Below are 72089 nucleotides of genomic sequence, written 5' to 3'. Positions count from 1 at the left end.
AACATGTTTTGGTCTTCTCAGATAGGGAACACCAGAGGCTGTTGGAAGATATTTAGAAATTTCAGGATTCAACTATTGTGCTCTGGGGGTAGCAACCAAAAATTAATATAGGAAGACTTAAATCTTTAAATTATTCTTCTTATACTAATTAATTGTGTGTGTGTGTGTGTGTGTCTGTGTGTATCTGTGTGTGCCATGGCACACATATGGAGATCAGAGGACAACCTGAGGGAATCAGGTCTACCATTTTACCCTGTAGGTCCTAGGAATCTAGAATTAAAACTCAGGTCATCAAGCTTGGTCAGTCACCTTGGCAGGCTGTGTAACGCTTGACTGCCATGAGAACCTGAGGGGTTCTGGTGAAGGCCGATGTCACTGCAGAAGGCGAGGTGCCAAGAGGTTTCACGTGAACTGATGGTTATGCACTGTGGGTGAGCCAGAACATAAAAAAGAACCAAGGGAAAAGAGAGAAACCAGCATCCGGAGGCCACAATGATGATTTTCTATTTGTGATTTCTTCCAGACCTCAAGGTAATCTAAGCTGCTGTGTCTTGTTAATGTGTGTTGTTGAAATTTCCATTCTTGAGCCAGCTAATGCAGTAGGGTTATTTTATTTTATTTTATCTAGGCAATATTGAATTAGAGTAATTCTATTCTTCTGAAAAAATTTAATGCAATCAGTGTATTTGTGTCCCATTGTTTTTCACAGGAGAAAACCATTATTACTAGTTTTTATTATTGTTGTTTAAATGTCTGATGGAAAGGCATATTTTACATGTGTTCTTTTACTGAAAAGTTGGTAAGGTTTTCTATCTTCAGAAATGCAATTCATAGAATGAATTTAAAGAAGCAAACAACAGAAGTAAGTACGAGATCATTTGGTTGTGCTTCTACATTTGTAACTCTTGAGTTTAGTGACTCCTAATACCTGAATGTAGTGTATTAGTCTTTTTTTATTGTTGTTATGACATAATACAAAGGCTAAGTACTGTAAAAAAAGAGATTTTCTTTTTTACAGTTTTGGAAGCTGAAAAGTACAAGGTTGGATGAACTCATTGGTGTGGCTTCTGCTGAGAGTCTCTGACGATATCACAACAAGGCCAATGGCATCATGGAGGACTGTCATATAGAAAAATATAAAGCAAATAAGAGAATTCAGGTTTGCTCATTTTATAACAACACATTCTCTTGGGAACTAACCAGATCTCTTATAACTACGCTAACACTTTCTGAGGTCAGATGTGCAATGACAATCTTGAAAAATGAAGTGCAGCTATGGCTCTTGGCATAGGTAGACAAAGAGCAGCTATTCTCTTTCTCCTGGGGATGTCCAGGCACTGTCAGAGCAGAGCATGAAATATTAGTGTCTGCGCTTAAGCAGAGGTCTTAGAATCCAATTTCGTGTCTCTTCCTCCTCTGAGACCTTTGTTTCTGTGATAGCTCAGACTGTCCAAAGCGGGGTAATAGTTGCATCCCCTTCTTCAAAGCCAATGTAGATGTCGATACTGGCCACTTTTCAGCATTTCCTGCATATGTGAGGGTGAAAATAGTTGACAGCTAAATGCTATGATTGAAAAATGACTTTGCCAGCCGGATATGGTGGCACACGCATTTAATCTCAGGACTTGGGAGGCAGAGGCAGGTGGATCGCTGTGAGTTTAAGGCCAGCCTGGTCTACAAAGCAAGTCTAGGACAGCCAAGGCTACACAGAAAAACCCTGTCTCAAAAAAACAAAACAAAACAAAACAAAACAAAAAAAAAGAATTTTCCATACTTCAGAGTTTACTAAACTGTTGAGGTTAGCAGTTGTTCTTATGAGCAGAATGTTATTTTAGTAAGTCCTTTACTGTATGTATATCTGACATCAAGCTAGTGGTATTTTTCTCAGAAAAAAATGCCCCTTGAGTTTTGAGAATGTTCTAGATAGTTTATCATTGTTTTTGTATTACCTTTCCGTTGTCTAAAACAGCAGGACACTTGTCTGTCATACTCCTGTGAAACACAGTGAGAACTTCTAGCACTTGTGATTTTTGGAAGCAATGATACAGAAATTTTCTGATGTGATTTTTCCCCCCAGAACAAGTTCTCTTTGGAGGGAAAAAGGACCAATAACTTATGTAGGCCAAGAAACCATGGAAAGACTGTGAAGGGAATATTCTCTCTCACATTATGAGAGCATGGGATTCCCAGAAGATGTTGATTACTGTCTACAGACAGCTTTTCTTCTGAAAGCCGATGTTAGATGAATAGAAATTTAGGAATGTTTGTGGTCATGAACTAGTTTGCCAAATACAATGCAGGGGACTTAGAACTGGTGCAGGCAAGGAGGCTTTTATTAGCCTGGGCTTGGGAGATAGACAAACGTAAACAGCTTTGTCTTTGTGTTGACCCAGTGTAGTTGCTGTGAAGATGTGTCTGGTGGGTCACCTGCAGCACTGAAGATAAACATCCTTTGCCCTCATTAAACCTAATTTATGTATGGCGACAAAGGGCCAACCACCAGGTTATTTAGTAAGTGTTAGAAATTATGGAGGTTAAATGTTAGTTTCCTGAAGAGTCATGTTAATATCATAAACATGATGCTAGTTTGCACCCTAAAATCATATATGCACCCTAACTGAGGTGCACTGCTGATTTTCTTTGTGTGGAGAATGTGTTCCAAACACACGGACACAGAATAGCTTGGCTTCTGGTTCTGTGTTAATTGAAGTCTACCACTTACGCATTCACTACATACTTGCCCTGAAAATGCCAGCTTCGTTGGCCTCTGAATTCCTGATTTTGACAGAGGCACCTGTGTTATAATCACCTAGACATCAATCTTGTTTGTTCAAGGCCACTGACTGTGTCCTTCCTGTGGCAAAGTTTTACTGGGTATATTGTTTACCTTTGATTCATTAGCTCTGTAGCTGGTCAACTAAAATACAGGATCTGGGCAACTCAGTATGGGAAAGAAAGCCAGGGATAATAAAATAATAAGGAATCAAATAATAATAAGTAATAAGAAAAAAAAAGAAATTGCATTTCTTGCGTAATAGGAAAATGCAGGTTTCTTGGCCTCTGGTCTACTGAATTAGAGTCTGGGGAGAGTGAAAGAATTACTTAGTTGTTACATGCTCCTTCCCACCCACGTCCAGGTAACACTGGGTTTGCTGGTTGAAGTTAAGAACTATTGACTCATGAGCCAATGAGATAGCTTAGTAGATAAATGTGCCTGCCTCCAAGTGTCACAACTTGAGTTTCAGCTTGTGATGGGTTGAATGAGAATGCCCCTCATAGGATCAAGTATTTGGATATTTGGTCCTCAGTTGATAACACTGGGAAGGTGGTACAGCGGTGATGGAGGAAGACTATCCCTGGGATGAGTTTTATCCTAACTCCAGTGTGCTCTGTCTGCTTCAAACGTGGGGTTAAGGATGCGACTGCTCATATTCTTGTTGTCCACTGCCATGCCTATCTAGCCGTCATAGACTCTCCCTTGTAACTACAAGCCCAAGTAAACTTGTTCTTCCATAGTTACTTTTGGTCATGACATTATCATAGCAAATTAAACACGTCTTCAGGATCCACATGGTGTAAGAAGACAACGCATTCTTGAAGTTGTCCTCTCATCTTCTCAAGTACACCATACATATGTGTGCCCATCCTCATAAGCCTACACACAAAGTAAATAATGTACAATAAAAGCATTGTAAAAGAACCATTGATTCAGTCCTTATCTTATTCTATGCATGACTCAGAGAAAGAGGGCATCATATCAATAAGAACCTTGTGTGCCACGTGTGGGAGTTGGTTCTGCTTTTCTCTCCCTACTGAGCAGACCCTGCTGGGTTGAATTTAGGCCATCAGGCTTGATAGGTTAGTATCTTTATTCACTGAGCCATCTTGCTAGTCTGAGGACATTCTTATGTAATTTGATGGTTTTTTGTGGAAGTGGGGAGTGTTAACCATTAATATTTATGTTTTTATGAACGGGTTGCTTCCTTTCTCCTTTATTCTATCTTGTTAATGATATAATGATTGCTAATTTATAATCACACATGACTTATTTAGAAAAAAGTGAGAGTGGAATCTTTAAGGAGTCTGATCTTTCCCTCTCCTGCTCACCAGTCATGTCGAACCAGGTTTCCATTATCAGGCAATTTTATAGTTGCTTCCTATATTATACGGGGTGACATCTCTTTTGGAAAACACTATATTATTATAGTTTCAGTTCATTCACATTGCTAAGCACAAAACTGAGGCTGGTTAGATTATGCACAGCATGTGTTTGCTTCTTACTGCCCTGGAGGCTTAGCGTCCAAGACCACAGCTCTGTGGGATCCTGTGTATTGAGAGCTTGTCTCTTGTCTCCTAGATGATACCTTTTTACTGTTTGCTTTCATGGTGGAAGAGGTGAAAAACTTCTTTGGGCCTGTTTTTATCAGAGTAATAATCCCATTCATTAAGGCTCTGTACTGTCTTAACCATTTCTTGAAGGTCCCACTCTTAATATTGTCACCTTGGATTTAGGGTTATATTAGTTACTTTTATTATTGCTATGACAAAATGTCAGGCAAGAAGCAACTTAAGGGATGAAAGGGTTAATTCAACTTACAGTGTGAGGGGACACTGTCCATTATTGTGAGCAAGTCATGGCAGCAATCAAGAAGCAGAGAGAAATGAATGCATGCTTGGCTGTCTTTCTCCTTTTTAATTATCCTGGACTCCAGCTGCTGGAATGTAGTCATTGCTACAAGCGATCAGCTTTTCCTACCTCAGTTAACTTGCTGTAGGTAATCTCTCTCACATGCCAAGAGGCTTGTCTCCAGGGTGATTTTAGAACCTGCCAAGTTGACAATCAGTGTGCAGTCTCACAACGCTCTCAATGTACTGGTTTGGAGGCACACAGGCAATCAGAACAGCACCAGTTCTGAAATATATAAAATGAGTAGCTCTATCCGGTATACTCACTGGTTGCACGTGGCTGAGGGTCTCTACCAGGGTGGTCCAAGTTACAACTATGAAATTACTTGACACATTATGAGGATTTTGTGCATATGTCTTTTTTTTTTTTTAATTAGAGTTTGGGGTCCTTGAGCTTGAAATTTGTTTATGTATTTTGAGATAAGGTCTTACTGCATAGCTTTGGCTAGTTTGGAACTTGGTAAGTGCACCAGGCAGGCTTTGAACTTGTAGGAATCTCCTACTTTTACCTCCCAAGTGCTGCAACTGGCAGCGTGAGCCACCACACCCGGCTTCAAAGATTTGTAGAGGATGTTGTCAAAAGGGACTGGAAAGATGGCTCAGCAGTTAAGAATGCTCTCTTGGAAACCAGGAGGACTGGAGTTTGGATCTGTGCATCCACATTACACACTGGAGAGCCACAAATGTCCAAAACTCCAGCTGCTGGGATCTGATGCCTTCTTCTGGCACAGTGTGGATCTACTGTGCATATACACCCACACAGACACACAAACACAGAAACAAAAATTTAAAAACCAAGAATTTGAATTAAAACAAAGTAGGGCCTACTTGGGAGACCTTCTTAGTTTGGATGTAGATTTTACTTGATTTATGAGGTGTTCTTTGTCGTTTTTGGTCAAAGGAGTTAGCTACTGCTTTTAATTCTTACAGAAAAGGGATTATTATTTTTTTCTTTTTCTTTTTTTATAATTTTATTAATTTATTCATATTACATCTTGATTGTTAGCTCTTCCCCTGTTTCCTCCCATTCTTCCCTCCCTCCCACTTCCCCCCTTCTCCCCTCCCCTATGTCTGTGATTGAGGGAGACCTCCTCCCCCTATATATGCTCTTAGAATATCGAGTCTCTTCTTGGTAACTTGCTATCCTTCCTCTGAGTGCCACCAGGTCTCCCCATCCAGGGGACGTGGTCAGAAAAGGGGCACCAGAGTTCCTGTGAGAGTCAGATCTCACTCTCCACTCAGCGGTGGAGAATATCCTGTTCATCGGCTAGGTCTTGGTAGGGATTTGAAGCTTACTGCCTATATTCTCCTTGGCTGGTGGCTTAGTTTGAGGAGGACCCCAGGATCCAGATCTGCCTGAGAAAAGGGATTATTTTTATTCTTACTCTGCATCCTGTTTTCCTTTGGCTTCCTGGGGCCGGGTAGAACAAAATGTACGACTCTGCCACCTTTTACTGAAAATCCCCAATGCCTTCATTTATCATTATCATCAGGTCTTGCTATGTAGCAGTTACAGTGTATGCACGTGTTAAAAGTCCATCCCCAGCTGTGGATTCAGCTTGTTGACAGCTGTCAAATTAGGTCCTTACTTGAAGTTAAATACGCTATGTTAGTTTGGCACCAGGAAGCATGAGACCTTTAGATCTGGTTTCACCAGTGCTGCTCGCTTGCTCTGTTTTTTTTTTTCCCTATTGAGTTAATTAATTGCTCTTAATTACAAATTTCTCCTATGTTCTTTGGGAGATTAAGTTAGATATATTTATGTAACAAAAAGAGCATATATTAGATTCTCCTTTGAGCAGTAATTCTTTTCAACTTTCTAGCGTATTTAATCTTTAAATTTATCATATGTGATATTTGTTAGGATCTGTGACACTAGGCTGAGATATGTTGTTTTTATATACGTTAATATATATTTTGAATGATAATAGCTAAATGTAGGTTTTAGTTCTTTTTTTTTTTTTAAATCCTTACTCGTAGTATCTTCTTCCTGATAGTTTTCTCCTGTAGCTGAAATTTTATTCTGTTTTCACCTGTTCTTGGCTGTTCTGCCTTATGAAGCATATTTCGTGTCTTCCTTTTTACTTGCTTCAGAGAAAGAAGCTTGCAGGCGTCACAGGACAGCAGACATCACAGGACAGCAGGCATTATAGGACAGTCTTCCCAAGAGAAGGCAAACTCCGGCAAAAGTGAGACCTCTGCTTCCCTCACACTGCATTCTCCCAGTGAAAGGTCCCCAGGCTCACATTTGCTTTTGTTTGTATTGGAAGCAGCTCATTTTGTTGGCAATGAAGTCTCAGCTGCAGCTTATAGAAGACACTGCATAAAGCAGGAGTTAATCTGTTAATTGGCAGTGCGAAATAATGGTGCATGAGAACCAATACGTTTGTGTCTTCTGTGCAAGGGATGACCTCTGCTTGCCTTAGCAGCCAAAGATTACCCATTTCTCCTGAGTAGATGGAAGAGGTAGGCATAGTGTGATATATGTCATTGCATAGAGATTGAGCAATTATATCCCCTTTCCTTTACAGTGGAAATATTTCTTTCTTTTTTTTTTTTCTTATGGTGAACAGCTTGTGGAAATCTTTAGAAAGTTTTTTAAAATAGATTTTTTTTAACCTCATCATTTAGATAGTTTTTAATATATTGTTTGTTATGGTTTGGATTTTAAATGTCCTCCAAAAGTGTGTATGTTAAAAGCCCTTGCAACCTTCACTGCAAAGGAAAAAATCCTGTTGTGGAAGCTGTAGAGTTTCCCAGTGCGTCCCACACTTTTTGTTCACACTTCTTTGCTTGCAGATGTTCATTGTGGTGAGTCACTGGTCTGGTTTGTGGCCTCTGGCTTCTGGTAGATGATCAATGCTGGATCCACCCCAGGACTCCTCTCAGATATCCTGTTGCTCTCCTGTGTCATGGAGGATCCTTCATCTTGGAGTCTTTGCTTGTGCTCCTGAAATTCACTGATCGGGTAGATGTTGGCATGGGCCAACTCAAAGCCCCGCATCTGGGTCTCAGAGGTAGTTGAGTTGGTCAGCCTGCCAGCTCTTCTGCACTCACACCACCAGGCCAGGCTTTCCAGCACTGCCTTGGGTAGCTAATCCAGTGCTGCAGCTGGCAAGGACCAGGACAGATCTCCTGCTGTCGAGCCACTGGGGCTGGCTCACTGGCACTCATGAGTTCAGGGCCTATTCTCCCTAGTGTGTCAGCAGGTGAGGGGCAGGGAGAGCTCTCCTACTTGCGTGATCCCAGGGCCAGGTCTCCTGCCTGCTGTAGGTGGTGAGGAGTGGGGGGGGGGGCATGAATCATCAGTCCCAGAATACCATGTTTTCCCTCATTTCTGAGCTTTAGACATTATAAGCACGTTGAATCATAAGATGTATTGATGACATGAGACAGGCTAACTGGGGAATAAAGGGGACTGGCTAATAGGAAGAAAGGGAAAGAGAAGGTGATACTGAGGGGGTGTGAGAGGAATATGTTCAAAGTGTATTATATACACGCATGCTGTGAATAGTGCTGCATTAAACACTGATGTCCCTTTTAAAGTAAACTTGTTGAGCCAGGCAGTGGTGGTGCACGCCTTTAATCCCAGCACTTGGGAGGCAGAGGCAGGAGGATCAATGTGAGTTCGAGGCCGGCCTGGTCTATAAAGTGAATCCAGGATAGTCAAGGCTACACAGAGAAACCTTGTCTTGAAAAACCAAAAAATAAAATAAAAAAAATAAAATAAAATAATAAATAGAAAAATAATAAAGTAAACTAGGTGTAGAGATGTAACTCATAAGGAACAAACTGGCCCGATGCTATTGGTAATGTGTTGGAAAATGGCTACGGAGTGATAACTTTGGTGAACCAGTCATCTTTATTTCTGGCAATAAACATTCATCTACTCAGGCCATTTCATAATAAGCATGCATCAGAGGAGAATAAGTGAATGCCTGAGCTCTTAACAGGGGCATCTAATTAATGCAGGTGTTATAACACCAGCAATGTGTAAGTTAGTGCCAAGGGAGATAAGACTTCCCAGCTTTACACCGTCGGCCTTCGTTACTCAATGTGGCAATACGCTGGCTCAGAGCTCATCCTTATTGATAGGGGAATGAATGCCCAAGCCAGTCCCGCCCCATCAGGACATTCATCAGAGTTGAGTTGCACAGATGACTGATTGGCCTGGATGAAGCCCTCTCCATATTTAGCTTCTATCCTGCTTATCCAAACAGCTTCTCCATTTTTTTTTTTTTTTCAATTCAGTGATGCCCAAGTTGCTTTGTCCACGTAGGTGGCAGGTGGCCTAGCTTATTAGCCGGAAGCAGCTGGTGTACAGAAATGCACACTCCGCTCTCCTGTGTGCGTGCTTACTTCGGCAGTGGGCACTCTAGCCACTGGTTCTCTGTTCTTTGCCAGGCAGCCTGAACTTTGGTTGCCTGTGGCAGCAATTGCTATCATATTCTGGTTTTTTATCATCTGCCTTCCCTCCCATTTTCTCTCTCCATGTCTGTAATGCTTTTAATGCTTTCCTCCTAAATCATCTCAAAATCCATTTTATGGTCCAACTCTGAGTAAACCTAGAGTAAGACCATAGCTAGAATGGGCAGAGAAGCCCAGTCCTACAGTTGACCAAGTCTGAAAGAAATAGCCCATAAGGTAAATAAACAGGTATTTTCCTTCGAAAAAATGTGACAATTTATATTCTGGGACAAACCGTATGTGTGGTTTGGTGAGAATCAGAGTCTGGTAGTCTGATGTTTAGGAGCCAGAATCTCTTTCCCCTGGGTTATAGGTAAGAGAGTCTGAAAAAGCAGATAATGCTGGGAAACAGGTGCACAGACTGGTGTGCGAAGACAGGGCACACAGACTGAGATGTTCTGACTAGAGCGAAGAGATTAGGGTGTACATCTGGGGTATACAGCTGTTGAGGCACACAGATCTGGGTGCACAGAGTAAGTGCCAAACGAAGAAGAGCCAGTCTTTCCTACAATGGCAGAATTTGTCTTATTTGAATTTAATCACCAAATATGTGAACAGAAAGCAGCACCATTAAAAGTATGCACCACATGGTTTTGACCAATGTAATATTCTTAATTGCTCTACCTTTTTCTTGAGTCAATTTACAATGGGATTTAAAATTTGCTGGCTGACCTGGAGTCTGTCCTCATGGTTTTTCTCAGACATATTTTTTGGATTAAATGTTTGTTGACAGTAAAGGCAATTATCTTGCAGCCCTTCAGCATTGGGTTTTACCTGACCAGCTAAAACAACATCTAATGCTGGTCGGGAAATACCCCCACAATTTCCCAAAAACTTTTTTTTCCCATTTTCCCAAAGAACAAAACCTCCTAGCAAACATTTGAAATGCAACCTCAGAAGCTGCCAACAACAGTGTCTCAATGTCTCCAAAGACATAAGCCAGACTCTTTCTTGGGAAGTCCCTACACACTCTTGAACCCTGTCTGTCTTTCGAGAAGCTTGTAACCACTCTTGGATTTCTTATACTCTTTTTTTTCTGAGCACCTCTCCTCCTGTTAGCTGCCATTTTGAGATCTGTTGAAAAGTTTTCTATTGAATTCCAACTCTGTTCCATACTGGCTCATCCCAAAATTCTTTGCTGAGGGAAACCGAAGACTCCTGCTTTTCCTGGGCACTGCAGGAGCATTTCTACTCCTGCCAATGCTGATGTCGTTGTGGGTGTGTCCAGCATCTATATGATGCATGCTAGGTGTTTCCTCAATGGCTGCTCATCTACTCTGCCCTGATCTTTGCTTTCATGTCATTGTTTTCTAGCCAGAGACCCATGTAATGTTTGAGTGTCACTGACCTCAGAAAGAGACACCCTCTTAGGGCTATAGCTATACCTACTCCTGAGCCAAGTGAACCAGTGCACAGATTGTCCTGAAAGGCATCTTATAAGAAATCTCCCAATGTTCTAAGATACTCTTTTGCTTCTAAGAGAGCTACTTGAGACCCCTTTGAAGTAAACTGACTTGGAGTGACACCTGGAGCAACCAATTTTATTAAACAGCACATTCCGGATCCCAGACATGTTTGTCTCTGGAAAGAATTCCTTTAGCTGGTGGCAAAAGCATGGAGGTGCTTCAGCATCCTCACACCCCCGCCCCCTCGAGAGGATGTCTACAGAGGAAAGCTGCAGGCACAGAATGGAGCCTGTTCCTCCCCAGACGTTAAGTGTGCTACAGGAGGTAGAGCTGAAGGCAGAGGACAGACTACTCATGCCCTTTGGGGCCCAGATGATTCCATCATGAGCCTCAGATACTGGACATTCCGGTAGGTATCGGATGTGCAGGTATAAGATTTGATATCTGCTGTCCTGTGTTTCCGTCTTGCTCTGGTCCAGTCTCTCCTTGCTGTGTTTCTCTCTACTCCTCTCTTTTGGAACTAGACTTTTTAGTCTGTGCTATTGTGTTCTGGCAGTATGTGACTTGTGTTTTGGTTCTACCGTGGCACACACTTACGAGGTTGCCTTAAGGCAGTTGGTAGACTGCTTGCCCAGCATGCATGAAGTCCTAGGTTCAATCCCCAGCCCACATAAATTAGGATGATGGATCTACCTGTAACCCTAGCCTGACAGTTGTGGAAGAAAGAGAATCAGAAGTTCAAAAACATCCTTGGCTGCATGGCAGGTTCCTAGCAAGCCTTGTAAAGTATGGCAGAGAAGAGAATGCCTCAGACTTTTAAGCAGTGCTGGATGGTTACAGACTGTGTGGACTCTCATGGCGTTGTACGTGGAATGAAAAGTCTGTTTCCAGGAAGTCACAGGTCCTAATGCAATAGCTGTTGTTGTTTTGCTAAATGGGCATGATGAACTCGTGGCATTATCTGTTCCATAACTATGTTCACATCCAGAGATTGGAGTCGTGTTAGCTTTTATGAAGCTTCTCTCTGCAGTGGTCAATGGTGACTGCTGAGATTCATAATAGGTCAAAGCACTGGGGATAAGGAACCGCTGGACTTTTAGCCATAATTGGGATATCTGCATCGCTCCCTTCAGCACTCAGGGAACATCACATGGAAAGAATGTAAGAGATGGGGGAGTGGGGAGGCAGGGAGTGGTACAGAACAGTGACTTCCAGACACAACAGCCATTGCACTCTTGAACTCACAGCAGCTGTTATTACATTGACAAGATCTGGACACAATTGGGCCTGCCAACAGTCTGTTATGGAAGGGGCAGGGCTCATGAGGTCCCCTCCTTCCCCCACATGAGAAGATTCATGTACACTTAATAGTTGAAGGGAGAGGAAGATATATTTTCTTCGGTGGTGTAGTCACTGGTAAAGTGCCCATGCTCCTGTAAACAAACCTCACTTATGCACATAGAGCCAAGCCTAATGAAACATGCTGAGGCAAACACACACACACACACACACACACACACACACACACACACACTCATAGTCACAGTTACACACACATGCACACAGGCACATACACACAGTCACACAGTTTCTCTCACACACACTAACATGTACACATCCACACATTCACACACACAGTCACACACATGCACACACATGTACACTCACACACATAGTCTCATACACTCTCACACAAACATGCACACACATATACACTCACACACATAGTCTCACACATTCTCACACAAACATGCACACGCATGTATGCACACACATGCACACCATGAAAGTAGAAAAGGGAGCTAGAGGAAAAGAGGAAAAAGATTAGTGAGGGTAGGATTGGGGCTAGAAAGGGCAATGGGAGGAGGGTTGAATATGATTGAAAAACATTATATGTATGTATATATATGAAAATATAATGAAACCCACTATTGTGTATAATTAGTATATGTTAATAAGAGACATAAAAAGCCAAAACCAAACAAACAGATAAGGAAAGGCTATGGAGACTCAAGTTGCAATAAAAGCATCCTCCATTATGAAGTGGCCACCAGCCCACTGGGCCAGGGGCAGAATACTATGGTTTGAACACAAATGTCATCTGTAGATTTGCCAGTGACTCACGTCAGGGGTGAAGAGGGAAGCTGGAGACGTTGTGCATGCCCACAGCCGCCTGAACCCCCTTCCCTCCCTATGATTCTGCTCTTGGGTAAAGCCCGAGTATTGATTTTGTAGCAGGAAACAACTTGAACATGAACTGGTATGAAGCAGACCTGACGTGTAGTAAAAGACTTACAAAGCAAAACAAAAAAGAAAAACAACTAGACTTAAGCACATCAGTTCACAGACGGAGATGCTGAGAGAAAGAATAAGGTACGCCTGAGAGGATGGGTGTGAGGTTCTCAAAGGAGAGCTGTACTCCCTGGTCTCTACAATACTAATAGGCAGGGTTTGGGGAATTTGTGAACTTATTATCTTAAGTGGTTGCTAAGGAATTTCAGCGAAAACATGGGGCAGTTCCTGAGGCCACCCTATAGGCTTACAGGTGTTGAGGTGAACGTGTAGATGACAGGCAGGCAGGAAGCTAGGGCAGCATCACTGTCCACAAAGCTAGTAGTCTTATAAATAGTCTCATTTATGAGCCTCCCAGAAAAATGCCATGGCATCAGGAGTGGGTGTCACATACACTTAAACTTTATGCCTGCTTTATTGCTATTTCAGCATTCTCCTTTACATAAATGAAAAGGTGGGTGGGTTGGTGTAATCCTTCTTCCATTGGAAGTCCTGCTTGGCTATAGGGTTTGACCACTTCAGTCTCTATGTCCCCTGCTGCTCGGAGTCTCAGTTAGAGACATCCCATATCCTCCCAAGAGCTTACCCTGTTGCAGGTCTCCAATTTGTCCCAGAGTGCTGCATTCATAGGCTTCCCATGTCTCTCTCGGCCCTATCACCTCCCACCCCACCCTACTTTCCTGCACCTGCTCCCCAGCCTTGTGTCTTCTTCCCACCTCTCCCACCCAGTTCCCTCTCTTCATCTACTTGCAACGTCTATTTGATTTCCCCTTCTGAGTGAGATACAAGCTTCGTCCCTTGGCCCCTCCTTGTTACTTAGCTTCTTTGGGATTGGGAAGAGAGGAGGGAGGGAGCTGAGATCTGTATTTAAAGTGATTAAATAAATAAATTAAAGAGAAAAAAGTAAAAAATGTAAGCCTTATTGCTGATTGCAGCTGTACGTCTGCTCTGTGGTGTCACTAGGAGACTTTTGGAAGTGGAGGAAGCAAAGAAAAGGTGAATGAAGACACATATAAATATTGGAACAGTAAAATAATGATCTTTCTGAATATGGCACTAAAATAATAACTGGATTTGATATGTCTTAATTATTTCTTCTAATCTAAAATTACCCCAACCGCACAATTCCAGAAGGACAATAGAAGCATGTCAATCATTTATTGTTAGAAACACAACTATTCAGAAATTTCAAACTGCCTTAAAATAGTCAACAGACAACGAAGCAAGGAAGTAGCACCCAAATCACCCCCCAGTGCTCATATAGACACAAAGCACCTTGTCTTTAAACACTGCAAAAGGTGGTTATAATAATTTAAAGTACTTGGAAAACAGCTTAAGACAAATAAGTTAACGGAAGTACATTTTGGTCATAAAGTATTTATGCAAATACAAATAAATGGGAGGAAATATAGAGAATTGAGCAATAAATTATTCAGCACTTTAAAGTATTTGGTGGGTGGTAGGTTGGTCTACTCAAGCTTTGTCCTAAGAAAAATTGGATAATCTGGAGGCAGAAGGCAGACTGGGTTTCATGGGTGTGAGAGCCATACTATGAATACCTCAGGACAGTGTGCAGTGGATCCTACAAATGCCCCAACTATCCCAAGACATTTGGGAAAGTGTGCTAAGCGCTTGGAGAGTTCCCTTGGATGTTCAATGTCTTTCCTAAAGACTATAATGTTTTTAAGGTTCTACTAACCGCACGTAAGACACCTTGGCTGTCAACTAAATTTTGGCATAAATTTAGAAATAAATGTTGTAACTCAAAACATCCACTTAGCATAGAGGCATGAGTTTTGAAGATGCATAATTAAAGTTGTCAGCACATCACATTGAGTGCAGTAGAACAGTACACATGGAGGTAAACAGTATGCAATAGATATTTCTAGAGTTATATGTCAAAGTAATCTGAGCATGTCATTTGGGTCATATTCAACAACAAAGCATTAGTGACACAGTTGACTCAGTCCCTGGGGACTGCCTCTTCAGAAAGCCAGATGCTTTATTTTCAAACCACACTGTTTACTTCTTCTTCCTTTAGTTGAAAGCATGTTGATTTAAGATTCAGCCTGGTTTATGAATCACAAATCTAGCTACTTACTTGTGAAAGGATTCTGTCTCTCTCCTATGTCTGTGGAATAACATCTGCAGTTTAGGTTAAAGCACTGAAAGGAGAGGAGTGAGCTCCTGCCCGTAGGCCGTTCATGAGCAACTGCTTTTCAACAATGCAATGATTATTGTAAGACGGAGACCTAAACAGGGCACTGTTGTACAACTTTGCCAGAAATGGTTTCGACTGAAGTTAATTTTCCTAGGAAGATGGGAGACAAGTTCCCCATTTAAAATGTTATTTTACCAGATTCTATATAACTGATAAATGCTAATAATATTGATCAAAGATGGCCATATTTCCACTTGTTAGACAATCAAAAAAACCTTTGGGTTTCAGTCAGGCATTTAAGTAAAGATACAAAATGTAGCCCACTAAGGTAACACATATAGTTTCCTTTGATTAATGAATTAATTATTGAAGGAAGGAAAGAAAATTATATTATTTCTATCTGCTCAAAATTCCAAACCTAGGCATCTTCGAGAATATTTTAACAAATACCTTTGGAGTTTATTTCTAAAATAATAATAATAATTACTATCCCCAATTCATTACCCTGACTTTTAGAACAAAATGAAAGAAAGACTCTTTTTGGGTGACTTTATTTACACCTCTGCATCTTGGCATGTTCCATGTTAGCAAAATGTTACATGTTCTATACACTTAAAATTAGACATGTTGTGGTATTTAACATATTTACTGCATCTGCCCTTACACGGAAACAAGTAGCTCTTGCTGGACCTATCCATGACTCCTAGGTCTGTGACAGATGCTGGACATTGAATAATGATGCTGTGATTCTGTAATACTCTGAGAATTGAGTAGTCAGGAGAAGAGCAGGCCTTTAAAAGTTATTTATAATTTACAACTCCACAGCCAGTATTTTCTCTTTTTATTTGCCATATCCAACCTCACTTTAGTGAGCTTATTTTAACACTGAATTTAAAAACAAAAAAAGATTCCTCTACCCCACAATAGTAAACGTACCTGTCTCACAGAAAGCTTTGATTCTTCTGAGGGATTTTAAATCAGGTAACACCATACGGCAAACACACAGAAACATCATATCATAAATAGCACATTACTAAATTTCAAAGCTAGAAAAATGTATCATACGATAACTTGTAAACCACCTTCAAGTTAAAATACTTAGAAGCCAAAAGATTATTGAGAAATCAAACGAGGAATGTCAAAGATATGTGCGTGAAACATTTTAGTAAAGGAATGTGTTTGTTCAGTAACTATTTCATCTTTTCTAAAGTAATTATTTCTAGTAAAGAGTCCTGACTGCTTACCTCCAAACAGCAGCAGAGGGCCATTCAAAGAAAAACACTAATCTCAACTGTGTCCAACAGTATGGCATTCCTTTACTGAACAAACAGTTCTTTTCTGACATTCTCCAGTTAAGCCCGTTTTCATTCTCTAAAGACAGTTTTTTCCCTATAAGATCCCCTTTAAAAAATCACCCCAAAGCTTAGCCATAGCGCAAGCATCTTCCCAGCAGCTCAGCTTAAGTCAGTTAGTATAACTTTGGAATATAAGGAGCCGCACAGGAATGAATATCACTTAATGCCTAGATGGAAGATATAACACTGTCCAGTCTGTGTGCTTGGGAGGTGATTTGACACTCATGAAGGTAGCCATGTCATGTGTCACTCATGACTTTCCTTTATAACTACAGTGGTAGAGACAAAAGGAGCATGGTGGCCCTCATCTTCCAAGTCACACCTATGAAACACAGCTGGATCCAAGGAAGTCCCTGGCTCCACAGGAGACTTAACTGACACGCCACCTTGAGATTCAGCCCAGTCTGTGTCAAACATATGTTACTATGTTGTTACTGCCAGTGGGTTTTTCCTCCTAGGACATATCTCTTAGCTCAACAATTATTACATCAAATGCTGTTTAGTTAAGGAAAGACTAACTGGTCTTAAATACTTAATATAGTTAAAATTTTATTAACCTTAGCCTGGGTTTGTTGGAGGGGTTTTATTTGTATTACCTGTGAAACAGGGAAGGCATACGTGAAGAAAATGTCAGATTTTCCTCACCTAAGTAAGCATAAGCTACTCAGTAAAACCTTTCTGGTTAATTTTTGCACAGCGAGAAGAATTCTTCCAATTGCCATTTAAAGCCACTGATTTTATGTACCCACAGTTTATTTATTCAACATGCTGGTGCTACCCTACAGGGCACACAGATTTAGAAACAAACAAACAAACAAAAAACCAAAAACAACCCTGTAGACCACATAGCCACAAATAAGATCGTACCTCAAGTTGACTGCCATTATCTCACTAGTGTTAATATAAGAAGAAAGTTTACCAATGCTAGGGAGTGCTCTTTCCACGATATCTTTCCATTTATTGTTCCCACTGTGGCTCCTCATCTTTCTCCACAGGTCTCCCATAACCTGCTCTGCATCACAAATTGTACTGTTAGACTTGAGAGGCAGGTGTACGTGCATCACAGTGATGATGATAAACACTACCCTGGGATCCTGACTACTTGGTATACTGCACTGTACTGTATTTTGTGATTCTACTTCGAGCCATACTTGGGGAGGCAGATCCGACTGTCTGGCTAAAGTGATGGTCTGAGGAACTCCTCATGTGGCCAATAGTGGCTGTCCCTCCCATGCTACCCACGCCTCCGCCTCCACTGAGGCTCATACCAGTGCCACTACCACCCACTCCAGTTCCACTCAGAGCCCCACTACCAGCACCCATGGTGGTGCTAACTAGGCCACTACTGCTTATGCCTCCAACCCCACCGATTGCAGTGGTGCCACTGACTCCGCTCACACCAGCTCCAGAAACCACCCTCTCTGTCACAATCACATTGTGGGCATTTGATAACTCAGGAGGGATGCTCAGGTTGCCTATCATGCCAGAAGATGGTTGGATCACTCTCTCTGTCACGACCACATTTGAAGACTCTCTAGGGTTAGGAATGGTCAGAGAGGTGGGTAGACTTGAGCCTGGTGCTATTATCCTTTCTGTCACTATAACATTTGATCCATCTCTCAAGTCAGGTATGTCTACCATCCCATGCAAATCAGCACCAGAGATGGGGCCCACCACCCTCTCTGTCACCACCACATTTGAAGCCTGCCGGTTATCATGAAAGTGGACTGAGGGCTTCAGAGTGCCAGAAGTGGCATATGATTCTAACACAGTGACGTTACCATAGCCCAGAGGGTCAGAAATCGGCATAGGATGCTGTACACCAGGGCCAGAGGGGTAGGTATTCTCAGAAATCACTGTGGTAGTACCAAAATGTGGGGAGACAGGGGGTGGGTGTCCACTAGCAAGGGGCCCTGTTTGCTGAGGGCACATCGGTTCAGTGCTCTGAGGAGGCCAAGAAGGGTCGGGGTCTGGATACGAGTCTATTTCTTTTCCCATGCTGATATCTGCCAACTTCTTGAACTTGGGCCCCAACGTATCCAGGAAGCTTTCATCTAAATCTTCTCCAATGAAGCTGCAACAGCCCACGGAGCCTGCAGGGGAGCCTCCGCCTTCAATATCATAGATGAGCAAACAGTCATTGGATGGGCGTCCCTCTTCTTCATCCGCATAAGCATAGGCTTTCTAATTTGTACAGGAAAGAGAATATTAAACAAACAATAACAATGTGGGTTTTTTTTTTTTACCATTAGATGAATATATCTAAATTCTAATGCTTACTAGAATTGTTTTAAAAATGATTTCATAGGTATTTGAAAGAATTCAGTTTGAAGTTATTTTAGATATAATTTTTTAGAGGAACTTACTTAAAATAGTGTACAAAAATCAAATAAAAATTCACACATGATCTATTTTATCACTAATTTTGGAGGGGGGATATAAAAATAGTATGCACAAGTTGGAGGAGCTTCTTTTGGTCCAAAAGGGATATGTATAGTTGATGGGTTTAGAGAGGATTGCATTTTCTTTCACTTAGGGAAGAAGAATGGGGATTTGATATTTTTTTTGGCAAAATGAAACAATTTAATGCTGGATTTAGGTTTTATTTGGCAATATCATGTAAATAATTTTTGGCTTAGAAAAAATGGTAGACATAAACCAACAAATTTTTAGTAATGAAAATTTATAAACTGTGTTTTAAAAAGCCAACACAATAAAGTATGAAATAAACTTGAATGCTGCTCTAGATGAGAGAATTACTGCTAAAGCTTCAGAGAGATGCTGGCATTTGAACTGAATCTTGAAAGGTGGATAGAAAAGTGTGAGAGAGGAGGGATGAGAGACAGACAAACAGACAAACAACGACAATAACAACACAATATTGCAGGGTGGACCAGACTAACCAGAGGCACGAGGTGAGCAGTCTCTGTGGATAAGGGAAGTGGGCTGATGCTTAGGGAGAGATGGAACTGTAAGGTGGCACCTGAATCATGAATTTGGACTTGGAATTAGAGACAAATTCGAGCTATTGGCAGTTTATGTGGGAGAGTAAAATGCTCAGATCAGAGCTTCAGAAACATTCAGCAACAAACAAGGACCATTGGGCATGACAATTACGCCACTGCCAAGGCCCTTAGTGAGCGGGACTGAGAGAAAAGCGTATGGCTAAAAGCCTTACCTGACAGAAGTAGCTTTCCATGAAATTCATGTTGAGACCTCCATCTCTACACTCTCTCATTGAATTTCTTCTTAATGTTCCCGAATATTCTTGGCATATCTCAGGTCCAGCTGATGTTTTAACTCCATCCATTAGTTCAAATCCTGTAGTTCTTTCTCCTCCTCCCAGATCTTGCATTTCTCTGCCACAATATTCATTTGTATAAACTCCTAAAAACATCGAACACATCAAATTTAATTCTTCTAGTGTGTTGTAAGCTAAAAACCAACTTACTATCATGTATAGTTTCTTCAATCAAGCATGCATTGTGAGTACAGATGGAGATGAGACACAAAGGAGAGATAATTATGATATTAATTAAAATAAAATTAATAAAGATAAAATAATATTATAATATTATGTTAACAATATTAACCAGTTTGCTAATTTTAATTATCCGTTGACAGACTTTTATATATGATGTGCTGGCAGAAGCACAATGAAATAATAAAAATCTGTGGGCTTAGTAGTTTGATCTCAAAATGAGTCAAGTTGAGTTAAGTAGATACAATTCTAAAAATTAAGTAACTGTATCGGTATGCTTCCGATGCATTCCTGGATGCATATGGCATCCGGTAAAAGGCACAAGAGCCACTGAATTTCAGAATGAGGCCATAGCTGCAATGAGAAAAATGATTTCAGGAGGTATCTTGGGTAAGCACTTGAATGTGAGAGGTGGGAAGAAGCATGTTAAATGCTTGAGATAATGAAATAAAAAATAATACAGTAAAAGATGGTGAGCAGAAGGGGTATTCACAATTGAACGATGCCCTGTGGTATAACATTCTAATTTGACTTTGGGGGAAACATGCTTTCTGTATTCCAGTTATCCTGATACCTTCCATGCTCATGTGAAACTCCATAGACTTAATGAGAGAATCAGTGTATAGATAATTGTTGGTGGTTTTGATAAGTTGACAGGTCTCAGGAACTAACTGCAGATTAACGGACAGGAGGGGGGGGATGGGAGTCAGCGAGTTCCTGTCTTCAGCATGGAGAAATATTGGCACCATTAACAAAAATGGACGAATCAGGAAGAGAAACTGGACTAGGGATCTACTGTACAGGGGATATACAGACTATTGAATCCAATTCCACAAAACAGAAACATTCAAAGTAGAAAAGTAATTATATATGGGCTGGGGAGATGGCCTAGTGGTTAAGAGCACTGGGTATCAGAGAGCCTGGGTTACTCACACACACTCACATACACATGCACACTCACACACGTACACACACATGCATAGTATTCCATCTGTTAGATAACTCACTATTGTAATTCAGTACTTCTATCTACAGAGAGCTTGATTATGCCACCTTTCTGATGATCAAGGAAGATTTCAAGATATACAGCATGTATGCTAGAGAGATGGCTCAGCCATTAAAGACTCACAGCCAAAAATAAAATATACAGCATATAGGATCAATTACAGTAGGATTTCCTCTACTAGTCATTTTTCTTAAGAATATGTCAGTGGAAAAGTAATTATGAAAGCACATTTGAAGAAAAAATTTTTTACCCCTGAACAAAAACTTTTACTCCTGTTCTCTCTTGGGTAAACAGAGAGAACAGAGCCCATCTTAGCCATTTGTGCTGGTGGAAACTTCTTTTTCTTACCTGAGTTGTCAATACAGTCTATAATATTGGCATTACCAGGTATTATTTGTGGTACACAGATGGTGGTTATACCCTAAAAGACAAGAAACAACATTTTCCCATTTGTAATGAGTCTTTTCTTCTACTTGTATATTTCTATTATAAAATTATCATGGAATTCCTTTTAAAGAGACTATTAGGAAGCTTTTGAAGTCTACTTAGAAGTTGCATCTCATTTTAAGCCTTCCCTGGTGACGTCTACTGAGTTTTGGGGTACATTCCAACTCCTCTTGCTTTCCTCATTAGCTACCCAGAACCAGGAATAGTGTAAACTAAATGATCCCCACCATCTTAGGGTGTGTCTGGAGACTGGATTTTGGTGAGTCTCCAAATCTCATTCTTAGAGATTAGCACTTACATCGTGGGGTTCAGGCTGTGGGCCTTCTACTGCCCAAGTGTGAATTGCTCCATCAGAACATTCTGGAACAGGTTCAAAGCCAGCTCCACCACCAGGGGCCCCTCCACAATCACAGCAGAGCAACAAAAATGGGACCACTGTGGGAGAGAGAGGAAAGGGTTAGCAGTGGGCCATGTTGAAAGAGAACAATCTGATTTTCAACGGTTAAATGAGATATTCTGAGTTATGAATTTAAAATTACTACTACAGCTGTATGAATATAAAATTCCTACTTGATATGCCAGGACAACAAATAAATAATGGTTGGAACCCAAAAGAGCATGAGCTTAGAAACACTAGACTGCAGTGAATTCTAATTGGTAGTATTGAAATTACAGATGAAATACACAAAGTTGTCGGTTCTTTTCTGTCATCACTCAAGAAAACAGCAGAGACGAAAGAAAGTTGAAGACAAGCAGTGCTTTTGATCTTTCATGCCTGCACTTACTTTCTCATTTTCACACGTTTTCCTTTCTCCATTTTAAAGGAAGATCTGATTAAACTATTCAGTTATTCTCATGAAAGCCATTATTTTCCCCTACAGAGACATCTTTTCTTTAAACAATTCTCACATAAATAGAGACTATCACACTTTAGCAATGTCTTTTTTTCTAATCTGCTTGAGTTTTTCATTCTTGCTAGATAACTTTGAGTGAGTATAGAAAGAAAGGTTGTGTAAATAATTGAAGGAAATAAAGAGGAAAGTAAGGAAGTAGGGAAGAGAGAGGAAAGAAAAAAGAAGGCAAAAAAAGTAATGAAGTTTGCTCTTTTGGAAATCTGTAAAGGTGAGAGAAGAAAATAAATGTAAAGTTATTGACTTAAAGGCTTATGTATAACATTGAAAGCCTTTATTAGCCACACTATCTGATACTGGACATTGATACTAACGAAACTGAAAATGAAAGTTGGCTATTATTTATGGTGGTTATTATCAGGCCCTTGGCATATAGTTTGTTCCAATAAAGCAAAGAACTGACTACAGAATGGAGAGGATTATCTTCGCTATTATGTAATTCATATTCTGCAAGTTTGATAGCATTCTTGCATCTTCCTTGGTTTGGTTCATTCTGAGTTTTAAAAAAATCTATTTTTAAACTCATTATTTTTCTCAGAGAACTTTTCCTGGTTCTTTTTTTTTTTTAAAAGACAATTCACTGTACACAACTTATTTACAGTTTTGTACACTGTCTTAATATGAATGGGACCACTTTTTTACTTGAACCATTGTAACCAAAGCAAAATAACCTAAGTAATACAAAGTGTTAAAGTACAGCATAACGATATAAAATTTATTTATTTATTATGTATACAGTGTCCTGCCTGCATGTGTGCCTGCAGGCCAGAAGAGGGCATCAGATCACATTATAGGTGGTTGTGAGCCACCATGTGGTTGCTAGGACTTGAACTCGGGACCTCTGGAAGAGCAGTCAGTGCTCTTAACCTCTGAGCCATCTCTCTAGCCCTTTTTTCCTGGTTCTTAATTCTATTTATTTTGAGTCAAATAAGGATGAATTCCTGTTATTTAACACAGAATGTTCCTTTTTTAAAAAGTGTATTTCAAATTCTAGAGAAAGTACTCTACAGTGTACTCTCAGAGTGCCCAAATTTCTTTGTGGTTTATGTAGATCAACGTTGATGAAATGTTTCAAAATGTGAGTTATTTAAAGTCAGAGAAAATCTAGTGAAGAAGTATTCATTTGTAGCTCTTCACTCGTTAAGAGAAATGAAGAGAGGCTGGGAATGTGGCTCAGTGGCTAAAACTTTTGCTCTTGCAGGGGACCCCGATGATGTTCCTAGCACCCACGTGGGGACTCACAACCATCCGTAGCTTCAGTTCCAAGGCATTCAGGGCACTCTCTTTTCACCTCTGCAGGCACCAGGCCCATGTGCTTTATGATTACATCCATGTAGGAAAAAGCACATGCACACATAAAATAAAAGATGTCTTTTTAAAAAGAGAGAAAGTAAGGCAGCAAAAATACTTTAAAATTTTGTGTGTGAGTTCTCTCAATGTACATTTTGAGACTAATTAGTTAAACATGTGAAGCTTACTTTACCACGGAGATTTTATGATTCTATACTTGAAAATGGTAAGTTTTACATTTTTTTTGTATTTATTTTTGTATATGTGTACACATCAGAATCTGGCTGCATATATCCGAGGCTTGATTCAAATCTTCCTGCCTCATAGTCCCAACTGCCTGGATGGTAGGTGTGTGCCACCCCGCTCAATTGCAAATGTTAATGTTTGTATTAACTTAAGAACAGTAAACATGCTCCAAGATATTACCCCCATCACACTCCAGTTTCTGTTGCAATCCAAGGCAATAATCAAGCCCACCAGGATCATCCTTTGGACTCTATGTTTGTATTTCTGTCCATGACTGTGTTTCTTCAATAACAATAGCTAATGACATGAAAAAGTGGCCCCAGGACATACCACAGGCCAACTTCCCCTGTGGTACCTTTCCTCTTCTACTGGTATTGTGAGGAAAGCGGCAGGAATTATTTTGCAAAAACAATAGCAAAACTCAGAATGGCTAGGTAATCCTTGGAGGAACGATACTGTTAAGTTGGACACCTGGACTGTTTCATTCTTTTCATCAAACCTTGCAGTCTGCATGGCTTAAGATGCCCTAGGATCCAGTGTCTGCCTGTCTTCGTAGCTTTATCCATTACCTCACTGTCAGGTGCAACCTAGATTTCCTCCCCCTGGGTGTTCTCTGGTTCAATGTGTCATATTGCCTTTCTCTGTGTTAAAAGTCCCGTGCTTTGCCCTCCACTCCCCATTTGCTTTAATAGATTATTTCTGATTGTTCCACTCAAACAGCAATGTGAATGTGCATTACGACACTCTTCTGTGACACTGACACTGACTGCAGAGAAGCTACTGTACCTCTGTGGTGCCACAAAGGGGCCAAAAGTTTAATTTTTTCCCTCCCCTGTGAACTCAATACCAAGCACAAACATTTCTTGCTTATTACACAATGTAAGAGTATGTAAAATATATTTCATGAAAGAATAAAAAGAATCTTATTTCTTTCCTCATATGTTTTGAGAGACATATGCCAAAAGAAGTGTTGAAGCACTTACATCCTAGGACTAGGAATCCCATGATTAGCAGCCCAATGCCTGCAGGACCGAAGTGAACGTTGTCTCCAAAGCTATCAACTTGGTAGGGACCAGTTTCGGAGCCATCGTTGTCACGACCGCCATCGCCACCGTCGCCACCATCACCACCGTCTCCACCTCCCCATGGTTTTGTGGAGACTTGCGGTCCCTCAGTGGAAGTGCTTTGATTTGTGTAAGTCTGTCCTCCCCCGGAATGGTCGCCACCATCACCATCTGAACTGCCATTGCCGTCTGTGCTGGTTGCCCAGCCAGAGCCACTCAGATCAATGATGATTGTTCCAGTGCAGGTCCTCTGAAGACTATCTGTAACAAGATTCACAGCAGAAGAAGTTGCCGTCCGTACACAGCCTAGTAACCGTCAGATTACAAGCAAACACTACTATACTCGGTGTTCTGGGGGGGGGGGGAGCTGGAGACTCTCATCCTTGGAAAGCAATTGCTTCATGATTGATCCATCTCCTTAGTCCTTCTACTCAGTGTTCAAGCCAACCAGGGATGGTATTATAACCACTAACCTTATCACTCTCACTGGCAACAGTGTTTACTGGATAGTTTAAAGGGCTGCTAGTTAGATATTATATCCAAGTAGAAAATGCAAAAGTACAGAAAGGCGTGCAACGAAACCAGAAGCTAAGCTATCAGTCAAGTGTTCTAAATCAATTGTCCAAAGTGAAAAGGCAAGAATAGGCAAGAAAGCACCTCTAAGATCCAGTAAGCAGTAAATGATGGGATAGGACAGCCACCCAGTCTCACCAGTCTTCACAGTCTTAGCCTCGTGCTACTGTCAGTTGGAGTGCTCAGCATGCCAACTTTTATTGAAAAGAGGATTTCTTTACAACAGGATAGATAATTTTAAATTATCCAAGGGTATTTATGCTTGGCTTCCTCTGTAAGGAAGTCAAATTGATTTCTTACCATCTATTGAGAGCACCGTTCCTTCATATCTGCCGTTCAGCTTATTGTATTGTTCCATAGTAACTCGGTTCCTTAAAGTTATTATGCCCGTTCTTGAGTCAATAGCCAGCAGGTCAGCTGGGTTATTTCCCATCACATATCTGTATTTAAAGAATACAGTAGAAATTAAAGTTACCTTTTAAGGTTAGTATAGAAAATAACGGGTTAATTGTGTCCTTTCATACACATGTGTCTCCTGCTTTTTTCTCCCTCATCCTTCTTCTCTCCCGTCCACTTCACGGCGTCTGCCCCCCCCGGCTGGTTCTCTTCCTTCCCCGAAACAGTTCTCGGTTTCGTGCCACATGGACCTCATCAGCCTCTCTTTCCCTCTCCCTTAGGATTGCTTCTTCTCTTCGCATAATCCTCTGAAGTTACAGTTTGAGTTGAAAAATGCCATTCTTACCTAACATTTGTTGAAGTTCGACCCGTGTCCAGGTCTGTAGCCACAAAGTCTCCCACTTTGTAATTTGCTCCCATTTTACTGGTCACTACGAATGTCTTTGAGCCTGGCCGGAACACAGAGCCCTCAACCACGTTTAACACAGTCACGGTGACCATAGTTGCTGTGAGTCTATATTGAGAAACAATTGACTGGTGGAATTCAGCTACATTTCGAACACCAATGCTGAGTTGCATATTACTCATGGCTTCATAATCTAGGGGCTAGAGAATACAGAAAGGATTAGTTTTCCTGCAAGAAAGCATTTCAGAGGAGAGAGAAATCCTTTGAGACTAGTAAAAGTAGTTTACTATGTTCTTGTTTCAGTTATATAATTGAACATAAATCCACATGACTACCTAGTCTAGTCTTACTGGCTGGTTCAAGGTAGACATATGCAAACATAGTAAGGGGGAAAAAAATCTAGTTGTCCGAGATCCTTTGTTAATAAGGTTGAAAACATCAAAATGAGTCCTGATTGCTCACCAAACCAGTGAAATGCTTTAATTCAACATACGATCCAATTCATTTATTTGTAATGCAAAGACAATTTATGTTAGCTAACAGCATTGCATGATTTTGAGAAAGTAGCCCTTTTTATGACAAAATATGAGTTAAATATATTAGAGATCCCATCATTTAACTAGTTTTATCTATTAAAAACTTCAGTGTGACTTTTTGAATGTCAATGCATATATACATACATATATGTGACACACACACACACACACACACACACACACACAGAGAGAGAGAGAGAGAGAGAGAGAGAGAGAGAGAGAGAGAGAGAGAGAGAGAGAGAGAGAGAAATAGTTTTCTTCAATATGTTATAAAAATAATTAAGTGGCAAGTTTTTTTTTAAATAAAAGTTGATATCCAAATCCACAATTCATAAAATTTACCAAATAGCTGGTGTATTCACTATCTACCAAATATGTTTTTCCAAATTTTTCTGAATATTTTAAATAAAAGTATCCACACACTGAGCTCACCTGTTTATCTAAAATTTTGTATTACAGAATCCATTTTATTTGCAACTCAAAATACCAACTATAGCACATGTGTGTGTGTGTGTGTGTGTACACACTCACCATAATCATATTACTTCTCCATAACCATAGTAAAGGATTTGATGTGTGCTATCATATCTGGGAGTATTATCTTAGTGTTTAGGTAAAGGTCTTAAGAGCAGATAAGTTGAATAACTTTAGAGTGATAGAGAACTGCTAGCATCCAATACTAGATAGTATTACAGGAAAAACTGAAACTGACAAGGAGACCTGGGTTTAAATGTTTGCATCATTTACTAGCTGTGAAAATTAGAACAGGCTGTGTGCTCTTTGAGCCTCCATCTTTTTTTCTACAATATGGACTTAATGTAACCTAATTTTCAAGGGTGCGAGGAGAGAGACCAGAAGCATCTGGAAACTGTTTCAAGCAAATGGAAGCAATGGTCTTGGTGAATGAAAATTTAAGAGATATGGGAGGCATAAGACCACACTTCCCAAAGGGACTGAGTCCATTGGGAATCTGATACATAGGGTTATTCTGAAAGGCAGACTCCAGCAGGACTATGGACAAGCCTAGAGAGAGTAAAGGGTCAGGCTAGGGGAATCCTGGGTCTACACTAAGAGACATAATCCCCAGAGAGGGGGAGGGTCCTGCAGCATGAAAGAAAGAAGTAGATGAAGCAGGATTGCATTTTACCCTGAATGATTCATATTGTGTGCATCACATGCAACCATGAACAATTAATGAAGAGTTTGACCATTTGTCCTCAGTGGTTTTGTACTGCACGGTGAAAACTTTACTCTCAGCTTCCCAGGAGTCAGGGTTTTGTTTTGTTTTGTTTTGTTTTTCAAGACAGGGTTCTTTGTGTAGCCTTGGCTGTCTTGGACTCACTTTGTAGACCAGGCTGGCCTCGAACTCACAGAGATTTGCCTGCCTCTGCCTCCTAAGTGCTGGGATTAAAGGCGTGCACCACTATACCTGGCAGGAGTCAGATTTTTAACCTTACACTTCAGGGGACAGTTTACTGCATGTAAATGTGGCGAACAGTTGTCACAGAGGAGAAATAAAATAAGCCATGGCCAACAGCCACAGTGAGATGGGAATATAAAGGCTCTATGATTCTACAGTTGTCACAGTTTAATTCCATAAAGGCACACTGGAAAATTACAATGATTTGATTTTATGATCCCGGAGGAAAAGAAACTTCTAATTAATATGATGAATATTCTTAAAGCATAGTGTTAGAATCTCAGTGTTGGCATGGGCACATTTTTAAAGTCCATGTTATATTGTTTAATTATTTACTTTGGAGCTGGAGAGATAGATAGCTTAATGGTTAAGAGCACATATTGCTCCTGCGGGGGACCAGGGCTCAGTTCCTAGAGCAGACACGGCAGCTCAGAACTGCACATAACTTCGGCTTGGGGGGATCCGATGCCTCTGGTCTCTGAGGGCGCTACACTCATGTGCACATACCCCTACACTGGTACAGAAACACATACATGGAATTAAGAGTGATAAATCCTTAAATAAATACAAACAGCACCCTAACTCTAAAGGGTAATCATATTCGGTTGTTTGAAACCTTCTTATAGAAATGATTTCCCCTGATATGATCTTTGGGAAGAACTGTATTGATAAAAAAGAGCTTGAAAATTTTAATGCTTACTTTCCTGAAATGATATAAGCACACACATTCATATTAAAATGTTTGTATTTTATGTAATTTTAAAGCACTGTAATTTTAATTCCATGGATTCGTTTATAAAATGTTAATATCATTTTGTCTTTGACATTTTGAAATAGAAAAGACCGCCAACGCAAATTATTTAGGATAATTATGCCTTACCTGGACAACCTTCAGAATTCCCACATTTGTTCGTTCATTCATTTCTATTTCAAACCAATTGCCCTCATTTCCAGAGATGAAAAAAATGACCGCCTTCCAGTTGTCTGAGAATTCCTCGTCCAAATCAATGACTCTGATCACCTGTAGCTGCGAATGGAGGGCGTTTTCTTCAATGCTGACGGTATACTGAAACAAGAGGTGAGACATCAGAGCAAAGCACGGGAGCCAGTCACGCAGCAGGCGGCCAGTAGCATGCTCATCGTTAACTATTCAGCGACAGCCTCCTTGCTCATAACCGCACGCTTTGTTGTTCCAATCCACTTTTCCTACTGAAGAAAGAACTCAAGAGAATGTGTGTGTCTACCCTGGTGTTGTAGATAGCACACGTAGTAAGTACGCTTGAAAACTGAATGGGTTTCTATAAGAATCGGGATGCAATGCATGTATAATTACCAAATCTAATTCTCAAGAACAAATGCTTACAGATGACTGCTCCAAGTATGGGATGTTGTCGTTGACATCCAAGATTCTGATGCTGCACTCGCTTTCTGCAGACATGCCGTCTGCCCCACCGTCACGGTCTGAGCCTCTCACCACAAGAGAATACTGGCTATATTGCTGAAAAAGACACATTACAGACAATGTCACACGAGGCATAGACTGTCTTATGCGAATGTCTTTTAAAACACTGGCTTAACATTTACGTAAACCATCAACAGAAAACAAAGTAATCTAGGAGATTAAAAAAAAAAAAAAAAAAAACTACAGCTCTCAAATCACTCAGTATGGAATTTTGTCACTTCCATTGCCAGGGATGTTTACTCAGCATGATCTCAAAGAAGCAACAGTTTTGTTAAAGACCTCATTTCTTAGTCATTGTATGACCAGAGGTAGGAACAGGGCATAAAGGGTGAGACTGGCCAAAGTGTTCAAGAGGAAAAAGATATGGTTCATCAAAGATGAATGGTATGAAAATCCTGGGCTGTGAGCAAACGTGGGATTGAGCATTCAAGACAAACATAGAGGTGTCTATTAGCAGCTGGAGTGTGAGAAATGGAGCCACGGATTCTGTTCAGTGGTGCCTCCACTTTTAGAAGTTGGTGAAAGCGACGGAAGCTTCCTTAGACTTGTGCGTACCACAAGGGTATGACCTCAGCACATCTCTTTGTGCTTCCAGAATCCCCAGTGGAGGTGGAGGGGCTTTACCTCTGACATCCTGTCTCACGGAGCATTACTGCTAAAAAGCATTTTGATATCAAAAGATTTTTTTGTTGGGCTATGTGAAAAAAAAAAAAACAGAGAGAAAGTGGAAAAGCTAAATAATCACACCTTTTCTTCTAAAGGTGATTTTCAAACAAGTGAAAAAAATAGATTTAAGGAATTGGAAAACATTCACAGACCTGTATAGGTCAAACCAGACAAAAGCCCAGCACTGAGAAGTGGATCCAGAACCAAGAAGCTATTTGCAATTGATCCCTGCTGAGAAGAGAAAACAGTTTTCTCCAGTGGAGTGCCATTGGACATATCAGCCACAGTCCAGGGCAGGGCCCATGTCCAGGAGTGCTTGGTCAACATAAAACAGATTCCTGCGTGTGTGTGTGCGATTTTTATTTTAATATTTTTTTTATCATTAGCCTTGGTTTGAGCTTTGTTTTATTTTGGAGGAGAGGGAGAGAGGAAAGGGTGGGTGGACAGGGAGGTGAGGAAGATCTGGGAGGAACTGGAAGAGGGGAAAGAATGTGATCAAAATATATTGTTTTGGTATAGAAATAGGGCTGGTAAGATGGCTCAATAGGTAAATGTACTTACCACAAATCTAATAACTAGAGAGACGTCCCACACAGTGGAAGGAGAGAACCAATTCTTAGACGTTTGTCCTCTGACCTTAACAACTATACCATAGCATACACGTGACCACACACACAAATAATAAATAAAAAAATATACAAAATTTGAAGGCATTCTTTCAGTTTCTCTCTCTCCTAAGTACCCGTACTTTTAGAACTAGTTCCTTTGAATAAAGATCCATTAAAAGAGGAAGAATTACCTCTCTGTCTAGAAAATTATTCATTGTTCGGATTTCTGCAGTGTATCTGTTGATGATGAACATTGGTGAGTCTGAAGGCTCTTGTCTTATGATCTTGAAAGCTATCTTTGAGTTCAAGTTATTTGGTTCATCTGCATCAGTAGCGTTGAGTTTCATTACCAGTGTGTCTAGAAATCAAGGCAGTTGGCACAGTTGGACAACAAACATTATTATAGCCCAATATGTTATCTGTCCGTACAGTGTGCATTTAACTCTCTTCCATTTGTACAACATCACGTTCAATATATTAGTACCTTTCTTTACTTGTTTCCTAATAAAAAGATGGTATTTAAATAGGAGCCCACATATTACTGCAGGGAAAAAGGAAGCCTATTATTCTGAATCTCTTTTTTTTTTATTCTAATATAACTTCTTTTAAGCAAGATGCTTATGGTTAAATAGAAGAGCATTAAAATCCAATTAATGTTTACCCAAGTGTGCTATATGACCATAATTTTAGCCATATGATCTTGTCCTTACTTCTCACAGTTTAAATTAGAATGTACAAATAACACCATACCCACGAAGTTCATGTAAAAATTTAATAGCAAATGAGAATATTGACTGATGTTTATACTGAACAATGCACTTTAAATAAATATTATTGTCCATCTTGGGCATTTAATAAGTGGCATTGTTGTTTAGATTGAAATTGGCTCTTGTGTAGGTTGTGTAAGTAGGAGCTTTCAGGAAATATTTGTTTAATTACATTCACTGTTCTGTCTTTATCACATTTCTTATTCTAATAAATAGTTTTAATGAATGACACTGTAGGCATGAGAAGCTGTCAATATTCATCCATCAATTAGAACTCTGTTCTACTCTCTAAATTGTTCCCAACATTTCTTATGTCTTAATAAAAAATGATGAGAGAGAGCCAACCCCTGACACTATTAATGATATTCTGATATCCTTGCAGACAGGAACCTAGCATAACTGTCATCTGAGAGGCTTCATCCAGCAGACATTGAAAACAGAGACCTGCGACCAACTATTTGGTGGAACTCAGGGGATCTTGTGGAAGAGTTGGGGGGGATTGCGGGAGCTGGAGGGGTCAAGGACACCACAAGAAGACCGACAGAGCCAACTAACCTGGATCCATGGGATTTCATAGAGACTGAACCACAAACCAGACAACACGCATGGACTAGGCCCAGGCCACCTACACACGTGAAGCTGATGGGATGCTTGGTCTTCAAGTGGGTCTCCTACCAACTGGAGTGGGGGCTGTCACCGACTTGAACTCTGTTGCCTCCCTTTGGATCCTGTTTCCTTAGTATTAGGGCTACTTTGTCTTGCCTCAGTGAAAGAGGAGGCACTTAGTCCTGATGTTACTTGATGTGCCAGGGTGGGGAGGTACCTGGGGGGGGAGGGGTATGGGGGGAGTGGGGGGGAAGGGTGGGACTGGGAGGTGAGGAAGAAGTCAGGTTATGATTGGGATGTAAAATGAATGAGTAAATTAATGGAAAAAAATAAATTTAAAAGAAGGATGATGATCACAGGTGATGGGATTGCCATGCACTGCACTCAGGCACAGAGTAACTTCTCATTGCTCTGAGCCTGTCACCACTGTGCTGCACATCCTGTTGGGATTCATCTCAAGAGTCTCTAAAAGGCTAGGGCAGGAGACATGCGTTCAATCCCACTCGTTGCTTTGCAGGCATTTCTGTACTGGCACGGGAACTACTTCCTGAGTTGTTGGTTCTAGATGTTTACTGCAATTTCTCGCCCACTTGGGAATGTTTGCCTTCACCCAGCTCAGTCCAGTTGCCTAGCAACAGTAACTTAGACACTAACACATAGTTTTTTTTAATAGTGCAGGTAACTCACTTGCATTAGAATTTTCTTCTATTTGTCCTACAAATGTAGTCATGGAAAACATGGGAGGGTTGTCATTTATATCCAAAACCCTGACTCTGAGCTCCAGTGGTCTTTCCAAATCTTGACCCTGCGCATTCAGTGCTCGGCAGTAGATCTAGACAGGAAAGAAAAGAATCTGTGGCAAAACATGCATTTGTAAGTTCTTACACGATGTGGGCCTTGCCTTAGTACCACAGGATTAAGGGACATCATGGTATTATTATTTCCCACTACAATATAGACACTGGCAACATATACAATCAATAAGAAAAGGCAAACAAAAGCATAAAATGCAGCTAAGAAAGCAACCTGACTTGTTAGATAAAGGAAATGTTGTATATTCTATGTTTAAAATTAAGAAAAAGAGTACCAGGGGAGGACATTGGAGAATGTGGTGAGGGAGAGTCAAAGGAGCACTTCGGTGGAAAAGTGGCCCTCAAGTGGCCTTCAGGTATCGAGGTGGCTATGTGGCTGTTTAATTTATCCCCACTACTTCCATTGTGAAGATATATAATGTATATTTTTTTCACAGAGGCCATCTGCTCTGTGTCAACACTGCATTGGGCCTCAAGGTAGACTGGTTTGTTGACTGGGTAAATGTGTAGGGAGACACTGTGGAGGAAAGAAGTCAAGAATACAGATTTGGACTGGAGGCTAAGGAATTAAAATAATCTAGGGATACAGATGAGCAGTGTGGATGAAAGCAGCAAAAACCAAGAAATGTCTGAATGTAGTTTGGAATATGACTTTCTTCAGGGCTGGGGACTGAGCCCAGGCCTTTAGCTTCAGTAAGCAAACACTTCATGACTGTATTGCATCCTTATGCCTTTGGTGGGATTTTAATAGAAGAGATCACAGGATCAGTGGAAAGTTGGCTTTTATTTTATTTTATGTTTTTAGTTAAGAAGTGCCAACCATGACGATAGATGGAAATGGAGGCAGTCAATAGGGAAGGAGAATAGAAGGAGAAAAGTAGGGGATAGGATAATACTCTTCAAGAGACAAGTAATGACTGGGTGGTAACTATGTCATCGGGAGAGCACCAGGAAAGCAGGAAGATGATCATGGTTTCAGACGTCATGGTGAATGTATTGAGCTACAGGGGAAGAGCACTATGTATGTATGGGAGGTATTCGGAAAGGTGGCTTGGCTTGCGGGTAGCTGCTTAAAGAGAAATGAAGTGGAGGGTTAGAAGAGAGGCTACTGGGCTGGAGAGATGGCTCAGAGGTCAAGAGCACTGACTGCTCTTCCAAAGGTCATGAGTTCAATTCCCAGCAACCACATGTTGGCTCACAACCATGTATAACGAGATTTATATATATAATAAACAAATAAATCTTTAAAAAAAAAAAGAAGAGAGGCTACTTAAGTTGTGTGACAGCTTCTACAAGGAATAAAAAAAGAGAGGAAAGGCCAGTTAAGGATGAGTGAGGGTCCAAAGTTCATTTAGAGCTCAGGTGATCTTGATGATAATGAAGTATGTTCACATGGAACAAATGGTCTCCAGGAGCTCCAGGCTCATCCCTTGGCAGCAGAGTTAAGAGGAAGAATCAATTTCCACTGGTAAGGTCTAAGATTTTTCCAAGAATAACTTATACCTGCCCACAGATATTGACACAAAGCCCACTTACAATGAAAAAGGGCGTAACTTCCCGATCAACGATGGATGTTATATTGATTTCACCAGTTTTTTGATTAATAATGAAGATTCCATAAGGTGGCTGGTCAATCCCTACTCCAGAGATGCGGTACGTCACTGCCTGGTTTGCAGCACAGTCTGAATGAATCTGTACAAAGACGCAGGTGAAGATGTTACTGGGGCCATGCCATCTTCTACACATGACCAATGACAGCTGTCTTCTTCGAGAAATGGTGAATGTGTTGCCTGTGACACTACTTGGGAGGTTATAAAAACAAGGAAATGTACTTGCTGTAGTACATACATGTCAGTGTTGTATGTAATAAAATATCTCCATTTCTATGTTTACCAAACAATAATGAAACAAATGTCACCCTAAGAAGTCTTTATAGATGCTGCTCATAGATGTGATAACCATTAAACATATATAGTTTTATTTTCGTATTAGTTTTGGACTCTGTGCAAGTTCTTCATCTACAGTATGTTATTACTTGCCTTCTTAGAGAGTTTCAGAATACAGTTATTACATAATGTTGATTTCTAAATTAAAGCATAATTTTGAAAATACGAAGACTTGGAAAAGTATCTAAATGGATTTTTGTAGTAACAAGCTATTTGAAACTCTTAATTCTGGAAGTAGAAAGGAAAAGGAACAATCCCACTCCAATAATGGGTTAAAGTCTAGCTTTTTCTCCAAAATAAATAGTGTTTGAATATAATCAAATCTTAAATACATATATATGTATATATTATATAGATATGTTTGTTTAAGCCAACAATACATAGCTGATACCAAGTTGGAGGATACACATTATTCAAAGGGAAGTGTAACTACAGCTATTCAGCAAGGCCCACTGGTACAGACTTCTAATCCAAGCACTGGGGAGGCTGAGGCAGGAGCTTTTACAAGGGAGTTGCCATGTGTATCTGCACGAATGGTTGTGTTTACATTGTGCACAAATCTGTATGCCTGCGGGTGTGAATCTGTGTGTCTGAATGGAGTAAGTTCCTTAGTTTATCTTTTGTGTATAAAGAAAGGAAGGTAGGGTAAAATGAGAGGAGTTTGAGGTTATAAACGAGGCAAGCTCTGAATGTTTATAAATACGGGCAAGTAGGAGTTGAGTTCTCATAGGCTATGAAGAAGAAAGAGCACATACTCTGAGCATGTTGAATTCTCCATCCATTTGTAAAGCATGGTCTTTTTGGCTAGTAGCCTAACAAATGCTCACGTACATTACTTTTGCCAGTGAGACGAAGCAATATTTGGGCATTTATTCAAGTGCCCAACTTTCTTGATCTATCCCTTTAGGAATTTTAGCTTTCATAATTTGCACTGGGAGGTGCTGTGAGGTCATAACTTTTCCGTAGTATGTGCTCATAAGGCACAGAAAGGCTGGGCTCTTCCAGAACTGTGACCCTGCCCATTGTGCTTTTCACCCTCATGATCTGGGTTTGACACTTACTTTGGCAATTGGGTTTCTCTTTGAATTGTCTTCTCCTTCCCGACAGGCTGCAGCAAACTTGATCCATTCACGTTTCTGCCTTCTGATGGAGTGCCACTTGATGGTCCCATTTTTGACATTGTAGTCTCTTACCTTAAATAGGTAAAGCATAGTGTCTATTAACTATTAAGTTTTATTGGTATTCCACTGGAGATTTTGGAGGAAGGGTAATTATGGCGGGAAGAGGAGACAATTGAAAGGAAAATTAAGAATTCTGATAATTTTAACACTTGCAATCGCAACATTGCAGTAGTGTGCTTAGAGGGATGAGAGTTTTCTTGAGTATATGCTGTCATTGCAATCCTATCTTCTCTGTGGTCTTTCCCCTCTCCCCCTCTGTCCCTCCCCAACTTCTTTCTCTTGTTTTTATTTTCTTTTGTTTGTTATGTGATTTTGAGACAGGGTTTCCCTGTGCAGCCCAGGCTGGCCTTTAATCCACAACCTTCATGCATCGGCCTTGGGACCACTAGGATTGCAGGCATGTGCTACTGTGCCCAACCGCTTTGTTTTTCAGTTTGGAAAAAATACGTTTGCTGTATCTTACCTGGATTTGAAATTCACTGTTAACTTCAAGCACCACCTGTAAAAAACAGTCACAGTTGTTAATTTTTTAACTATTTTAAATTCGACATTACCCAATAACCAAAACCACTTAAAAATAAAACCGAACAGTACAGGTGTTGGGTAAATCAATGGCGCTGTATGTCCCTTAGCTCTTTCTTCTGTCTAGCAAATTTCTCTATGCATTAAACAGACCTTTGCTTATGGTAAGTTCCAGATTTGCAAGTAACTTGTGGTGAAGGACCAGGATATTTTAAATTGTTTTTAATCTAAAATTTGTGGTTATTTCTTAAAACACCAACCTTAACATGGCAAAGTAATGTGTGCATATTTGTTTAAGACGTGGCAAAATGTATATTTAAAAATTAAGCACTTTTTTTGCATTCATTGTTTTATATTGCACTGAAGGTCAGTTAATGCCAGTTAATACACCCTTAAGTTTTAGAAATATCTTTCCAAATAAGAGATGTTCAACTTCCAATTGAGTTTTTTCATAACAGGAAAGCCTGAATATCCATGCTCATAATCAGACTTTAGCAATGATATTAAATGCTATAGTGTAAACTTAAAAATATGAATATTAATAACGTTTAAGCATTGTGATTAGCTCTTCCCATCTGACTTCAGTTACACCCTTAAGGAATATGTAAATTTCAGTTTCCAGGGAAATATCTCGAAAAACTGTCAAAATGGAAAAGTTAGGCAAAAACAAACACCATTTGTGGTCAACATGAGTAGCATGGGGAGAATTATTACCCATAATAGTATGTCAGTTATTGTAAGTATTACTATTGCCATTAAGTGGATGATAATTCAGTACAAGACAGTGTGGCCAGAGAAATATGCACATTTATCTTCATTACAAACACAGGTGGCTATTATTATTATTATTATTATTATTATTATTATTATTATTATTATTATTATTATTATCTCCTTTATACAAGCGAGGAAACAGAGGACTGGCTTCCAGTTTATGGTGAGATACAGCCCCACACAGTCAGCCTAAATTTGTGTTTATTTAACAATCAACTACAAGTATCACATTTCTCAAATAAGTTATTAAGTAAAACATTACCAAGAATTGATATTACAGCTTTGAGAACTAAATGTTACTATTTTGATCTAATCTCATACTATCCATATTAGTTTTCTGAGTGTGTGTGTGTGTGTGTGTGTGTGTGTGTGTGGTAGTGAGTCTTGCTCTAACATTCTCAGCCTTATTCCCATGAGACAGGGTCTGTCAATGAACCTGGAGTTAGTCCCGTTGGCCAGCCAGCTTTACTGTCCCCATCTCCAAGCAGTAGGGTCACAGCATTGGTGGCCATGCCCAGTTTTTTATGTGGATGCTGAGGATTTACTCTCAGATCCTCATGGGTGACTAGCAGCACTGCTCTTACCCACTGGGCCATCTTCTCAACCACTGGTAATGCTTATACAGAGACAGCAGCAGCAGCAGCAGCAGTGACACAAGGTGACACGACAGAATCCATACAGCTTAGTAGGGAGTACAAGGGCAGTGTTGTTTATGGAGGCGTGCTTGACTGTGGATCTCCCCTATTCTAGTGTTTCTCGCTGCCTATGGTGTTTTGGTTATTGTGCTTGTGGGTGTGAGAAGGATGTAGGGCTGCCTTATCTGCCTGCGTGGAAGCCATTTCTTCAGCGAGGGCCCTTGTTTACTCATCTGGTGTCTGTGGCTGTACTTCCCTTCCTGGCATGAAGTGCCTGTGCCTGCTGCTTCAGGTAACTGGCCAGATGACTAAGAACTCTGCCCAGCTTTATGAAGCTGGGTCATCCTCTTTCCCATGAAAGGCAACTTAGGCAGAAGACCAAGTAGGTTTCACCACAGTGTCAGACTCACAATTGGATGGGTAATTAAAAAAACTGCCTAGTCTGCTTTTTAAAAATGTAGTGGGTTGGTGTGAGCTGCTGCTGCTGCTTTAAAAAAAAAATCAGAATGTAAAATAAACAAAAATACAAAGTATTAGGCTTTTACAGACAAAACAATGACATGGAAAGACCACTGGGTAGTCTAAAAGCTACATATATACACATTAATTATTTATAAATTTTATATAAAATACTATAAAAGATATATATATTAATTACCATATTAATTGTCTAAACTTTATCTCATTTGAGATGTGGGTAGGCAGACTACACAAATACCTATCCAGTCCTTACATCTAATCCTTGTGTGCCATAGAAGGATACTGAGGTACTTTGGTCATGGGAAAGGCATGCTAAAATTATAGGTTTGAAAGATTACTTGGACAGTAGTCAGTAGGAGCAATGGGAAGACTTAGAAATTACAGGCTGAAGGCTGTTGGGTCTTATGCACCAATCAAAGTAGAGGTGAGACAGAGCACAGCAGAGGCAGAGGCAGTGGGAGGCACAGGGAAAGATCAAGGGAGAGATTCTAGACTGACAGGATCCACAAGGTTAGGGACCAGATGGGATGGGAGACAAAGAGTGGGAGGAATCTCTAGAGCTAGCAGCTCCAAAGAGGGTTGGAGCGAGGTAGGAGAGTGTTTGAGGGCTGGAGGAATGCCAGCTAAAGACATGGAGCCACTGAGCGGAAGCCTAGCTTGGGTTTGTAATGCGCAGTTGCTGAGAATGGGAGAATTCGGTACTGTAGAGTGGAAGATTCAGCGAAGAAGCAGCCTGTGGCTGAGGAAGGCACAGGGGACTCCTGCATTTGTTTAACTGGGAATAAGGGGAAAGTCAGGGTGTGGTTTTGGAAGTGCAGGGAAGAGAGAGATACAGAGAGAAAAAGATTCAGGAAGGAAGAGAGGAAGGAAAGAAGGGACCCAAGAAGGTGGAGGGAAGAAAGGCAGGAATGAAAGGGTGTCATACAGATCAGAGGAAATAAACTGACCGCAGATGTCAAAGGACATTGAAAGGGCAATGAACGTGAAGGTCAGATGATCTTTAAAATCTGAACTGTGTGAAATTTGAGGAAGCCATGGAGTTTCTGTGTCCTTCCAGAGAACGTGTTCAGCTAGACAGAATAAAGACTGGCCCTACTAAAAGGGGACAAGGGATAAAATGAAGACATAAGATTACGTTCTCAAGAGTTTTAATGGTAAATAAAAGAGAAAGACAAAGTTATAACATTAGGTGTAGGAATCAGGGAAAAATTTGTAGAGGAGGGAGATATGTTTGAAAGGTGAGAAGGGATTTTGATTGGAAAAGAGCTTTTAAAAGAGGTGTGGCAGAGAGCAGGAGGGAAAGGCTGGAAAAGAAGAAAGAGGAAGGAGGGAGATTATGGTAAACTGATTAGGAAAGCAATGTTGGAGCAGTGTAGACAGCAATGGAGATTCCCCCTGGAGTCATGGGTTATCAAGCCGTTGTCTTGCCTGCTGGAAACTTAATCTATCTGTGCCTCAGTCTCTTCACAAACATTGAAAACTGAATTCTCTTGGAATCCAAAAGTTCTACAACATCAGTCAAAAACTCATCTCAGTGGCCACTTCCTTTCACACCAGCTTCCACAGCCAATCAAAACATAGGCATTTAAAAGCCACAGGATGCTAATTCATGGCACCTTTAATGATTATCCAGTTAAAGTGAATTTCAACAAGTTTTTCTTTTTTCATTAAATCTTATTCTTTGCATATAATAAAATTTGACTTGAGGGGTAATTTCTATGAGGAAAATCTTTTATATTTAATAGTAATGAGGCAGTGGCAATTTGCTGAATTAAATGTCTTTGTTAACTATTAGGTAACAGCACAAGGATAAGCTAGAAAGAATGAGTACCTCGGGGTTTTAATCTCTGTTCACTTCTTTGACAAATGTCTACTACAAGAGTCTAAAACAGCATGGTGGCTTTAAAGCAATGCTTCTCAGCCTGTGAGTTGTGACCCTTCTGGAGGTTGAATGTCTCTTTCACAGGGTCACATATCAGATATCCTGCATATAAGATATTCACATTATTATTCATAACTAGAAATTTACAGCTATGAAGTAGCAATGAAATAGTTTTATGGTTGGCGATCCTTACAACATAAGAGAAACTGTATTAAAGAGTCAGGCATTAGGAAGGGTGAGACCTCAGTGTTCTGGTAAGCTCTGCTTGAAATTTCAAGTGGGCACCACACTGTACCACAGAATGCTGGGAGAGGGCAGCATGATTATTTCCATGCTGATTACTTTGATAGGATTTTTTGGGAGTGTGTGTGTGAAAAGGAATGTGAGCTATCCCCAGTTTCCCCTTCTGTGCAATTTGAGCTATCCCCAGTGTCACTCTTCTGCGCACTTAGACACTGTGGAGCAGTCTTGTATTGCCTGAGAGAGCTGTGAGTGATACAAAGGTTAACCAGACATGGTGCTTGCCTTCAAATGGCTTAGCGTCACAGCATTCCAACAGCAGCAACCAGCTGTTAATTTGTAAGAGTATGAGTCTCACTAGACAAGTATAAAAGGCTGTACTCCACGCTCATAGAGCAATTAGGAGCATGGATCAGCAGCCATTGGCATGAGAAAAGCTGGACCTACCTAAGACCATTACAGGAGTTTGCATGCCAAGCATAACTAGTACGGGCAGCATGAGCCAGCACCATGGAGGGTGTTAACTCAGCTGAAGGAGCAGAAGAAATCTAACCACAATGCCCAGTAGATCCAGCTTCCTGCCTGTATGTCAGGCAATGTCTGTTAAGACACCAGGGGTTTCAGCAACAGGGTCTTTATCGAATGCAAAATAGAGAGATACCAGAAAGTTAGTGATGCACACAGGGACTGGGATGGCAGGTGCATCCCTATAGCACTCATGCTTTCACTTTTCTTGTCACTGAAATGCTTCCTTCCACACTGTGACAGCCCCAACTGAGCGCTGATGGATTTGTACTCCCCATTTATACAAAGTGGAAAGAATACGGTACTGCTACATTTCCAGTGCATAAAGCTTTTTTCAAACACCACATTTATGGAGACAATGCTGCTTAACTACAGTTTGTGTTTCACGATCCAGAGGAATAAAAGCAGTGACTCCATTCCCTCTAATGTTCTGGACTGAAATGTTACCCTCTCAGTATAATATTTGTGCAGAGAAGCATCAGAGTTCCTCCTGGGCTGTCCTCTGTTTGCTCTACAGCAGCTGCTTAGTACTTTCTTGCTTTTGTTGTCCGTGAACATAAATAAGGGAACTTAGAATATCTGATTCACATAAGTTAAACCACATCATGAAGAAGCACCATTTTAACCCCTGCTAGTATTCTTTAAAAGCTCAACCAAGTTTACATTGTGGGGTTAGTTTATTGGGTATTTAGAAGTTTTGCTTTTAATTGAATGAAATAGTAATCTCATAAAAATCTCATAAAAGGATGGACTAGAGCCTGCATTCATGGCGCATGCCTATAACCCCAAGCATTTAGGTGGTAAAGACAGGAGGACATGGAGTTTAAGACTATCCTGGGCTACCTAGTGGGTGCAGGCTAGCCTGAGCTGCAGAGTAAGATTCAGAACTAAAAATCTAAAATCAAACAAAACCCAAAACTATGATTAGCATTATTTTTGTTAACAGATAAAAAGTTTTTTCCTTTGTTCTTTTAGCTTATCATGTAGAAGTTGCCTCTATAGAAAAAGATGTTTTCAGATTTGCACTCATGTTAACAGATACATCAGACCTGGTAACTTTGCAGGTGAGTTTGCCAGCAATCCCTGGAGTTCTCAGATCCCACTGTTTTCCTTCTCTTAGAGACTGAGGTATTTTCTTTGTAATCATCACTACCACCTGCACAGGTTTTCTTTGGTTTGATGTACAGGTAACACTTTTCTTTGGCAGGAAAATAAATACAACCAATCCCTCCATCAAAATAGAGAAATGATAGATAGATAGATAGACAGACAGACAGATACATAGATAGATAGATAGATGAATGGATAGATAGATAGATAGATAGATAGATAGATGGAAAGATAGATGGATAGATAGATAGATGGATAGATAGATGGATAGATAGATAGATAGATAGATGGATAGATAGATAGATATAGATGGATAGATAGATAGATAGATAGATAGATAGATGATAGATAAGAGAAGGAAGATTAGGGTGGGGATGAGGAGGAGGAAGAAGAGGAGGAGGAGGAGAAAGAGGAAGAGGAAGAGGAGGAAGGAGGAGAGGGGGAAGAGGAAGAAGAGGAGGAGGGAGGAAAGAAGGAGGAAGGAGAGGAGGAAGAAGATTAGAAAGGGAAAGAGGAGGAGGGGGAGAGGGAGGGAGGAGTCAACTCACGCCTTTAGCACGTAGTGCTGTAACAGATGCGCACTACCATCTACCCAGAAAGATTCTGAGTTAATCAAAAGCTCATGCGGCAGTCTTGACCCCTTTAGGAGTCTTTGCTGTAGTCTCTCTGCTCTAATTTACTGATTTGGGGAAGGCTTAAAGTGTCTACTTTCACGTGTTTTGAGCAGGTTATGTCTATACTGCCAACACATAGTTGCCCAGGTCTCTAAATAGATTTACATAAAAAATTATAAACTTAAACACCTAAAACATATTTGCATTTGTTAAGATACATTCCTAATGTGGATTTTCATTGGTTGACTTTGAGCATTGAAGACTATAGACTTCATGTTGGTTTTTTTTTTTTTTTTTTTTTTTTTTCACCCTTTCCTTTGGTAACAACAAACACTCTCAGGAGTCTAGGGATGGAAGACCAGGACTATAAAATTATCTGTTAAAATTAGCAGTGAAAATAGGATCCTCAGAGCCTTCAAAGGGGAAATGTTTCACCAAAAAGTTGTATTAACTGAAAATAAAGCATTTTAATTCATTCAATTGAACGTTTCCACAGACAGGCTGGAGCGATGGCTCTGAGGTGAAGTGCACACACTCATCCTCCAAAGGAGCTGAATTCAGTTCTCAGCTCCCACATTCATGACTCACTACCACCTGTAACTCCAGTTCCAGGGCACCCACACACTTGTCGCATGGATTCATATAGACACACACACACACATATACACACACGCATGTACAAACAAAAATAAATAAATATTATAAGGCATCCGAGAAACTTGTGTTAGATTCCATAGCAAATATGGCCAGACTCTCTCTTTCTCCAATCCTTTTCTCCCTCCCTCCCTCCCTCCCTCCCTCCCTCCCTCCCTTCCTCCCTCCCCCCTCCATCGTCCCTTCCTTCCCTCCTTCCTCACTCTCTCTTTCCAAGCTTAGAGAATAAAGTAAAAATTTACAGAGATCTCTCTCCTTAGGCAGACACTTCCATGAGGACTTTGATAAAATGATACATTCTATAGACAACTTACTAACCAAGAAATAGCTGTTTGAAGGATTTTTTGTAAGATGCAAGTAACTAAAACTAATTATATAAACCAAGAAACAAAGAGTTATTTATAAATTCAATGAAAGTTAATACAGAGGTGCTGAAATAGCGTTAGTGATAGAAACACTACAACAAGCTTTAATGAGTCAGCTTTATATGAAATTAAAAATTGAAGTATTTGGTAATTTGGCAATACCCAGGCATTCCTGTGGTCAAATGACATGCTGTATAGTACCTATATATTTTTACCGTGGCCCAGATTGTGAAATCAACTGAGCCTAAAAATCAATTAAGAAGCATATGGAGTAAAAAGAAATCACATTTGAAGGCTGGCTTAGAACTAAAGCTACCGAGAGTCACTTACAACTGAACGTTACTACTCATGGCCTCCCTGCTCTTTCATCATTCGCTTTTGAGAACTGAACACAAAATGGAAAAAGGAACTCATGCATGCTGGGCAAATGCCCTGTCATTGCACAACCTCCCCAGCACCATGACCTCTCTTAATAAATCAACTGATTTCAAAGTAGCTGCCATATAGTAAATCAAAAATGCTAACTTGTTTCGATATGAATCCAACATTCCAGTTCAAAAATTAAGCAAGTAAAAACAAATAAGAGCCAGGTCCTGCCAAAGCTGCCTTTTGACACTTGCCTTTTGAAACTACACTTATTCTACACAGAGAGAAACTATGACTTTAGCACTTTTTGCTGAGCATGAAATTGATACATTGATGACACTTTTATAAGCTCTAAGAGAAAACGAATGACCTGTAAGGGGGCAACAATAAATCAATGCACTGCATGGGTTGACTGTCAGATATACAACTTTTGTGCCATGTCTTTACTGGAGGACAAGGACAACAACAATCACACTCACCCCTTCATTACACTCCCTCTCTCGCCTGGTATATTATTTATATAAATCTCCTGTACTTGCAGTTTTTGAAATTATCATGGGCATTTTCATTCAAGTTCTAAACAGCAAAGGGCTTTTGGTGTTAGTTGGGTGGATTCTGACAACATCTGGAAGGGAAGAGATTGCTAGGACTGTGAGGCTGCACAAACAGCTGCAATCCTAACGTCTATAAATCCTTTCCTGGCTTTAAAGCACGCTGTCAGTCTGCCAATCAAAATACCCAAAGAAGGAGAAAATGCTTAGATTGAAAACCCAGCACACCTAGAATGCCCAGTGGACAAGCCTCGTCACTGCCCATGAGAATTTGAACAAACAAATACAGCAACTTTTGGACTTTCTTAAGTTCAATATTTTTCCCAGAGTGACCCACCAATGTCTGGGATGTTACAGATGTGATGAGTGGACACTGGGACATTAATATGCTCTGGAGTCTTCAATTAAGGAGAGAAACACTACTTAAAATCCCAGTTCATAAAACCCACCTTGTCATTAACATAAACTTTTAATGGTTTAGCTCGGAAGTACCTGTAAATAACATTCTCTGAAAAGTCCTCTCTTGGTTATGCTGAGGCCGGTGCGGATGAAGTATGGCTTTTTAGCAGAATCCACTTACCAGAAAAATCAGCAGCACCGCAGCTTTTCTGAAGGGGTGCCAGTCCATCGCTGCCTCTGGCTTCGGTTACATCCACGGCCAAAGGAGGCTTGCTTGTTCTCTGCTCTTTTTCTTTCTCCCACTCAGCTGGTGTCTGATTAAAATAATTTCCCAGTAGATGTTCTTACATGCAGGCTTTGAGGTGTTTCTGCCTTCCACCGCGAGAAGGAGGGAAGGTACGTATAACCAGTCTGGATCCCCACCCTAAAAACTTGGGCTGGTCTCAGTGAAATGCTTGACAAGATCATCATTGCTCCCAGGTAAACGCTAAGGGACACACCCTTCTGCCAGCTGAAGCGCTGCTCTCTACGGGGGTGGGACATGGCTCTCCTCCATTGAAGGGTTTTGGTGACAGACAGTCAAAATGGCCAAAGCATGGGGGCTTCTGCTCGTGTTGAAGGCTTCTAAGCTGCTCAGAAGTTCTCAGCTCATCAGATTAATAAGACGAGTATATTTGGAGTGTCCATGCCATTCATTGGCTTGTGCAGCTTATGTTCAGCGCCAAACCCTCAGGTCACAGTAGAAAATTATAAGCCTTTCATTTTAGTAGATGTTAGGAAAGATGCAGCTGGTTCTAAAGTTGTTAAGATTTCAAATTGCTAATGATGAGTGAGGTTTTTTTTTTTTTTTTTTTTTTTTAAAAAAGCATTTCGAAACAAACAAGACATAACCCTTATGATCATCTGGTTCTCTATATAATTCTAAGTCCCCTTTAAGTGACCTGAGTCCATTTTGTTTCTATGGGTGGCTCTTTTATCCTTCTTTAATTTTCTATTCTTTCCTTTTAAAACGTATTAAAACCAACTTGAGAATTTGACCATGGCAGAGTCAAAGGAAACAGCCACAGCCTCCAATTAAACTCTTGTTAAAGTCCAGTGCTGAAATACGAATGAGAAACCAGAAGATACACTTCAGGTGAGGTGGGTTAAAAGTCAGTGACGATTCCAATTCCCAAGCTCGGGGCCAAGACTGCACACCGAGCCAATTAGAACACAGGGAAAGCTGCCCACACATGCAGAGCCGCAAGAGCTCGAGGTGAGCAGGGGGGTTGACCCAGACACGGCAACAGTCAGGTACTCTCCTGGGATATCTTCTCTTACTGCCTTTTAGGAACCCTATTGGGGCTGGACATCCTCGGGGGTGGTTATGGCACTCTGAAGCGAGGCCTGTGTGATAACATGTAGGTTATTGTCAGAGGACGCTAAACTTATCCCAGAAAAGAAAGATCCTTTCTGGCGGCCAGTCTACAGAATGTTGTCATTTTGCTATTGGTGTGTGGCAACAGTTACTTGACCGTGGCTTGAAATGTCACGTGACTCTTTGTAGAGCACAGAGGGGTGGGGGAAAGGCCTCCAGTGTTTGCAGGGAGTAAAAACGCTTGGTAGCAATTGGTTGTGGTGGATAAACCAAATAATGAGAGGGGCAGACCAAATTCCTCATTAGTAAATGAGATTGTGAGTGCTCATCTATGACTTACTTTGAACAGTGCGTTAGTAGGTGGATCACGTGACCAGGAATGACAGCATGCTTTAGGCACCCAAGACAGGAGGACTGACTCTTACAGGCTGGCAGTGGCAAGGGAATGCTCTATGCATCTGGAATTCTGGGCTCAATGCCAGGGAGAGCATGGCCCTTCTTCATCCACTGAATTATCTTTCTCTGAGCCCATCCCTGGCTCCACCCTAACACAAGGACCCTGCTCTGACAATCCCAACCAAGCAGACGCTTTGGGGGGCAGCAACTTATGTAGCAGCTTTCTGAGAGGGAGTTAGGGTGGGGCCCCAGCCTTGTGGAGCAGTGACAGTCTTAGCAGGAGAACTAGCTCCATCAAGCAAGGTGGGGAGGTGATACACGTAGATTCACATACCACCGTTCCTCTTCCTCTGCCTCTTTCCTTGTCTTTCCATCTTTCGGTGCTGACTTTCTGCAATGCAGAAAAATGGAGGCCACTGACTGCCTACTGTCTGTCGATCGCTTGAAAGGGACCATTGCAACTGAGGAAGTGCATTTGTTTACTTAGCATGTGGTGCATGTAAATATATATATATATTTGTCTGTGTGTGCTATGCTTGTTCCAGTTTCTAACTAGCACTTATTTTATTAAGGCAAAGTTTCTTTACATAGCCCAAGCTAGGCTTGAACCTAGAACCTCCTTGTGACAGCCTCCTTAGAGTTGGGGTTGCAGCGGTGTGCCATCATGTCTGCTTACCCTTTATTTCCTTTTCCTTTAAGGAGATCCATGAATCGTGGACTCAGACCCTGTATTGCTTTCGGGTCCTGATGCTAGGAAGTGAAGACATCTTACTCTCCTTATATGTTCTCAAATCTTTATCATGGTGTAGCTGCTATTCACTGTGTACCTGTCCATCTCCACACACCCCAAGGCTCCCCTCAGCATCAGTTACTGTGTGTATCAATTCTCATTTCATAGACATTTTATAAAATTTGGCAGGGGGAGAAGGTAGTTTTGAATTGGAATTTCCCGGGTCAGCCAACTAAGTTGCTCAACGGGACCTGACCTCTGGTGAAGGGGTTTTCCTTTTTCTTGATAATACATGGTACACCCTGAAGTGTCACCTCAAAAGGACGGCATTTCTGCATTTGCTCAGTACTCGGGATAGTATAACACTTTCTTGGAACATAAAAGGTCTTTAAGGATAATAGATTTTACTAAGCTAGAATTCTGTTGGCATAATCTATAGAATTTGCTGCCTATTTAACTTCTTTTTCAGATTGCCCAGAGCAGGCGCTCACATTTCAGAGAAACCTTTGGGAATAGGCTGTTTTGATGCTTCAATATGTGCTAAAGTTGCGCTACCACGCCCTACACGTTATGTTACATAGGACATACAAGGGGCCTCAAGTGCAGTACTGCTAAAGCCCAGCCAGTGGTCCAGGCCGGTAGTGATGGAGCTCAGGAGGGAGAAGCAGGAAGCTAGACATCCTATGTCAGTCTTAGCTACATAATGAATTTGAGGCCAGTTCATAAAATGTGTTTTCTATCTGTTAACTTTCCAGGGATATAGTGTTTCCTATTGCTCAAAATGAGATGACACCTTAATGAGTTAGTGTCATACACAAAAATGCCCAAGAGATAGGTGCCTCTGCATTAGATAAAAAAAAGACTTTGTTCATATAAAAAACAAAATGCAATTTTATGCTGAGTTAGATTCCTGGTTCAACAAAGCAGCTTTGAAAGTAGTTATGGCAATGTTTAGGGTAGTTTACACAGGATTATTAGGGAATATTAGTATAAGATTTGCTAGGATAAGTCACATTAAATATTAACGTATACACATACATGCGTATTATATGCTTAACTACAAAAAGTACTCTTGTGATAATGTAAATTCTTTCTAGTCATTCAGCAATTAAAATAGATGAAATAAATACAGTAAAATGTTAACTACCATTAATGCTTAATGTTAGCATAAGTTATTCTCTGAGTTTTTTTGTTTATTTGAAACATTACATAATAAAACAAAAGTAATAGAGTAGAGTATGGGTAAAAATTATAAACATAGATCAAATTTGGCTCTCTGCCTGTTTTTGTGTATAATTGGAGTGGCACCAGACTCATGGGGTCTTACATAGGGTCTATGGGCAGTTTCATTCAGCACAGGCAAAACTGAGTTTTGATATAGAGCAGATGATCTGAAAGGTTAAAAAAACAACTTATCTAATTTTTATAGACAGTGATGACTGATGTTTGTTCAGTATATTTTTCCATTAAGGACTTTGAGAACAGTCATGAGCAGGTAAATAATTTACTTTAGTGTTTTCAGAAATTATTGCCTTTACTGTGTTTCTAAAATGCAATTCCAGGGGAGGAGGAGGGGGGGGTGGGAACTGGAAGAGTGAGGAGATTACAATCTGGATGTTATGTGAATATATTATAATATTAAAAATTGTTTTAAACTAGAAAAAAATTCAATTCCACCAACATTTAAATTGCAGTGGTTGTGGATATATATATATATATGTATATATATATATATATATCCCCCCTCAATGATTGTTTTACACACACACACACACACACACACACACACACATCATAAAAATCCACATTTATTTACTATTGACTTGAGTGTGAACTGGTGCAGCCCCTGTGGGAATCAATGCGGACATTTCTCAAAAATCTAGAAATAGATCAGCCATGTGACCCACCTACACCATTCCTGTGCATATTTCCAATGGACTCTGTGTTCTACTACAGAGATATTCGCTCTTTCATGTTTGTTAATGTGGATGTAGATTCACAACATCTGGAAAGTGGAAACCGCCTAGGTGTCCACAAGCCGATGAAAGGATAACGAAAACGTGGTAGGTGTGCACGGTGTAAAGAACAATGAAATTGTGAGGTTACAGGTGATAGATGGAGCTAGAAATGACTATTCAGAGTAAAGTCACCCAGACCCTGAAAGACAAAACTGCATGTTCTCCTCATAGATGCAACTTTGAGGCTTTAGACACTTGCGTCTTAATTGGAGCACATACAGAAGTCAGGAAATCAGTGAGGCCCGTGGGATTGAATTTTACGGGAGGAGGGATAGAGCACAGGTGGTAGGAAGGGGGAAAGGGAATAACAGAACAGGAAGAGCTAAATGGGGTGGGGGATGGGAGGGCAGGGTAGAAGAGGGATGGCTAACACTTCAAACCTTTCAAAAACCCATATATAAACCTACTAGTTTGGAAACTTACGAAGTCATGTATGTGAAGTGGGGAGACAATGCCTCCCACAGACACCACAGGCTACCAAACAAAAAGCCCATTGCTTGAGACTCTCACAGACACCCCAAATTTTGCAGGCTTGTTCTAATTTCTCTCGGTTACCCTCCAGAGCTTGACTGTAAGAACATCTTGCGGAAGACACCACACACTTGAGCAAAAAGACAAGGAGAAATCAAGGTGCTACTGACATGGAAGCTTCATTCTCTAATGCTTACTAGACTCCCTGGTGCTGGATGCTCTATGCGTATCTCCAGGGAAGAAAAGTCACCAACAGTCCCACCAACCAGCTGTAAATACTGAGAGCTGCAATAACAAGTAGCTTGGCAAAGTATGCTCTGGTCCGATTCTAGCACCAGTGCTATGGCAGTGACTGTGATGGTCTGGATGAGAAGATGTTGGGAAGGATGAGGAAGTCTGACTTTGTTGGAGTAGCCTTGTTGGAGGAAGTGTGTCACTGGGGTGGGTTTGAGGCTTCAAAAGCCCAAGCCAGGGCTGGTATTGGTCTCACTATCTCTTTGTCTCTGTCTCTCTGTCTCTCTGTCTCTGTCTCTCTGTCTCTCTGTCTCTCTGTCTCTCTGTCTCTCTGTCTCTCTCTCTCTCTCTCTCTCTCTCTCTCTCTCTCTCTCTTTCTGTTTGTCTCTCTCTCTCTCTCTCTCTCTCTGCTTGCCTGTGGATCAGGATGTAAGCTCTGAGCTCCATGCCTGCCTACTTGTTGCCTTGCAATTAAATGTTTTCTTTTATAATAGTTGCCCTGGATGTGATGTTGCTTCACAGCAATAGAACAATAACAAAGAGAGTAACAAGCCACTTGGTTTTAAAATCTGCTCCATAAGATGGAATTCAGGCTGGCACCATTAGCTGAGCCAAAAACTTGTGCCTGGCAAGGTCCATAGATCATAAAACCTAATGCTATTATTCTGCTATTGGCCATAGCAATAAACTGCCACCCCAAGTTCTTACCTTTATACCTATATATTAGTGTGTCTCTCAGCTCTCAACACAGGAGCCTCCTTTTGCAGCAGATGATGATTAGCACAGAGATCCTGGGCATATGTTGAGAATAAGAGACCGTGGAGTGCTAATGTCTAAATGGGACATTCATATCCCACCTCTCTTTGCAAGTTGTTGTGCCCACAGATCTCCAGAGAAACCAGGGATGTTAACCACACAGGATTGTCTTCCCAATGGAAACCTGTTCCTCCATCCAGAAAGCTGGGAATGAGAAGTGATTGGTAGCCTGCTGATCTGTGTTATCTGTTGGGCTAGGCCACATCAAGCTCCTACAACCAGGACTAGAGGTGGCTAGTCATCTAAATGACCCTTAAACACAGGGGCTCCCACAAATAGGGCTGGAGATACCTAATAGTGTAAATGACCCTCATAGCCAGTGCCCCCCGAAGCTACTACAATCAGGAACACAGGTGGCTAATAGCCCAAACAACTTCTAGGCTATCTGTAGGACCCAAGCCAGGCCAGACCCTTAGTCCTTAAACTAGCACAAACGCCTCTTTCGAGAAGCCATCTTCTTGGAAGAAATGACATGTGCCTTGAGTTGAGTTTGATATAATTACACTTTGTGCACTGGGAGTTGTATTGTGCCAGGGAACCTTTTTCCAACTCATTCTGGACTTAGATATGTCGGGAATAAACAACCTGATATCAGCCTCCTTAGAAGTGTCAACCCAGAATGAGGAAGTCAATCTGACCTGAGTTTTCCTTCATATCTCTTTGTGATTTGTTTCTCTGCCTGACACCTGCAGACATGCCCCCTGCCCCCCACACACTCCCCTGCTGCAACCAAGTCACAGAAATTATCATGGAAAAAAGGGTGAAAACATTGTAAGATCCAGTGGTAGCAGATGTCTGCGGTGAAACACTATCTGCCAGATACTACATGGCGACTGTAGTCTATGTCAGTGTCTATGACAGCAAACATAAGGCCTGTACATGACGGAGCCAGTCAAAAGCCCTGCTGGGAAATGATTGGCAATTGATGGCATCTAGGGGAGGGAAGAATCAGTTTTCTTCAGGGTTGTAGCCCCTGGAGACTACCTATGCTCAAGTACAGGGTCTTATACTTATGTGCATAAAGGCAGCACCGAGTGGACTCACTGTATTAAAAATCCAGAACAAAATATTAATAAATGAATAAAGCACACGGTGTTAGGAGTGAAAAGTGGCGGGCACAATAGTGGAGGAGCTTGATGGGAGAGAAGGGATGTGCATTTGACCAAAACATGTTGTAAGAGTGTAGGAAATCCTCAAACAGCAAAAACACAATTTAAAATGTTTTCATCACAAAGATGATGATAATGTGGACTAGATCTTAAAAGATCAAGGGGCCTAGTTTCCATATTAAGGAAGCAAGCTAAGGAAATCTACAAGGGAGATTTGAATCTTTTGTGTGATGATGTCACTCCCAACAAATGGACAACAAAGGCAGATTTTTTTTTTTTTTAATATATATATATCTCTTGGGCCACAAATTGTAAGAAGTAGCAGGGCTGGTGAGGGGCAGAGCAGAGGCAGAGTATGGAGGGTTGGAAGGCCCTGCTGAGGAGTGTGTGAGATATTCTGTGGCACAGAGAGGCCCTGTAAGGTATGCTGTCAACATTGTGTTGTGAGCTGGTTCAGGAAGCTTTGTGAGGAACAGTTAGAAAGGAGACACTAGGAAGCCACCCTGGGAAGCAATCGTACAGATAAGGCACTGAACCTGAGATAGGCGGTGAGGATGTTGAGATGGGTCAAGAGGAGATTCCACGGAAGAGGAGTGAGGGGACGAGGCCTTAGTGGGAAAGCATTCTGTCTCTGGGTATTTAATGCGAAGGGAAGATAATCTTTTTAAAAGCATGTTAATGTTTTGCCATACTCGTCTTTCTGTCCGTCTCTCCCCACGTGTGCTTCTTGTTTTGATTTTGTTAAAAGATGTGAATATAAGTTGAGGGTACCATGTTACTTTAATTCCAAGTGCTATAGTCTGTATCTTTTAATAACAGACTTTTGCTGCATAATAATAGCCTAAGTGTCTTTGATGCAAGAAGTATCAAAAGAAGAAGAATGATGCTAATGACCCCTGGTATGTTGACCGAAAAGGACTTGCAAGGTCTGTGAGCTTGTAGGGATCCTTAGATGAGCATAGTGAAGAAACGCCTGAGCTTTTGCTTACAGATTATTGACAGCTCAGAAAGATAGGGAGGACAGAGCTAGAAGACTTTGACATTGCTCTTCATTTGAAAATGAAAAACTGAAATGCAAATAAATATAGCATGGTCACCAAATTATAACTTTTGCATCATAAAGCACTACATTCCCGGTGTCACATTTGTCTGCAAGGGAAGGGAAAACAGTGCAGTCATCAGATACAGCAGATAACGAAAGAAGTCCATACCACTTAATTTACCGACTGTAAATGTAAAGTACTTCATAATGAAACTGAGAAGAAACCATGAAGAGCTCACGTGACAAAACTTGACAATTTCCTGAGGGACATGCGGGCAACACGGATAAAAAGAAACTTTCTTTTTGGTGCAGAGAAAGCCCAGTATTTTAAACAGACCCATGAGAGAGATAGTCGGGGGTAGGAGGTGGGAAAAAGGGGGAGAGAGTATTAAGAAATGATCTCTTGCCTAAAACAAGGATGACTTGTTAATGCTGAGACACATGACTAGGCACTTGGAAGGAAATTAGCCTACTCCTTATACCAGAGAACTCTCTAATAAAGATTTTGCTCTAATAGATGACCACACTGTAATTCCCGAGGAAGCTCAAGCCAGACCAGTCCTAGTATGGAGAGGGGAGGTGGACACAAAGTGGGACCATAGCTTAGGAGGTGCTGGCAGTGGATAGCTGCTAGGGGAGAGACTCAGGTTCCTTTCTTGTGTAGCACATTCCTATGGGCAGCACAGATTTGGACTAGAAGGGTAGAGAGAGAGACATACAGGATACAAAGTTGGCTGGATATGGAAATGGTGGTGAAAGTGGGTGGAATTTGGGAAGGGCTGAATATGGTCAAAACACATTATACAAAAGTTTCAAAGGATAAAAGTGTTTTGTTTTGTTTTGTTTGTTTTGTTTTTAAGAACTAAGAAAGTTTGCTGTACAAGAGAATAACTGAGGGACAATTTAAGTACTTTAAAATGATGACTCCTTCTACAAAGCAGGAACCTATAAGTAAAAGGCTGATAACTTTTACCAACATAAACACTGACGGTCTATCTAGAAAGTAAATATTAGCACAGAATAAAAGTGATAAACTAGGACAAGATCATTTACCCGTGTTAAATGCAATGGTCCAGCTTCCGCAACACACAAGGAGCACTTGCAAATAAGTACTAAAGTCGATGATCCAAACACAGGCAGAAGATGTAACTGGAGCTGTCATTCAACAGGAAGTACAGTGATTAACAGGCAGAAGAAAAGATGTTTGACTTCAGTCAGAAACAGAAAAATAGCACTGAGAACAAAGAAAGTGTTTGGCCAATCAGGTGAGCCTTTGGTAACAAAACGTTAAAAACTCTTGCTGAAAAAGATAAGAAAAAAAAGGAAGTGCATCTCTGAAAGGGAGATTTTGTGTTGGCTTAATGTGTTGGCCTGGCAATTTGACACAGTCTAACCAAAAAAAAAAAAAAAAAGTAAGAGCATAAACACTTTGTTGCAACAAGCTTTTCAAGATGTATTTTTATTATTGTTTAATAGAATGTGTGCATCTGTGTGTGGGAATGTGTGCAGAGGCCAGAGGGTCAGATCCCCTGAAGCTGGAGTCACAGGCATTGGATGCAGCCATTTGTATGCTTTGAATTTAGCCTCATGCATAACAACTCATATATGAGGACGTTTGTTGCATTGCTGGTAGAACTGTGGATAATTGCAACAACTTATGCCAATCACAACAGAGTTGGCAAAATAAACTCTTGTAAGTGTGGAAACAGAAAACATGCAAATGAAAAAAAATATGTGATGGATACGTATTTATATATACCCAAACCAATTTTGGAATTATTCACATAAATAAATCTTCATATAGAATAAGGAAATATTAATTTCATACTTTTTCAATATATTTCAAGAGTTGAAAACAAGCTTACTTTATAATAAATGGTGGGAATATTTTATGTTTCATGGCTGCCATCCTGATGTGGTGTAAGCAGACAGTCATGTTGAATGTCCACCCGAGATAGAGAGGTATTGGGAGATTGTCAGTTGAAGGTGCTAATGAAATTGCACAGTGGAAGAAACTGTCTCAGGAGGCCTAGAGAGAAAGGCAGAAGACAGTACTTGAGGGGAAAATCCTGTTTATATTTATTTAGAAAAGAGTCAGTAAAGACAGAAAAACTGCCACAAAGAAGGACTCAAACCAGTTCTGTCCAGTGTAATGCAAACCACAGTTAAAACTTCAACACAAAAGGTTTATAAAGATCCAGAATATCAGAAGAACATGTGAGCAAAGACACACACACACACACACACACACACACACACACACACACACACACGCACACACACACACACCTGCATCTGTGCACTCCCACAGCAGGGCCAGAAATCTGCTTCCATTTCTCCTCCTCCTCCTCCTCCTCCTCCTCCTCCTCCTCCTCCTCCTCCTCCTCCTCCTCTTCCTCCTCCTCCTCCTCGTGGTGTGTTCCACCTTATTGTTTGAGGCAGGACCTGCCACTGAGCTGGAATTTGCCTGTTTACCAGATTGGCTTTCCTGGGGGCTGGAGGGAGTGTGTCTCTGCTCCCTCCATCATCTCCTCCCAGCACAGGGGTTGGTGAGGCAGCAACCAAGCCAAGGTTTTGTGTGACTGCTAGGGATGGAGCTGAAGCTTGTGCCACCAACATTTCACCTACTGAGCCATCTCCCCAGACCTTCAAAGCGGAACATTTCTCCAGTTTTCCTTCTGAACTCTCTAGCTGCTGACTTTGTGTTCTGCTGCTCCTGTATTTCCCCCTTAGAAAATCATCCAGCCTGCCTTTGAATTTTTCACCGTTTAACACCTGCAGTTCCTCCTAAGAGGGATCGCACACAATATCTGCCTATAGGAACTTCAGTCACACATCAGGTCTTTCCTCAAACTACACCCCCCCCCCCCTTGATCTCTCTCTTAGAATTTGCAAACATAATTTGTACTCAGTAGGTTGAAAACTCATCACCATTGGAGAGGCAGGGACTGAGACCTGTCACCTAGCTATTTGTTTAAGACCCAAGACCAGAAAGCATTGGGAAATTTTCTCTTTTTACCCTTTCATTTTTTGATTCCTCACCGACATCTATTGATTGTACATCTGAAATATCTCAGGTCATATATGTCCCTTCTCTCCATGCTGGTATCTTACCTAAGTGACTGTTTTCTCTCCTCTGAGTTGTTGATATAACATCCTAAAAAGCCTGTTTCCTTTGTGGTAAGCCTTATCTGTTCACTGTCCTAGTGGTTGCAAGTCACGTTAAAGAGTAACCCTGAACATAGAAATTACTCCAAAAAATTCACAAGACCTTTAGAATAAAGGGAAACAAAAGCTGCTGGTGTTAGTACGCGGTATGGAATTGTCTAGCACCTGCCTGATTTCCAGACTCAACTTAAGTGGCATTCTTATACCATGTAAGAGGGGCTATGGCCTTGGGGCAGCTTCTTCGCAATTGTAGCAGCAGCTTGTGTTTACATATGTGCTTACTACTGGGCCGCTGTGTCCAGGTTCTGGAAACGTGGTGCATGACGTTGCCGTATAAACACTTCTGAATTGATTGACAAATGAATAAAAAAAGAAGTGAGCTTTCAAGAGTAAAGCAGGCATGCTTCAGGTTTTATTGAGAAATAGAAACAGATGAAATTAAGTACCTATAAGCAGCAAAGAAATTTTCATGAACCATCTCAAATAATAAGAGGGTAGACTTAGGAAAGAATACTCTGACGGCTGGACTGAGGGCTGTCCTGGAAGGCAAAGAAAATCAAATTGTGAATGGTCTGATAAGTGGTGATTAAGAAGAACTAGGCATGAGGGTAGGAGCTCTCATGAGGTCCAAAGAGATGTCAGAAGTGAGTGTGATCTCCAGGACGACAGATTGTGGCCCCAAACCTTCACTTAGAGGTGGCATGCTTGATGTCAGATCTCAAAGGCTTAGGGTGTGTCCCTGGGAACTGGTGTTTATGGAGGCATGAATTATGGTCTGGAGCTGTGTGCGTACTCCCTAAACTGACAGACTCCCTAAACTGACAGGGACCTTAGGCAGAAAAGCTCCCTCCTTCCCTCAGCTTGTCTTGCTTGGTGACCCTCTAAGCGTACAAAATATAGCAGAGAAATTAAGCAGCATTTTTTTTTTTCAGAAATTCTGCCACCTTGGTTTTGTAATATTTGTCTAAACTCTGCCTTATGGTAACAAACTCAACCTCAGTACTGTTTCTTGAATGAATAATTGAATAATGTCTATGAAATCAACTGCTTTCTTACTACTTGCTCTCAAACAACGATATGCAGTGTGTATATATGCATTGATATTATATGTAACTTTTTTGCATTAATGACTTCAAGAATTTAGTTGTAGCCAGTGAACAGAGAATAGAGTCTGGCAGTTATGATGAAGATTACAACAAGAAACCAGAGAACAGGTTTTTAAAACATGTATCTGGTTTGGGAAAAGTTCTTTTCAATTCAAGCAACTGCAAACATCATCAAAATTCCATGATACAATCAGTGAGGCGCTTTGAAATGCTGATGACTAACCTTTGGAAAGTCACATCCAAGCTGTCGAACTCGTCTATTCTGAGTCATGGAGTGGTGGACTTACAGGCTGTGCCAATCTGTCTATGGTCAGAGACACTGAGTCCAAGTGTGGCCTTAACACCCAAATCTACCAGGAATCTTGGGTCTGTGTTTTACCACCAGCTCTAACTCAAACCAGTCTGATGAGTGGTTGGCCTAACCAAACTCAGGCTAATAGAGAGAGAAGTGAAGATTCTGTCAAGGATCAGACACATATATACTCCTCACTGGAGCTAGGGTAATAACTGCCTTGTATAAAAAGCATAGAGAAACTGTTTCTCAAAATATACTGAAAATGTGAGGGTTTTTTTTTTTTTTTGGTTATTGTTGTTGCTAGATTATTCAACCCATCTTTTGAAAGAACAGGGCCAGGAAACTATTTAGATCAAGGTTCTGTAATGAAATAGATGTCTTCTCAAATTTGCAGACCTTTGATGTGGGAACTTGTTTGGTAGTAAGATGAGCACCACAAAGTCCTTGTGTGTATAACAGAAATATCTTATAAATGAGCAGAGACTAGCGGCTCAGGGAAAACCTGAATGTGTTAAGGGATCTTCAACAGGCTGGCTGCTGCTGCTCATTAGAGGAAATTGCCAGAGGTAGAAGGGAAAAGCTGAGCTTTTGAATCACAAAGAGCTGAGCGCCAGCCCAGGGCCTTTCACTGTGAGGCTTTGGTCAAATCAATGAAAAGTGGACGTTAGTATCATGTTTAGCAGGCATGTGAGGGCTCATGGGAGTTAAACGAGGGAGGGAGAAAGCAGATGACTTTGTGCAGCTTTCTCTGGTCTGTGGAGCTGAATTGAAACATGAAAGGAAACGAGAGGAGAGAAGCCATAGATTTGATTCTCAGTGGTTTTAGGACCAAAGGGAGTCCTTGAACTTGATGACAGGTTTCCAAATCCCATAGTGCTCTCATGGTCTTTATCTTATTAGAGATATCCTGAGGCGTGCTCTCTCCTTGAGTAAACTCAGCCTCCTTTAACCGTAGCTTCACTAAGAATCTAGAAAAGGAGGTGGCAGTGGGGGAGGAGCGAGAGAGGGAGGAGGAGAAGGGCTCCAATCGCGAAGGTGGTCTGGGGTCAGAGAAAGTTCTGTACACTGATAGTTCATTGAGCAGCTGCACGATGTGCTATTTATGAAGCACACTGTGCTAGGATCTTAGCATGAGGCGTGAGGCGTACAAGACTCACCAACACAATCTGTTGGGGAAATACACGGAAGTCAGAATGAACTAGAATGTTACCTGGCAAATTTAGTTTTTGGTTTGGTTGTTGTTGCCTTTGAGACAGAATCTCACTCACTATGTATCTCTGAATGTTCTGGAACTCACTCTGTAGACCAGGTTGCCTTGAACTCACAGACATCCACCTGCCTCTGCCTCCCAAGTACTGGGATTAAAGGAGTGCGCCACTATGCCTGGCTAATGTGGCAAGTTTTGTACTAGAAATTTGCATAGAACTCTATAGGAAAAATCATAGACAAAACATTAATGACCGAGAAGGCCTTCCCCGAGGACTGAATGTTTGAGGTGTGTCTCAAGAGGGAGGAGAGGGAGGAGGTCTGTAGTGGAGATGGATGGGAGGTGGGAGCAGTTGTGCTGAGCCTGGCAAGTTGGAAGGGACTTGATGTTGCCGTTTGATGGGATTAACTCTGCTGTTAATAAAAGGCGCTGCCTTCTTTGTTTCACTAACACTCACAGGAGAACTTCCTTTTCCAGCCAGCGAGTGGGCTGCTAAAACCTCACTGGGATGGCATGCCACCACGTGGGCTGTCACTGTCTTCTCTATCCATTTCCTCACCAAGGCACGCCCTCACAGATGACTTTGCAGTCATCACTAGCGTGCTCACAACAGCCCACATCAGAGTTGCTTTTCTGAAGGGCAACTGTTTTTCTCCTGATGTTTATTCAGCAGTTGCTGTGTGTTCATTCACTTGGTAGACATCTTGGGATGCCCTACGATGAGCATTTCCTCATTAGCTCAAGTTGAGAATGACAGTCCCTAAGGGTGACATTTCATATCCATTTTGTTTATACAACTAGAATCCCAAGTGCACTTTTAAAAACAGGAATTCTTTCCCAAATGTTTGCTTGAAGTTATTATTGTTGAGTTCTGTTATGAACGTTCTGCTGGGAATTGGATGGGAGTCTTCTCAATCTGTGTGTGTGTGTGTGTGTGTGTGTGTGTGTGTGTGTGTGTTAGTGCATGTATGTTTCTTGGTATGCTATGTAAAACCTGGTGTGTTAAATATTCACTCTCCTATCATGATTATCTTTTATTTATTAAGACTTTGGGACAGAACCAGGTATCGTTGTGCACACCTTTAATCTCAGCACTCAAAAGGCAGCGGCAGAGGAGGACAGAGGCAGAGGCAGAGGCAGAGGAGGGCAGAGGCAGGCCGATCTCTGGGACTTTGAGGACAGCCTGGTGTACCTAACAAGTTCTAGGACAACCAGAGCTAAATAATAGAAAGACCTTATTTAAAATAAAAACAAAAACAAAGACTTTGGGACCAAGGGGTTTTCTTATGGAACTATTTATCTCTTGTGAGAAGTCTGCATTTTCTTTCTCAGAGACAAGGGTCTTTTGGCCTTGGATTTGACATTACCAATAATGCTTTCCCTTAGGTGAGGGTTCTTTTTTTGGTCAAGATTCTTGGTAAGAAACAATTTGACCTTGCGGAACGTGTTACTTCTTTTGTTAAAGGCCTTTTCTAGACCCACCCATTTACCTGCAAATTTCACTTATCTTTCTGACTATAAAATATTCCATGGTCTATGTGTACGGCATATTTATCATTCATTTATGTGTTGATGGGTATCTAGGCTGGTCCCATTGGCTATCATACACAGAAGAGGAAGAACCATGGAAGTGCAGGTGTCTCTGTGGAAGGCTATGGAGACCTTGTCTATGTCAGACAGCCAGTCCTATTTTTACTTTTTTTGAGAAACCTCCACATGATCTCATGTGAAGATCTTTAGCTTATAAAGCAGTGGTTCTCAACCTTTCTAATGTGGTGTGACCCACCACTTAATACAGTTCCTCATGTTGTAGTGACCCTCCAGCCATAAAATAATTTTGTTGCTACTTCATAGCTGTAATTTTGCTACTGTTAAAAATTATAATTTAAGTATTTTTGATATGGAGGTTTGTCAAAGCAGTTGAAATTCACAGATTGAGAACCACTGCTATAAGACATCCATGTATAAGTTTAAATGGATATGAGTGTGGATAAAGCCTAAAAGCTTAGAAAGTAGACCAAAAGATGAGGAAGGATGAGGGTTGGACAAAGGAACACATGGGACATGAAAAGAGAAAAAGAGACTTGGTGACCAAGGGTTGCAGAAAATGGGAGAGATGTGGGCAAGGAGAATCATTAAAGTGGAAAATGTCACAATGGCATCTAGTACCTTGTATGATAAATCTTTTAAAAATATTAAAGAAGAGGCCATTTTGTCACTGCTGTGGATTTGGTGTGGCACTGCATGGTGTGAGCTCAGCGTGGTCTTGCCTCCTCCTTAGAGTGATGCACCTGATCCCCATCACACTCTGCCCACACAAACAACTGTTCAGAGCAAGAATCTTCATAGATTACCAAAGCAGAAAGAAAACCCTAACAGCAGAGTAATTTGAAGAACTGGTAGATAATGGATTTGTAGAGTTGCCAGTTGGCTAAATTTGACGATTTATTGATTCATGCAGAAGTTAAACTCTTTCTCCAAGATCCTGTGCTATATGTTGAGACTCAATGTCCTTATGAGAATTCACAGTCTTGAGAGCATTGTAGTACAGCTGTATTAGTTTTGTTCACTTAATAAGGTTCATAGGAGCCTAATCATTACACTAGGAATTTGATGGGCTGAATTTTCTGTGAGGGTCCTCTTATATCTAATGCTGATCTAGCGTCAGTACCTAAGTAATTGTTAGATTCAAGTTTGTACTTGTTCCTTTCATTATTTAAAATAAAACAGTTTAGGAACACTCCCAAATATTTATAGAATGTGGTGTCTTTGTAAAGTGATGTAAAATTAATAAAATACTGATTAAGTCAATTAGCTAACAACTTTAGTCATTGACAATTTGCTTGACAGAGTTATTGTAATTTTGTGCTACAGTATAAACTTTTTATACAACTATAATGTCTTATAATCATTATAAGAAAAAATTTCACACATTAAAAATTGCAGAGCCATCAGGGACTACCATCAGGGTTAGGTCTGCCCTGTGCCTTCCATGTGCCATTTTGCAGGCCTTAGCTCTACCTACAGTTCCAGACATGACAGCCATCAGGGACCATCAAAGATCTATTGCCATCAGGAATCTCCAAGTCTGCCAACATTAGCGACAAGCAGATGGCTAAAGGCCAGCATAAAAACACACCCAATAAAACCCAGTGCAGTACAGCACCATCACAACCCCGCTACCCTACTACTGGGTATCCTACTGTGGATATACTAACACACCTAAAATGCAAGAAATCGACCATAAGTCTAATATTTTGAAGATTATATATGCCTTTAAAGAGGAAAGGAATAAATCTCTTAAAGAAATACAAATAAACTGGTGAGGGAAATGAATAAATCCCTTAAATAAGTACAGGAAAATATAAACAACCAGGAGAAGGAAATGAATAAAATTGTTTAAGGCCTGAAAATGGATATAAAAGCAATGCAGAAAACACAGTCTGAGGCAATCCTGGAGATGGAAAACCTAGGAAATGCAGCAGCAAGTACAGACATAAGCATCACCAACAGAATACAAGAGACGAAAGAGAGAAATCTTAGGCATAGAGTTTAAGATAGAAGAAATTCATACACTGGTCAAACAATGTGAAATCTAAAAAGCTTGTAACATGAAACTTCCAGAAAATTTGGAATATCAGGAAAAGACAAAACCTGAAAATAATAGGAATAGAAGAAGAGTCCCACTCAAAGGTCCAGAAAATATTTTCAACAAAATCATAGAAGAAAATGCCCCCAACCTAAAGGAAGAGATGATTATACATGTAGAAGAGGAATACAGAACACCAAATAAATTGGACCAAAAGAGAAAATCCTTTAGCTACATAATAACAAAAACATGAAATGTACAGAACAAAGAAAGAATTACAAGCTGCAAGGCATAAGGGACAAGTAACATATAAAGGCAGACCTATTATTATAATAGACTTCTCAATAGCCTTTAAAAACCAGAAAGGCCTAGGAGATAGCTTGCAGACCCGAAAAGACACAGATGTCATCAGCCCAGGTTACTATACCTATCAAAACTTGATGGAGAAAATAAGGTATTACATGACAAAACCAAGTTTAAACAATATCTTCCTGATAACCCAGCCCTACAGAGGATACTAGAAGGAAAACTTCAACACAGCAAGGATAACTACAACTAGAAAGACACAGGATATAATTTCACACTAGCAAAAACAAAAGAAGGGAAGCATACACATTCATACTACCATCACCAATATCAAAATTACAGGAATCAACAATGACTGGTCATTAATATCTCTCATCATCAATGAACTCAGTCCCAAGTAAAAAGACTCAGGATAACAGAGTGGATGTGAAAAACAATCCATCATTCTGCCGCATACAAGAAACACACCTCAGCAATAAAGATAAACATTACTTCAGAGTAAAGGGCTTGAAAAAGGTCCTACAAGCAAACAGAACCAAGAAACAAGCAGGAGTGGCTATTCCAATATCTAAGAAAACAGACATTTGCTCAACTTTGTTTATAGCAGTTTTATTCATAATAGCCAGAAACTAGGAACAACCCAAATATCCCTCAACAACAACAAAAAAATGGATAAAGAAAATGTAGTACATTTACACAATGGAATACTACTCAGTTATTAAAAATGAGGAAATTATGAAAATGTCAGGCAAGTGGATGGAACTAGAAAAGATCATCCCGAGTGAAGTAACGCAGGCCCAGAAAGACACACATGGTATGTATTCACTTATAGGTGGATGGATAGTAACCATATAGTACAGGATAGCTATATAATAATCCACAGACCCAAAAATGTAAGTAACAAGGAGGGCCCAAGAGACGATGCTTGGATCTCACTCAGAAAAGGAAATAGACATCTGAAGTGAATGGAGAGGGAGCTGGTGGGGGAGGGGATGGGAAAGGGAGTAAGTTTGGAGATCAGGTGTGGGGAGAGTAGTGGCGGGAGGTGAGAAGGCTGGAAAGTGAAGGGAACCGATGTGTGGAGGGGGCCATTTCTGGGGCAAGTTGGAGACCTGAGACAGGATATGTTCCTGAGAGGATATGGGGGTAACACTAACTGAGACTCCTAGCAGCAGTGGCATATGGAGACTGAGGTGGTCACCTCTTAGATCCAGGCAGGGTGTCCTGTGGAGGGAAAGGGACACCAACCCACCCACAAAACCTTCAACCCAAAATCTACCCTGCCTGTAGGGTAAGATCTTGTAAGATGTGCAGGGATAAAGATGGAGCAGAGATTGAGGGTGTGTCCAACCAATGACTGGTCGAACTTAAGACCTACCCCATGGGAGAGGACCAGCCCCTGACACTATCAATGATAATTTGCTATGCTTGCAGATGGGAGCCTAGCATAACTGTCCTTTGAGAGGTTCCATCCAGCAGCAGATCACACCAGATGCTAAGAACCCTAGCCAAACAACAGGGAGAGCTCAGGAATTTGTTGGAAGAGCTGGAGGAAGGACAGAGGGACCTGGAGGGGACAAGAATTCCACAAGAAGACCAGAAGAAGCAATTAACTTGGGCCCGTAGGTGCTCACAGAAGCTGACCCATCAACCAAGCAGCATTCATGGACTGGACTTAGGCCCCAACACATACGTAGTTGGTCTTCATGAGACTCTGCTAGCAATTGGAACTGACGTTGCTGTGGTTGCCTGTTTTTGAATCACTTTCCCCTGGCTCAGCTGCCTTGTGTGGCCTCAGTGGAAGATGATGCATGTAGTTCTCATGCAATTTGATGTGCTGGGGCGCATCTTTTCTGAGAAGAACAGGAGAGGGGAGTAGGAGGAAAGGGTGGGAGGTTGATACAGGGAGGAGGAGGAGGAGGAGGAGAAGAAGAAGAAGAAGGGGGCTGCTATTGGGATGTAAGCTCAGTACATAAATAAGTGAATGAGAAAAAATATAAACTAGGACAACATATATGACTGTATTTTAATGTATAATCATTATTAATGTGAATGAAATATATTACTATATACATTAAGCAGTGTTAAAATTATCTTTATAAAACTGTTTCTTGGTTTCTCTCTTAACCCAGCTATCACACAAATAATTGGGGCTCCTTCATATTTGTTAATAATAAGCTTCACAACACAATAGCTGAGCAGTTATTAATCTATTCTTAGCCCTCTAACCTAATCTGGTGTCCTCCCAACATACATCCCAGAGACACTTGCACTTTGTAGTTTTCCTTGTTAAGCCCCAATCTTGATCTTTCTTAGACCTCTCCTGTGGCTAAATCCCCAACTTCCTCCCCTGACTAGCAGGAAGTCCAGCTCTGTTGTCTTCTCTGCTTATTAACTGGCTGTAGGCTGCTTTATTGACATATCAAAGGACACCTGGGGAGCAGTATTTACATAACATAGAGACCAAAAATTCTCGGAACAAGGGTTAAAACCAGATATGGGGGAGGGTTCAAGAACAAGGGTTAAAACCAGATGTGGGGGAGGGTTCAAGTACACAATAACCTTATGTCTACAAAATAGTGCTTGTGTACCTTGTCCTCTAAAAGCACAGAAGAATATAAAGTACAGAAAAAAATTGCGACATCTTGAGAGTCATCAGCCACCAGAACTTTGGAAGCAAATGGAGGAAACATGTGGTTTTAAGTCAAATGCTGAGTTCTTAGTGGGGTTGACTGCATATATAAGACAAACTATAGGGCTTGTAACCCTAGCCCCCCAGGTTAGAGACAGGAGGATTAGAAAATTAAGGTTAAAAAAAAAATAAAAAAAGAAAGTTAAGGTAATCTTTGGCTGCATAATGAGTTTGAAGCTAGCCTGGGCTACATAGCACTATGTCTTAATTAAAAATAATAAAAGCAAATAATAATAAAAGATGAATAATTTATTATGTTGTTCATTTATTCATTCGTGGATATTTGTTTGGTACCTACAATTGAATGCTCATGTAGTACAGACTATTGCATAAACATTTGATGAGTATGTGTGAAACAAGCTACTTAATAAAATGCACAAATAAATTAATTTCTCCAAAATGAATTTATTTTCTCATTAATTTATACAAAGTTGTTAATATTCACCTAAAATGTTATCAATTTTAGTAGAGAACAGGATTAGATAAGAGTGTGGGAGACAGTGGCTGCAGCATCAGTGTGTTTTGGGTGAGAAAATCTAAAGTTTGGATCTCCTCTGATCCTCTATTTCACTTCTAAATTACCCTCCCCTACCACAAACTATTTTAGAAATTACAAAAAATTGTTAAGCCTTCCCACGTATGAGCCATCTTTCCTGTATACAGGTGGCTAATAGCCCTTGATTCAGCCTCAGTGATGAATGAAGAGCATCATAGGAAACCACAACTGGATACAGAAAAACACAGCTGGATATGATGCCTAGATCAATGGCTCATGGGGAATCCTGCATCAAAATACTATGATTATAGCTCAGGACACCACAGAAGAGGGGACAGAAAGATTAGAAGAGGCAGGGTGTTAGGAAGTCTGATGTAGAACAGTATGTCCTAGAAATGCTGCATAGGTAAGACCAAGACAGTGGCAGCAGCACCAGTACACATGCTAATATGGAAGAGGAAAATTTTCATGGGGTCCCACCCCTACAAAAGAATTATAGGCAACTAATGACTGCTGGGAAAAGGGATTAGCCTTTTCCAGGGGTGAGGCCCCTTAAAGGTTGTCCAGTATAGAGTGGTCATCCTTGAAGCCGTATACACACAAACAACAAAGGATGACTTCAGCAGGTTATGCTTAAACTTATCTGTACAGACATGTCCATATATACGCATGCAACAAATATAATCAAAGAAAAAGAGACTCAACTTGAGAGGAAGTTTATAAGAGAGGGTTGAGGAAGGAGAGTGCGAAATGATGTAAACCTATTTAAAACTTTCTTTAAGAAATGTAAAAATATCATTAAACTTTCTAAAATTAAAAAATCAACAAATATACTGATATTTAGTGGCATCATTTTATATCCAAAATAAATAAGTGTTCTGAAGGAAATATAAAATCGTTAGTCTACCATATACTTTTTCTATACTAGTGTGATAAAAGGATTTTCAAACTGAGTGGAAACAGTTGAGAAGCCTCTTTGACCTATAAGATTACTGTGTATTTTTTGCAGAAAAGTGATTTCTTTTTTTTGTAATCACTTTGAAGTGAAATAGTCACCACCTTTCAAAACATTTTTTAAAAGGATGTTCTACATAGATTAGTTAACAGCCCTTGAGTTTCAGGAAGTGGTGGGACTTGAAGGTAATCACTGTGTGCTTTAGTGTCCAGGTCCTGTCTAGAATCAGTCAATATTGGTGCTGTAAGAAAGCCTTTTCAATCTTCTCCACATAACATGAATGCTTTTGAATGCTTTGTGCTTTCAAGAGGCTCCAAACATATCAAAGAAGTCTTTGCAGAATCTAGCTAGGCAATGACTCCCCCTGTCCCCCAACCTTGGCCAGTTGCTGAATAGTGGTGGCGTGGAGATACATTATGGAATTTTCTAGAACCCTATCTGCCACCAGTATTGAGATAAAAAGGTGATAAATGGTTGCCAAACTCTCTAAGCTGGAGTGACTGTTGGGTTAAAACATGAAGTCTTTCACCTCAGACTCATTTGAGTTTAGAGACATTACTAAAAGCTAAATAGTTTTCTTTTTCCTGACTAACTACGCAGTCAATCCTTTGGCCCAGGTAGGACCACAACCACAGAATAGACAACTCCCACTGGGCTTGGTGGTTCATGTGCATGCTGAAGTGGAACAAACCTTGCACAACTCAGGAAGGTTTTCCCACTGTTTTATGCCCGTTGCTGTCTTATTATCCTACTGGCTACTGCAGTCGCTTATATTAATATTGCTATTATTTTTCTAAATTAATAGGTCTGGTTAAGGGTGTGCTCTACAAGAACATGTTAAACTTGTTTCTTCTTTGCATAGGTACGCCCTACTCATGAAACTGTGCGCTCTACCTGTTCTGCTTCTTGACTAACTTTTAGTCACATAAAACAGTTTGGAGGATAAAGGATTTCAAATAGTTTAGACACACAGAAGCATTAAGAAGCAAAGCTAAGTTTTTTAAAAGTTTCACAGTTTCATGATTTTTAAGGTGAGAAGTTTGCTTGGTGGCATTTAGGGAAGTTGTGGGTAATTTTCATCAAGCCTTGCTGCCATTCACTTTAAAATAAATTAGGCTTAAGCCATGTTGATCCATCTCTGGATTACTGACTTCTTTCCTCCGAGTGAATTGTTTTGTTAGGCTGCTCCTAGCTATGGCAGTGTGAGAGTCCAGGAGATAAGCATCTGTGGTAAATACAGTTCCTTCTAAATTCCAGAGAAAAGAAACTTTGGAATTGTATTGAGTGAATGACTCTTAATGCAATCATTAATTCCCTGGTGAGTTTCTTGCATGCTGAAACTTTTATTCTGGCATAAATAGCAAGCTGTTGCTTTTATAATCACTAATGAATTTCTGCTATCCAGTATGCATTCTGTATATCTCAAGAGGAATCACATCTGGGTTTAGGAACAACTATTGTTTTAATGTAGTGCTGCCACTGATAAGGAAGACTAGTTCAAGGTTCATTTAAATCTATTGATTGTTTTTATATGTGCTTCCACACTGGGCACTTCTCTTAAATCATTATTTCATAGAAATAGCACTTTGACTTGGAAAAATCAGACATAGTTAAACTAATATCAAAACCACCTAACTTGATACTCAGTGGGATTAACACAGTGTGTTGGCACCCTCAAAGGATCAAGACTTTAAAAAAAAAATATTATAATTTATTCAGGTTACATCCTGAATGTTGTCCCCTCACTGTTTCTTCCCATTCCTACCCTCCCTCCATCTTCTGCCCTATTCCCCTCCCCTAGACCTCTGAGAGAAGGGGCCCTCCTCCCTCACCACAGGGCCACAGCATATCAGGTCTCATCCAGATAGCCTGCTTCCCCTTATTGGTTTCAATTGTACAAGTGAACCACAATTAGTAGTTAAAATTGTGGACAAAATTGAAATACATGATCAGACTTTTGCTGTTTTTCCTGACATGAGGAAAATATTTCTACTTAGTCTATTCTAATCTTCTTGATTTTTAAAAATGGTTTTATTTAATGTTTGAGAATTTCATATAGCATATTTTGATTTTCTTCTTTCCTCTGCCTTAGCTCCTTCCCAGTGTCTACTCACTTAAATTCTTGTTCTTTCTCTTGAAGAATAATAGTAAAAATAACTAAAAAACAGAAATACCTCCCCCCCAAACCAACCAACCAACCAACAAACCATGGGGGTTTGATGTGTGTAGGCCAACTACACCTGAGCCTGGGGCCTGCCCTGGGGTGTGGTTGCTATACCCAATGCCACTCCATTGAAACAAATGAACTTTCCCTCTCTCAGTAACTATTGATTTCAAATACGTTGTTAGAGGGGGTGGGGATAAGACTTTGGATTTTAAGATTGTGGAGAAATGGATATAGTCCCTTTGGGGGGATTTTTTATTGCCAGTCAAGTTGTGGTGATGTTGCTAGTGCTGACTTTCCATCCGTTAGTTAGGGAATAAAGAAGACAGACTGGAGGATTAGCTTAAAGCCTCTTGTGTTCTATTTATCATATCCATCTGTCTGAAAAGTTAGATAAATGGTTGACAAAAAGCACATTTTTATATTTAAGAGGGAATGCTATATTGTTAACAATTTATTGTATTAAAATGATTACATCATTTCAAAATTTTACTAGAAAGTCTCAAACTGAGTGCTTCTTGGGAATGGGGCATGGGACCAGAATAACTTTAATCATGAAACCTATAAAAATACTTAAATTATGCTAAATAGCAATATACTTCAGTGCATGAGGTAATCCTAGGTAGTGTTACAAAGTCACACGTGTGTGACACTGGGGCAAGGGCCTCAGTTGGAGACTGTGACAACGTGACTTCAGATCCCACTCCACTCACTTCCTATGTGTTGTGACTGTGTTGTTTAGCTTTTCTGTTTCTCAGGTTCTTTCTAGAAAACAAAGCAAATACCTGTACTTAGTTGAGAGGATTGTGTAATTTAACACATTCTTCAGACCCGAGCCCATTGGTATTGCAAGACAAAACTGTATATAATGCATTAAATTAGCGAAAACCACACATACAATTTCAATTTTTTAAACGTGTACTTGAATTGGCACGAACTAATTTTGTATATATAGTAAATTCTATACATTCATTTATTTCTTCTATTGTGTTGAATTAATTTCTACTTTTTCCCTGTGTGTGTGTGTGTGTTGTGTGTGTACATGCACTGGGTCAGAGTAGAAAAAATATTTCTTGACATGGGTCATAGTGAAAAAGAAAAGATTGAAGGCAGCTGTCCTAGGGCACCCACACCCCTCCCAGAGCCTCCTGAGAGGGCCTGAGTGCTGCCTCAGTACTTTCCATCCTCTGGTGAATAATGAGCAGTAAAACTTGCTCCTGGGGTGGGGAGTGCAGTAACTAGCTTGGGAGAACAGGTGATCACCTCTGGGTGTAGACTGGGTGTGGGTGGGGGCGGTGGGTGGAGAGAGATGGCAAGGCGGGGCTGGAGAAGATCCCAGAGCAGGTAGCAACCTGCTTTCAGACTCTGGGCTGGGCTTGGGATTTACTGAGGGCTGGGGAGGCTTTGCTGAGATTAGGCATGTTTGGGCCTTGCAAAGATGGCATGGAGACTGAGAGAAGGGAGAAAAATACATGAAAGTTTGCCAAAACTTGAATGGTGAAGGATGCAGTTCTGAAAAGGATGCTGTTGAAAACTTGGTAGGAGAAAGACTGAGGATGAGATGGGGCAGGGCAAGCAGTGAGTGAGATTAAAGGGATGAGTTAAGGAAAGGTTTGGCATCAATTGAGCAAAACTGTGAACACTCTAGACTCCTCATGAGTCAAGATGGAGCCTTAGACTGTGTTCTTAAAGCCAATTAAGAGCTGAATGGACTCTAAATGAGAGAAGCATGGGAGAATAGCAAAGTAGAAGGATCCAGAGGGTCCTAGAAACCTACAAGTAGAACATTATGATAGGCAGATTTGGGCCCAGAGGTCCCACTCAAACTAAGGCACCAGCCAAGGACAATACAGGCGGTAAACTTTAAGCCCCTACCTGGATCTAGCCGATGGTCAGAACATTCTCCACAGTTGAGTGGAGAGTGGGATATGACTTTCCCACGTACTTTGGTGCCTCACATTTGACCATGTCCCCTGGAGGGGGAGACCTGGTGGCACTCAGAGGAAGGATAGCAGGTTGCCAAGAAGAGACTTTATACCCTATGAGCATATACAGGGGGAGGTAATCCCCCTCAGGAACAGTCATAGGGGAGGGGAATAATGGGAAAGGGGGGGGAGGGAAGAATGGGAGGTTACAAGGGATGGGATAAACATTGAGATGTAACAAGAATAAATAAATTAAAAAAAAAAAAAAAGAGCTGAATGGAACCATGGCCACCAACACCATACTACTGTGTATGATTTACACTGGGTCTCGGGAAGGAGGACAGAAGGCTGTGGTTGCCTACAAGAGCAAAGTCTCATCATGGTTTCTGTAGCTGCCAATGGGCTGCGTCTAGGTTCTAAGAGTTCGTGATGACCTGGAGCTGAAGTGGAATGCTTTGATTTTCTGAATGTGTTAAAATCTCCGAGGAGATATTGAGTCATGTGGGGAGCTAGCTAAGGTAGCTAGGGATTTACTGATTAAAAACGATAAACTGGGGTGAGAAAGATAGTTCATTTGGGAGTGGTGCTCACCACCAAACCTGATTAATCTACATAGAGGGGTTGGGAGAGGAGGTGACTGTGCTTTACACACACACACACACACACACACACACACACACACACACACACACACACACATCTCTC

General features: G+C 40.7%; 1 protein-coding gene across 1 annotated transcript; it reads right to left on the bottom strand.

Annotated features, from left to right (window-relative positions):
- Positions 1-17021: 17021 nt before the first annotated feature.
- On the bottom strand, positions 17022-45773 carry Dsg1 (desmoglein 1). Its single transcript, XM_051163254.1, has 15 exons — positions 45490-45773; positions 36655-36690; positions 36072-36203; positions 34601-34756; positions 32940-33084; positions 31071-31237; positions 29507-29641; positions 29024-29209; positions 26128-26387; positions 25686-25825; positions 24732-25073; positions 21600-21736; positions 21203-21275; positions 19546-19754; positions 17022-18551 (listed from the first exon to the last, which is right to left on the bottom strand). The coding sequence occupies exons 1-15, from the start codon at positions 45535-45537 to the stop codon at positions 17466-17468; spliced, it is 3252 nt and encodes a 1083-aa protein (XP_051019211.1). The 5' UTR covers positions 45538-45773; the 3' UTR covers positions 17022-17465.
- Positions 45774-72089: the final 26316 nt, after the last annotated feature.

This window comes from Acomys russatus, chromosome 20 (assembly GCF_903995435.1).
Source record: "Acomys russatus chromosome 20, mAcoRus1.1, whole genome shotgun sequence".
In the NCBI taxonomy this organism is placed as follows: Eukaryota; Metazoa; Chordata; class Mammalia; order Rodentia; family Muridae; genus Acomys; species Acomys russatus.
Note: the sequence above shows the minus strand (reverse complement) of the source record. Positions and strands in the feature narration are given on the sequence as shown.

What these genes read in the sequence shown, in the direction of transcription:
- Dsg1 (XM_051163254.1), bottom strand. Translation starts at nt 45,537, where the DNA reads ATGGACTGGCACCCCTTCAGAAAAGCTGCGGTGCTGCTGATTTTTCTG. An exon ending in AAGTTACGCCCTTTTTCATT is followed by an intron (nt 33,085 to 34,600) that starts GTAAGTGGGCTT and finishes TTTCCTGTCTAG; the next exon opens with ATCTACTGCCGAGCACTGAA. An exon ending in GAATTCTGAAGGTTGTCCAG is followed by an intron (nt 26,388 to 29,023) that starts GTAAGGCATAAT and finishes TGTATTCTCTAG; the next exon opens with CCCCTAGATTATGAAGCCAT.